The 72,089-nt window shown below is 38.5% G+C and overlaps 1 protein-coding gene across 3 annotated transcripts; it reads right to left on the bottom strand.

Moving 5' to 3' along the window:
* Positions 1–31,635: 31,635 nt before the first annotated feature.
* On the bottom strand, positions 31,636–62,393 carry AEBP2 (AE binding protein 2). 3 transcript variants are annotated; one of them, XM_018080726.2, is made up of 9 exons: positions 62,189–62,393; positions 58,963–59,070; positions 50,609–50,795; positions 45,495–45,619; positions 42,352–42,419; positions 38,716–38,829; positions 37,086–37,112; positions 34,759–34,849; positions 31,636–31,738 (listed from the first exon to the last, which is right to left on the bottom strand). In XM_018080726.2, exons 1-8 carry the CDS (start codon positions 62,378–62,380, stop codon positions 34,780–34,782), a joined length of 891 nt encoding a protein of 296 aa, XP_017936215.1. In that variant the 5' UTR covers positions 62,381–62,393; the 3' UTR covers positions 31,636–31,738; positions 34,759–34,779. The 3 variants fall into 3 exon arrangements, with proteins under 3 accessions (XP_017936215.1, XP_017936216.1, XP_017936217.1); XM_018080727.1 differs by lacking the exon at positions 31,636–31,738 and adding an exon at positions 38,392–38,458 and having other exon boundaries at positions 34,835–34,849; XM_018080728.2 differs by lacking the exons at positions 31,636–31,738; positions 34,759–34,849; positions 38,716–38,829 and adding an exon at positions 38,392–38,458 and having other exon boundaries at positions 35,029–37,112.
* Positions 62,394–72,089: the final 9,696 nt, after the last annotated feature.

Genomic DNA, 72,089 nt, shown 5'->3' with positions numbered 1-72,089 from the left:
CTTGCCTCATCATTTTTAAATCTGATTGTCAATGGTTTTAATCTTTCCCCAGACATTATTTTTACTTTTGTACTTCTCAGTGAATGCCAATCAATACTGTACTTGTATGCTTTTGTGGTATTCTCAAGAAGGAATAAGAAATCTGGAGAAGGAGCTTTGCCAGGGCAGGTAGTGATGGGACAACAGGGAACAGCTTCAAACTGAAAGACAGTACGTTTAGATATTAGGAAGAAATTCTTGACTGTGAGGGTGGGAAGGCACTGGCACAGGTTGCCCAGAGAAGCTGTGGATGCCCCATCCCTGGAAGGGTTCAAGGCCAGGTTGGATGCAGCTTTGAGCAACCTCTAGTGGAAGGTGTCTGTGCCCACGGCACGGGGGGTGGAAAGAGGTGAACTTCAAGGTCCTTTTCAACCCAAACCACTCTGTGATTTCATGATTCAGTCTATAATTCTATGAACCTCTGAAATAGTACAAGACTCCTATTAGTCCTTCAGTCCAGCAAAAACTAAATTGCTATAAAACTAGATCAAGAGACTGCATACTGGATTTTCTCATTGTTCTGCAAGTCATTATCCGGTAAGGTATGTGAAGCCATCAATCAGTTTGTAACTACCAGCAGAGCAAAATACCAGGACTATCTGTCTCATGATGGAGAAATCTCAGCCTTACTTTGTTAGAATTCTCGGAATTAAATATGTACAACAATTATGATGTACAAAAGAAAAAGAAGCCATCTCCCACACAGCATATGGGGTCACAGCTCCTCTATTTTAAGTGGTTCTGTTCCAGGGAATCTTCTTTATCCAAAAGACCCTTGATGACTAAGTCTTTAAGACTGAAAAATTCAAACTAATTAAAAGAAACAAGCATAGGTACTGAAATATCTTGGGCCAGAATGCAGAAGGGATCTGACAAAGCGAGGGGTTGTCTTCTCACCTCTTGTTTATTAGTTACTTGCACTATTATGCAATTATCCACCTGTATGACTAATTAATCCATCGGGAAGGGAGGAGAAAACTTTGTAGACCAGCCATGGGCTTCAGATTGTTAAGACATACTTATGCATGAGCAAGCTTTCCAAGTGGTTCAGAGATCCTGAATTAGAAGGTTGTTTAGATGAGTTTTCTCTCTAGAGTATTGAGTCACTAAAGAAGGTTAACTGACTGGATTAGAACAGTAAAGCAGACACCTCACAGCTTTCAGATACATAAGACATAACAAGGATGAAATGTAGGGAATGTGGCTGAAGTCATCATTCAAAATTTGAAACAGCAAACAACATAAACACTTGCAATAAAGTGTGTCTCCAGTCCCTTTGCTTCTTTGAAAACATTAGAAATGAAAGACAGACCTCTGAACTTGAAAAGAACCTCCATCAACAGGTCCAAACACTGATGATGGCTAACTTCCTCCTGTGAAAAGAATAATAAAAGGGGGGGGAGAGGAAAAAAAGAAGGAGAGGAAACAGCCAAATGTTTGCAAGGACACTAAGCTGTGTAGATTTATCTGACCTTTACGAAAGCAAAGAATAGATCTGATAGAATTTCATTATGAAATCTTCCTCAGATCTCAAGAACAGTAGAATGGAAAAATAGTTCAGAATTACCCTAGTGTTGTCAGCAAAGCTAATACTTGTGGGAAGCCTCATCCAAAGCACAGGGTTGCCTTTTGTTGTTTTGCCATGTTAAATCTGTGAATCTTAGTGGCTGGTGATGTGTTTAGCATCACACTAAAATATGCTCCTTGTCACAAGTTTTCTGTTGCTCCTGTTTGGTTTTCTAAGGAATCATGACACAGAAGCCTGCAGAACTTGCCCGAGAGCATGTTATGATGTAGAAAGCATCACATGCACCATTGATGAAGACAATCTCAGACAGATGTCCTCAACTGTTATGTGGATCACTCAGAGGATTTCAGAATGCTAAAATCAGAATGGCATCCATAAAAAGTCATTGCATATGTTGGAGTGCCAGCTATGTTTAGTGTAACCTAGAGACACATGAGGCAGGGAGATGACTTGATTGGAGCTGTAGCTTGTTTAGCAATCTTCCCTGAGTTACACAGGTAGATTTTTCTAACAAAAACATTATCAGCTAATCCATCACCAAAATTCAAAAAAAATGCAGGATGAACACTTTCATACAAAATCCTCCAAGGTGTCTTTAGCCCACAGCATGCATTAAGGGTGGATCTTCTACTCGATTCCCTCAAGCACTGCAGTCAGGCACAGGAGCAAAAAAACATGTTAAAAAAAGCTTTTGCAGGAGCTTGATGTCTTCTCTCTGCTTTTTTTGGACATTGTCAGGGTCTATACAGGTGTATGCCAGATGGGCATGGTTACACTGCTTGTGTTGACAAGAGCAATATTTCCAAGAGTTTTCATGTTTTTCTTGGACAACCTTCTAGAGAATGCCTAAGATTTCTGCCATGTACTTCATTAAATTCTGGAAAATTTTAAGCTTGTCTGTAGAAGCCAGGAGAAGATGAGAATATTGCAGCTGAGACTGCATGTTGTTCTGCTGGAGTTTGAGGTTTTTCTCCATTTTGTCAGAGAGCTGGGGTTGGAGAAACAGAGTTGTATGAGAAGATTTAATGCACCCTTTGAAAGCGAAGAGCTGTTCTTTGGAAACACTGGGCAATGCTGGCTTTGTGGGATAACAGTACACAGGGTAGCTGAGGGGTGAGAGGAGATGTCAGCTCAGCCAGTATCACAAACTGCATGAGGGAGGGAATACACAATAACTGGGACGAGTTCCTGTGGAGTTCTTGCTGCAACCCCCAGGCTCTTTTGGAAGTTGAGCTGCAGGGAGGGAAGATTCTGACGAAAGGAAAGCCAAAAGGTGCATCCACAAGCAGGAGAAGAGTAATTATTTTTGTGACATGTTGGGACCACCAACCTGAAGTCAATTCTCCACTACTCAAAAGCCCTTTTGTCCAGGTCTGCACTACCTTTCTGGTTTATTTCTAGGCATCTCCAGGCACATAAATGAAGTGTAAGGTATTAATTCAGCATCCTTCTTGTATTTTGTCCAATTCTTATCCTTCTTGGTCTAGGTTTAGTAACATCCTATCAAGCCTTCGCAGTTGGTTCAGTTTCCCAGACATCTAGTTCTTGTTTGAGAGGCCTTTATCTATCATATTCTATATTACAGTCACAGTTTCCCTTTCACCAACCTATCTGCAGTTTCTACACACATTTATTCTTAAAAGAGGCCATAATTGGGGGGAGAGGAGAGGAGAGGACAGACCCATTCATTTATTCTTTTTTAAGTTTCTTCAGAGATTTTAACTTGGATATGCCACCACAAATCCAGTAATGAACTAATAGATATTGTTTCAGCTGTAAGGCAACTAGTTTAATTCAAACAACTCTAGTTACATAAAAACAGATGTAGAGGCAGACAATTAGATTTAAAATAAAACCCCAGAGCACTGGTACCAGCATTAAGGTTGATTTACTACAGAGGAAAGCACCATAGGAAGGAAGGCACCATATGTGCTGTCTTGGTCATTAAGACAGGGAGCCTAGACAAGAGCTTATTCCTTTTAGCAAGAAACAAACCTCCACTTGCAATGAATCTTCTCTTTCCATACCTGGCAGAAACAACCTATGTCTATAACACACAATTCTTTATCCCCCAAACTGGCATTGTCACAGATGTAAGATGAGCCTCATTTGCTTGTACTTATCAGTCACAACTGAAAAGAATTGAGGCCTCACTGGCAGAAGTGAGGCTCAATAACCTGCAAAAGGCAATTATTCTAAAAAGTTCCCTTCAGAACCTGCCAAATTTTCTAGCAAAATTTCATCCTTGTCTCTCAGGCAGGGCACTGAGAGTGCTCACAGATGAGCAGCATTGTGTGCTATACATGAAATAGGTAGTTTATTTAAACCACAGAAAGTTTCTACTTACACATCTAATCTTCAGTTCCTAAGATATCAGAGATGCATGGAACAGAATCTTATTCTCATAAAAGTTTTGGGTATATTTTTTAAAGGACATGCCAAGAGTCACTGTAAATTTAGATGCATTAGATATCACTATCCACGAAGAAGTGTTCACCAAGCCAGTCCATACTGAGCCTTTCTTTTAGTGTCCTGGAGAGTATTTCTCTCACTTTCTGAATAGTAACTCTGGATGGATTCTAGGTTCCTTAGTGCCTTTTGCATAATTTGGCAATTACTAAATTACCTAAGCCTTCAAGTAGACACTCTTTCTCAACACAGCATTCGAAGTTTTCCAACCACTTCTCATAAAAGCTTCTTCCAAGCTAAGGGGCTGTTGACAGTCGCTGAATCCCTGCATTTCTTAGAAATTTATTGTGGCAATTCAGTTTTCAGATCTCCTTCTGCACTTGTAGAAGACCTACAACTTTCAAATGCATTTATTAAAATTGAACACTGAAGACTCAGTGATTCACTTTAAACTGCAGATTTCCCAAAAAACAAATCTTAAGCTGCCAAATGCAATGCTGCCTTAGCCAGCTTCTAACGTTTTCATGAGGATATGACTGCCAAGATATGTAAATTGAGTCATTTTATTCTGTCTCTGTCTTCTAGAGTTCAGTTTCTGATTTCTCATTAAATTTATTTGCAGGGCTCTTCTCTGGAAAAAAAAAAAAAAAAAAGATGACCAACTCCCTCTTTTTTTAGATAGTTTTCTCGTGTTTACTTGTTCCTGACTGAACTGTCACATCAAAGAGATAGACAAACTACATGCAGTTATTCTAGTATCTTGTTATCAAGGCACGTAATTACTCAGCGTGTATATCTCTGAGCTTCCTCATAATGAAGTCAATAACAATGCTATTTACTGGAGGTGAGAGAATGCATTCAAGTTTGATGCTAACATCTACAGTGGATCAATTGTTCAAGCTGATAATTAAGAATAACATCAGGTCTTTGTGCTATTTTTCTTGGCACATCAGAGTTTACAACATTCCTCTGTGGATTATGGTAGAAGTTTCTAAAGAAAACCTGTGAGTTTATGCCTGGCTTTCCTCTCCCTTCCATTTGATGGTATCTTTGATGCTTGTACAGAAGAAATTTATGCAATTCATGGTCTGAGACTAATTTTGCCTTCAAACCTGAGTCTTCTCAGGAAAGTTGCATAAGATCACAAAAGTATTTGCCGCAGTTCTCCCTCATCACTTGCTTCATTTAAGTCACTAATTTTATCACTTTTTCTGCCTTCATATGCTTCTGTCCTCTACAGTTACCTGTTCTTCAGCTACAGCTTTTTCTTCATTTTTAAGCTCTGCTTCTCTTGTCCTGATGTTGGACTCTACCACTTCCTTTGCCAGTGTCCTGGAGAAATAGCACTCAGGCAGCAGGACTTGAATGCATTGCTTCTCACTGCTTGTCACTCCTTTTCTGCATCTAAACCTTTTCTTGCCTACCCTTGGCAAACATTCCAACCCGTGCAGTCTTTGCAGGGAGGATTTTTCTGGAGGTATGACAACATCTTCCTGTCGCTGCCTTCAGCAGTAGTTTCAGCTCCAGTGCTGGTTTGTCCACGTGCTTCCCTCCTTTCACAGTTAATTACTGTAACAGCACAAACTCACAACAACCTTACTGGAACAGCACAACACACAAGAGACCCAGCAAGTGACTTTGCCTCGCAGCAGCAGCTTGTAAGAACCGACTCAAGGGTAGTTTGACAGTTCTGCTCTTTATGCTCTCAGGTAGGGCAGGCTCCTATAAAGCTTAGACAGCTGAGACACGCAAGGTACCTGCACTCCAAGTCATTTCCTTGGAATCTGTTGGACTAACCCAAAGAAAACTCAAATCCCATCATTCCTTTTGTAGGTTCCACCTTCTCTCCAAGAGGAGAGCATTTTTCCCCCCCTCTTCCCTCTCTGATCCACACTAAGATCCATGTCCCATCAAGGTTTTTTCTTTTCTGTTGAGAAAAGAGATTTTTTCCTAAATTATTTTCATTAAAGTTAGTTGGATAGAACTACCCAGACTTCCACAAGTCATTTGAAAAGCAAAACAGTGTATTGATGTAATATATACATTGAACTGGAACAGTACCTACTTGTAAAATTTTAAGATACCTGCAAATAATCTGTTTGCATTGTTTTATTATCAAAATAAGCAAGCTATCAGTATTTTTATCTTTACAGCATATTAATTTTATCCCTTGGAAGTCTCACGAAAAATTAACACATCTGGTATTTTTCTTTTTGTCTCAGACAGAATATTTGACTCAAGACAACAGAGAACTTTTCAAGATTCTGCATCTTCAACTAGCTTGTACAACATTCAGGTATGACCTCCTGCCTTCTCCAAGAGCTCTTTTAAGAAGCACGTGACATTTTCAGAGCACAGAAGTGACAGGGGAAGCTGAGCCCTGTTTTCAGAAATGTCTGGAGCATTCAGGGGCTGCTGGAAGACAGCAGTGCTTATTCACCTAAATAGCTTAGGCACATTTACAATGTTCATGTGCTAAATACTCATGTCAGACAAGGGTTTTTTCTGTGTCAAATTGTAATTGCTCATTGCTTTATGAATGTCATTGTAATCATTACTTTCACTCTGCATTTTAACCTCCATGGTGAATTGATACACAAAGTTTCTGTTGAAATCTGATTGATGTTTGACAATATCTGTCCATTCTGACTCCCTGGTTGTGCCCTTCACATACTTGGAAGAAAGATAAACCAGATGAGAACCACTCAACACAATATTTAAAAAGTTTCCTTCACTGGATCTACGGGCAATTAAAGTACTGCTGTTGATTTGAATAATTTTCTACTGAGAAAGTGGGGAAGGCTGGGTCAGGGAGTGGCAAGACATTGGCAGAGGTGAGACAAAGCTTATTTTCAAGAAATGACTGCTTTTCAGAGCACCAGCCCAGACCACCAGCAGAGCCCACATGACAGGCCAGCTGCCAGGCACAAGGATGCTGAACCAAGCCTCTGGGCTCAGGAGGGACGAGGTCAGGCAGAGGCAGAGCACTCAGGTCCACTTCTTGTTTTCCAAAGGACTGCTGGGATCTCTAAAGCTTCCCAGGCTACAGTTAAAAAATACATTTTGCTAATCATATTGTCTTGCTCTCCAGCCACATCATTCCTAAGGATTCATCTGGTCAACTCCCACAGTCAAGGTATTTTTCCGTGGTAAAAAGATAAGAAGGGTATCACAGTTACTTCACAACCTGTAGTTTTCAGACTCTGGAGTACACAGCCCAAGAAAAGGACCAGACACATGGTCAGCACCCAGGAGCAGTGCAGCATGTTGTGGGGGGGAGAGAAGAGGGAGGTATTGCATAAGTTCATCTTCATCAGATTCATACAGGGATTAAACAGCTTCTGTAAACAGGGCCAAGTTAAAATACTTCCCAAAGTCTAACTGAGAGAGACCTCTTTGCTCTTATGAGGCCCAGGAGACAGAAACCAAAGATTACATGATGTGTCAAACTCAGAACTTGCCAGAGTCTTCGTGACTTAGCCTGGACTGTCAAGGTTGACACATGTTCTGTTCCTTGTTCTAAATTTGTGATTACACCTTTGATCCTGTGCTGCCTGGGTTTTTGTGGTTTTCTTGCTCTTGCTTATACCTGATCATTCTATTACAGCTCATTGGTGAGTGAGGGTTTTCCAGGTACTACTACACTAATTCTCAGTGCAGTTTGTCATCCCCATTGCTGAGTGCCATAAGGTCCCTCAAAGACATTCTACTTTACACTTCTTTACATAGACACACCTGGGCAGCTTTGCATTATCACTGCTCCTGCCTCATACTTTGATTTAGAATCTTAGGGTAAATATTTACACTGATTTAGAAAAAGCAGAAATAAGTTTTGTTGGGTTTTTTTTTACCCAGAAGTGCACAGCCTCATCTATCACTGTGACACTGGCTTCTGCCTATTACCCATTCTGCATTCCCATTTTACCATCTGCCCATTGCTAAAGCTGGGCTTGCCATGTCTAATCTGTGCATCATCACCCCTCTCTCAGCTGAAAAATATAAAAGATTTGCTTGAATTCACTCAATTAGGAGCTGCACCATTGAGGGAGCTGTACCAAAAATAACTTGATTTATGAGCTGGCAGTTTAAGTAGCCCCTTAGCAGCACTTAACAACTCCTGCTGATGTAAAAGATGTCTCTGTTGATTTAGGGCCATCCAGGTTTGAAGTGAGTCAGGTAGCTCCAGCTCACATGTATCAGAGCTGGCAGGTCACGTTTGGAGGAATAAATCTGAGACATAGTTTTATGGGAAAAATCCAGTTCAGAGATCTAGCAAAAATTTACTGTGAAATCACTGTCTGGAAAAAAACAAACAACCCCACATCCACAGTTCTATTAGCATTTTTGCCTTAAATGCCAAGTAAGTATTGGAAAGTAAATATCCTTGCTCTGTACACATTTTACTTACTTCTTCCTGTTAATATATGCAATTATGAGACAGATGGAATATATTGTCTCTACATCATTGTTTTAAACACAGCTTAGTCAGCTGGTAGTTGTTTTAAGGACAACCCAATGCAGTGGATGCAAGAAAGTCAGAAACACTTTCAGATAATGCACATTCAACATGATTCTTATTTATGATGGAAAACAAAAGGGACACATGAAAGTTGCCAGGTAGTGACTCAAAGAGCACAGGAGCAAACCCCACTTTCACTCTGGTGATCCCTTGACCAGTCTGTCAGGGTAACACTTATCAAAGCACACCAGGAAAAGTCAAGCACTGTATCCTCATGTTCCTGTACCTTTGTCTTCTGCACATCCTCCCCAATGCACATCACTATTTTCCATTTTGAACTCAGTCTCTGATTGTTGCAGGTACAGATCAAAGCCTGAAATCAAAGCCTCACCCCCCGTGGTCTGGGAGCAGAGGCAGAAGCAGGGTCCCTGGAGAAGTGGAGTTACTAACATAAGAAGGGAATGGGCAACTATGGAAAGATTTCTTTTCATACCTGCAGAGGCTCAAGGCTGGGGGAGAAACTTTCTGCCAGTGCCATCCCTCTGAGCAGAGGTGGGAAGAAGCCAGCAATAGAAAGTACATTGTAACTGTTTACTCAGGAAAAAGCCGAGATTCCAACAGCTCCAGCACAAACCTGGAGGGACATAAGCCATTCTAAATGAATTCTGAAGAGTCTAAAAAAAAAAAAAATCTGTAATGAAACATTTACAGGCAAGATATACCCTATACAATGTCTGAAAATAGAAAGGCTTACATAAATTTTGGGATGGGGACTATTATCCTTGTAAAAGCAGGAACAATACCACCCCTATGCCCGATGGGCAATAAAACACATTATGGAGCAAGGCACCAAGAGGCTAGAGTCATTTGGCTGATCAGGGGATAAAAGAGATGAATGAAAAGGTCACTAGATATGAATAGAAACATCTGAGCACTCTGAGGACTTTATAATTTGTTAACCAAACAGAGATTCTGGAAGAATGGATCCTAGAGAAAACAGGAGTAGAGAAGAGTAGGAGAAAGGAAATGGGATACAGTGACTGAGTAATCTCCTTGCAAATAAAAGGCTCTGGAGGCAGGGGAAGGGGGGAGTTGTATAGCTTTAAACTCACATAGTGGTAAGCATCAGCCTTGTGCTTCTTGCAGCTACTCCAAAAACAAACACATCTGAGCGGGGATGGGCCCACGTGACTGGGACAGGCACGTGTGGTGTGCTGAAGGAGATGTCACATAGATCACAAATAATTCATCTGATGTGGCATTTGCTCGGGTAACCATGCAATTTTCTGTGAACAGCAAACCAAGGAACCGTGCAAAATCTCTAGTTCATTGCTCTCTTCTTCCCTGAGGTTGAATCAACTTTCCTATTTTTTTTAATGCAGTATTTAGCTGTTTGATCCATTCATATTTCTCCCTCTCTTTATTCAGCTAGTCTCCCATTTATGAATTTTTACTGTATATGAATGCTCACTGCAATTCATTCATACATTCTGCATTTATAGGGATGCAGAAAAGACAGGCACATTTATGGACAACACAGATCCAACACCGTGTCAGAGACAAACACAGTCTTAAGTGTCTTCAAGAAATGCAGAGGCAGTCTTATAGAAAAACTTCCTGGGGGCTGCCATCCCATAAATCACCAAGGAATGCATCATAGACAGAGTCCACTGTTCCAGTCTAACCAGTTATCCAGTCTCAGTCCCTGGTTTTGAGCATGAAACTCATGTTCCCTGGTTGATCCCTTGTGTCTCACATATTGCCTGTGCTGTGTTGCATGTGCTCTGCCCATCACTCTCTTTGGGACTCCCCGTGCTAGACACAGGTTTTCAGCTGTGCTTCAGGGCACAGATGGGTTGGAAATTATGATGGGTGGTAGTTTTTTGGGGTTTGTTCCTGTGAACATTCTGTAATTCAGTGAGTGACTCAAATTAAGACCAAAGATATTTACAGATTCATAACAGTGTGGTAATACCTTTCCATTTCTTTTCACATCACAGCATACTCTTATGGTTTCAAGTGCAAAAAACATAGAGTGTCAGATTAACACCACAGCTGGATTTATGAAGTTTTCCTGACTTGAATGTCACTTTGTTTCTTATTCAAATATATACATACAGAGACCTATGTAGCTTTTAAAGGTTATTATCTATGACCACACACATACAGAGATGCTTGAATTTAATGTTTTTTAAAAGCTCACTTACCAGGTGGTCTTATTTTCTCTCTCTCAAGAAACAAGGCACACGTGCATAAAAAAATTCTCTCACATTATTTATAGTGAGGTTGGTTGTGGTGGTTTCTTTTTTTTTTTTTAATTTAAGTAATTAGGTAAAGGTGTGCACATGTCAAAGATTTTCAAGGCGAGTATCCTATAGGAAAACATTGCATCTGGAAAGCAGCAGGAAACAGACCGGACCAGACATCTGTTTGTTTTGCTCCTTTGTTGTTTTTTTTCCAGTGCAGCAGTTATGCATTTGGTTAAATTATTCACAAAACTACAGTTCTGCATCTTTACAGTAATTCACTGAATTCTAACTCCTTATCAGGGAAGGGTTGAATGTAATGGTATTCATGAAACCAGTGATCTACTGTTTTGAACCTTACCTGTGCATTGGGCACCACAGAGCCTCATCATGCTCAAGATTTAGGAGTTCCTGCAAGAAAAGCAGCTCCACACATTGAGTCACACAAAACAGGAGTTCATTTTTTTGCCAGCACGTTGGGTGATGGATTTAATCTTTCACTAGGGAGCTAAACCCAAAGGAAGCCCATCCCACCCTACAGCTGCAGTGTGCTGCACCTTCCCTGCCATTCCCAAATCTCAACACATCAGGTACCAGGAGCTGAGGATGCACTGCCACGAGGCCACAAAAATAGTAAGGTGCCATTGCTTTAGTGAAAGAACAGGATATAAATGCACAAGAACCACAAAGTTGATAAGGGGACTGGAGCACCTCCCCTGTGAAGACAGTCAGAGAGAGCTGGGGCTGTTCAGCCTGGAGAAGAGAAGGTTGTGTGGACACCCCACAGCAACCTTCCAGGATCTGAAGGGGCCTACAAGGAAGCCAGAGAAGGACTCTTCATCAGGAACTGTAGTGACAGAACAAGGGGCAGTGGGGTCAAACTGAAAGAGGGGAAATTTAGGTTAGACATATGAAATAAATTCTTCCCTGAGAAGGTGGTAAGGCCCCGGCACAGGTGGGCAGAGAAGTGCGATAGTTTTCACTCTAGGCCTTCCTGGAGACCAGCTTGTAACCAGGCAGGAACTAGGAAGGTGACCACGGAAGTATTCCATGCTATTCCTTTAGGTAACTTGAGGTATAAATAAAGCCAGTAGGAGGGATCTCTCTCTCCTCCTTTCCGGCGAGGTTCGAGAATGGTGGGTCCCTGTCTCGGTCTGGTTTATCCGGAGCTGAGGCCTACCGTGACTGCTGTGCCTGCCACGCGTGAGGGGAGAGCCTGGGCCGTGTCCAGCCGTCCTGCTTCTCTCGAGGGAAGTGGTGAGATTTTGCCAGTTCTTCAGTTTGCTGGTCACCGAGTTTTTAGATTGTGTAGACTGGTTTTGTTTTTGTCCCTTTTTGTCCTATTTTGTCCTTTTTCCCTTCTCCCTTCCCCTCTTCCCTTTAGGAAGCTATTTAGTGTTTCTGGGGTTATAGGTATATAATATTCTCGCTGTATGTATCTGTTTCATATGTAAAATATATATTTTTGCTATAGCTTTGGCTGCTTGGTTTTTTTCTTCCCTCTCTGGGAAGCAGAACCCTGTTATCAAGTTTTGGGAACTTGGTGAGAAGCCAGCTCAAAACTTGCACAAGAAGCTGTGGATGCCCCATCCCTGGCAGTGTTCAAGGCCAGGTTGGATGAGGTTTGGAACAACCTGGTCTAGTGAAAGGTGTCCTGGCCTTTGGCAAGGCGTTGGAACTGAATGATCTTTAAGGTCTCTTCCAACCCAAACCATTCTATGACTCTAAGTGATCAGGAGCATTATTGTGAAGCAGTTTAAAACAATGGCCAGTGATGTCCACCGAACAATTCTGAACAAAGCTGCATGTAAAACCTTATACAAGACCTACATAACCACACAATCTGAATTCTGGTCAGTGTTTCATACACAGCAAAACTTGCTGAAATTTCACTTGCAGTGATTTAACTCCACAGACTTCTACTCATTCTAGGTCCTGTATTACCCAAGTAGCACTGGAAAACATTTTCCCTGCCGTGCTGCAATGTCAAGCCCTGATGGTGATTATACCAGGACATGCATTATGTGTGAAATCCCTATTGAAATCAAGCGGATCAGAACTAGGCAAAGTCAGATCTCTCACAAAGTACCTCTATTCTTATCCACAAGGGCAAAGCCATTATTTGCAGAGGGAAGACAAAATTTCGTTTGAAAACGTGAATGGTTTGTGTGCCAACAAGGAATCAGAATTTTCCAGCCACAATGATGCAATAAAAAGCAAACTTATACCTTTTAGCAGAAGGACAGATCCTCAAGCATAAATAGGCCTCTGCAGTTACAAAAACTTCCTGCCTCTAGAACTTGATTTTGTTTGCTCTCATTTCCTAGCTACTGACTGGATGCCTTGACAACACAACAAACCTTTATTTCATTCTGAAAGTTTAGCATGTCATATAACAATAACCAGATCACTCTCCCTAACACACACGGAAAAGCTCAGAAAAATAAAATTGCTTGGAAGACAAGTCCTATTTGTGCTTCTGTTGTTTGGCACCAATTATTCATCATGTGAATTACTCTCAAAAGCCTCTAAGCTCATAAACCAGAATATTCATCAGTATCTGTGAAATTATTCCACAGGTATCAATTAGTTGTCTTGAGATACAAGTCTAACTAGTGATTTCCTCCCTCAGTGAAGCCCAGAAACTTTTTGTCATGAAATGTAACCTACACTTATAATGGAATGAAAGACAGGAAAACAAGGCAGACAACATGAAATCAGGCCATCAAGTTCAGTAGGGACAGAAGAGGAGGAGTATGGTATGCAAGAAGTTGAGCCACTGTAATCAGGTGATGATCCTGAAATTAGGGAGCTTCAGCTGTATACCTTTCCTGTGAAACAGGAATTTTGGCTGGATTAGCCACTTTCACAGGTTTTGCCCAAACCATCCCCACCGTGACATGTTTTTTTTTCTTTTTTAAATTCTAAGTTTTCCCTGTCTGTGCTTGGAAGGGGCACCCTGATGGTCCTGTACTTACTGGTGGTCTGCCCACAGCTTCTCTTTCACTGGACTCAACAGTGGGCTTCAAAAATGCCACCCAGATCTGCCTGAAGATGAGGTTCCTCCTGCTTTTAAAAACCTGCAGAATTAAATTTGATTGAAAACCTCAAGATTCTTATTAGGTGAAGAGTAACAGCTACTACAACTGTTTTAAATATGGAACCCAGCAGAAAGACCTTTTCCATACACAGTCAAATAAGCAGAAGGTTAGATGCTATACAAGCTACAGCTTTGAAAAAAAAAATATGACCTCCTTTCTGGGACCTTTAAAAAAAATAGAGCCAAATTCAATTTAACTACAATTATTTCTGTTACTGCAAGGTAGTCCTCTCCCATACAAATTGAAGGTCACAATTTACTTCTTATTTAAGCATTTGAGAAAACACTAACCTTGCAAACTGTTCTTTTCCACTGCATATAGACATGTGCACAACAAAAGGGATGAAACTCCTAAGGCTCCACTTCAATAGGTTCATGCTAGCAGATCCCAGCTTCTGTTGGGAATTCCCTCTAGAAGCAGTTGAGATATATGAGTAGGGAAATGCATGAACATAAAAGCTCCAGCTGGGCAAAGTTTATTAAAGGACTGGGATCCTAAGCTGACCACGGATTGTTGCTCTACCCATTAATATTCTGCTTGCAATGTGTAGTATCAAACGATTCACAGATGTTTTAGTAATTGGCTTATAAGCCTATATAACAAACTATGTTTCCATAAACATCTAGAAGATACTAGACAACCACCTTTAACTGTTTTATAAATGAAAGCTTAGCAACAACTCTGACCTTTAATTTTTACCTACTAATAATAAACTACTAAAACTATGATAAATGCAGAAGCCTTTACAGTAGGTAAATGCTACAGAACCCATGATTTCCTATAAAACCCAAAGACTTCGAGGTTTGAGTTTCTATTTCCCAAATGCTAAGAATGAATTCTTTTCCATGTTGTCTGAAACAAGCAGATTTTTCCTGCCTTCAAACAAGATGGTTTGGGGGCTCAGAGGGGAAGAGATGGATTAAATGTTGACTGAAACACTCAAAGGCCTTCAGGAAGAAATACAAATGCCAGGTGCTGACCTAAGGTTCCAGAGGCCTGTAAGCAGTATACAATAAAACTGAAGTATTTCAAATAGTCTCCTACTCTGACAGATGTTGCAATGATGTTTCATTTTTCTGTTTTCAACACTCACATACTTGTCCTTTGGACATTCCTCATATTAAGCTCATGCTTCTATCTGTTGTTTGCAACAAGTCTCTAAGGCAACCATGGGGTTGGGCAAATAGTTTCACTTTGTACAAGATAATAGGTAATTCAAAACATCCATTTTTTCAAAGCAAACTTAAGGCATCTCCACATCAAACACTGCAGTTGATTAAGAGTCCAAGAAAAACCAATCAATGTGTCCAGCTAGACAATAACAGCTCAATCCCAAAGTGCTGTAGCTCCCACTAACTTACAGGGGTCAGGGCTGAAATGGAGGGGCGTGTAAAACACAGCCTGCTGCCAAACATCCACCCACTGGAACCACAGGGGGAGGAAAGGGCTGATTAACTGTGGGGTTTATTGCCAGAGAATACACATATCACGTAGTTTCGCCCAAAGTGAAATTCCCTTCAGTCCAAAGAGTATTTCTGGCACCTACATATGCAGCAGGTGCATCTCACTGAGACTCCAAGAGGGTCTGATCCAGAGCTGGAGCCAGTGGAGAGACCACTCAAATACAGCACATGATAATAACTATCATCCCCACTGGTCTCAAGTCAAGCTCTATTTTCCCCTCATCAGAAAGCAAGGGCTTGATCCTGCTAAGACATGGGCACTTCTGAAGTGCCCAAGAGACATGGACAAGATGTGACAGGACATGCCAAGCCCTGAGCCTTACAGGATGGGGCTATTTCACCAACATGCAAAACAGATCTGTCTGCTGCCCTTTTGATGCAAGGAAACAGAGTTAATGACACTGATAAAACTAATCTTTGTGCACCCTTGTTTGTCATGAGAAGACGCAGCTCTTCTCCAATATTTCCAGCTGCTCTACAATTGCCAAAAGATCAGAGCAGAATTAGACTACAGGTCTAAGGACAGTAAAAAATCAACCTTTTTAGGGTTTTTGCATTTGGGGCCCTGCAGACAGACCTGAAATAAGCAACACTGACCTGGGCCAGGCTCAGGTGGCTGAAAGCAAGAGTGTGCTATCAGGGCTGAGCTGTGGTCAACACCCATCTCCTCACACAGCCCCTCGAGGAGAGCAAAGGGGAGCTCATCACACCACACTGCCCAGGGCATCTACCAGGAGATTCCAGGGCTGTGGCAGAACCAGCCACGGGGTTTAGATCCATAGTCCTAACAAAGCTTCCTTACTTACTACCTCCACTGTTCCCCAAACTTCAGTGAACACGTTGCTTCATGCCATGGCTTGTGCACTGTGTAGCCATAACATCTCCAGCCAGCACTGCTGCTCTGAACTCCTGCATAGAAGGCTGTGTGAAGAAAAGGGATTGTTTTATTTTCAAAAAAGTTTAAACTGATTGACATGTTTTGCTTGGACAACGGGGATGTTTGCTCTGCCTCACACACTGTAGGCCTAGGTACTCACCCCAAGTGCTGCAGGCAGTTTTACCCTTGTAATACACACTCCCATTGGCACCTGGAGTACAATCACACAACATGTTGCTACCCTGGAACAGAACAGCCTGAAACAGTGCCCCTTCAAAGCTTTGCACATGCTCTTGGACAGCTCAGGACTTGATCCTGTAAGCACCTCACTCGCCAAACAAGACCCCCATTGAAACTGGCTTACATCCTAGACTAAGAAGGATTGGGGCCTTGACATTTTCTTCCATTTCATGGTTTCCCTGCTTTCTGTGTACTCAGGTGTTACCAATTTCTAACTCAGCTGGTGACTATGCTTAATGCTAAGACAGTGATCCCAGAAATATCTGAGAAATAGGATAACAGCAGCTTTGCAAGCCAGTTGCAACAACCTCAGTAAGTCCTATGGACCCCATAAAAGATACTATTGTCTCTGAACTCCAATACTCTGAAATCAAAATATGCATGATGCCCAAAGTGTTTGCAGAGTAAAGAAAGGTCACTTAGCTTAACACTGAGGAACCAGTCAGCATAGATCTCACCACTGATGTTTGTCACTCTCACAGGGGAAGCCCAAAATGTTGAAAATTCTTGTCCATCGTGTGGCAAACTCTGTCTGCTCCTCCCATGAAAGAGGTATCAAGGGTGAAAAATGACTCTTCTAGAAGTCCTTTAATTGAACTTCACAATGCCGGGAAGTCCAAGAACAGAGTCAGGTTTTGGGTTCCACAGCAAAAACTTCTCCAGCTGTCACCATTTACAACAAGGTAACTTGTTCCTCCTTCAGTGAGACATCAACACAGACCCCAAAGGTCCCCCTCAGCATGAGGGGAACCTTGCACAGTTAAATGCAGATGGAGATGCAATAATCTAGATGTATTATCTGACGCAGCAGCTCAGGTTGCTTAATTCCACAGAGCAGCTCAACACACCAGTCTATACATCACCAGTCTATACATCTGATATCAGTCCTTCCCAGAAGTGCACCAGGAACACCATCTAAGCCTGATGGAGTGAGTTTCACAAGTCACCAAGAACATGAAGGTTCCAAACTATTTGGACAGTGTCCAGTGACAGTAGCCATAGTTTCAGTGGCTGCATACCAGAACTTGCTGAGGAACTGTACCTCAGCTGCATTAAACAAAAGATCAAAGTATTTTCACAGAAGTACTCAAGAGCTTCAACAATGAACAAGCTTTCCAGTTGGTACCCCATAATGTTCTGAAAGACATGGTCACAAAAGCCAGCTCCATTTTAGACACCAGCAGTGTTGAGGTGCCATATCCCGTGGCATCATTTAGTGCCACAAGAACCACCAGGTTGTCCTTATGCTAATTGATTAACAAGACTGTTTGGAAAAGAATAATCAGGCTAAGTCCAAGCTCTACTACTTACAGATCCTGAAGTCTGAAAAGCAGGTGGATTAGTCAGCTTAGAAAAGACCAGATTGTTACAGTCACAGCTGATAGCACCATAGTACCACTTTAGATAATGGCTGTAATGGGAATAAACCATTGTTAATGATTTTTTTTTGGTTCCCATTTTAAGAAAAGAAAAATCGTGCAATTGCCTCGCCCCACAGAACACTCTCACACCACAGAACATGTATTAGCTCATTGCAGATTCCTGAGGACATTTCCAAACCGTGGTTTCAGCAAGGTGGTTCCTATTGCTCAGGTCTGTGCAAATTCTTACTGACTTTTGGAGAGTCAAGGTCCAAGTATGCATTATTTCCTCCCCACATAAAGGTTTCTTTTGGGAGGGTATCTGGTGAAGGAACAGAGAAGAAGCTGTAAGAGGTGAGAGAAGTGTCTTCTCAGCTTAGACACCACTTAAGACATGAACAGGTGAGAACACAAATTCAGCTTATTTAGTTTTGTAGTGCAATATGCCGCTAACTACCTGCATCTGTGCAGATGGACATCTATGTGGTAATAATTTTGCTCTCTGATAAGTGTCAGCTGTGTCCTTGTAAAAGTATATGCATTTCCTGCAAGCTCAGAGCTAAAAAACAGTCCTGAGGATACGTGACACAAAGTTGTCCCTGTACATGTATCTTCAGTCAGACATACATGTATAAATTTAAGCATATATGTGCTTGCATGTATATAATCTCCTCCTGTGGAATCTTTCTCTGAAATGAAGCAAAATAGCCAGTTTTAAGGATAACATCTTTAAAAAGCAGAGAGAATGGAATCAGACTCCTCCAAAGCATGGAAAAAGAAGGTAGTTGGGTATAAATAGTAAAATTTCTTCTTATGTGAAGGAGAACAGGTAATGTTTCCAAATCAGATCTGGCATGGGCTTCTCAAACATTCCACATTAAACACACCACCTTTGGAAAGAGACTACTATACAGGGAGTAGAGAGAAGAGAAAGAAAGGATGAGTGGCCACTCCTCACCAGGGAAGTGAGAAGTAAAGTACATTATTCTGTGTCCTCCTGAGGACCAACACCTGACAGCAGAGGCAATGCTTTCAGTACTGCCCTCAAGTTATCCAACGAGGGAAGCATCTCATTCATCAGACTAGTAAGAGCTCTGTCCCTAGAAGAGTCCTCCTCCATCTTCAACTCTCTTTCTTCCTTTATAACCCTTCCCTTACAGCTCTAGATGTTATCAGGGGAGTATTTTAGGTGACAAAACTCATGTGTCTCATGAAATTCCAGACACCGTAGCACAACCCACCTGGTTTTCAGTCATTGCTACAGAAGGAGCAGGGTTTCCCATAGGACATACACCATCTCTGTGCAAACACCCTATGGCTTAGAATGCACACCAAATGTCAATATTTAGGCAGGTGGTTGCTCTCCAGATGACTGCTATGGCCACACTTGGAGTCATCATTCATTGCAGCTCTTTTTGCAAATACTTGCCTTTTCTCTAGACACTGCACCAGCACAAACAGGAATATGAGACCCTTTTCTTCCAGCAGAGAACTAGTGTCCAAACTGCTGGGTAGCCTGGGAGGTGGTACATAGTGACTGTAAGGGTTTGGTTGAGGTTCTCTTCTGATCTTGCAAGAGCCTTGGTGGGATTGCTACCAGATACGTTCTATTGAGCCTTACAGCATAAATTTTTGGGTGCAGTTTAGTAACTAACCAGAGTGACTGCTTCTTACAGATGCTTCCTTTTCTGAGACAAGAGGGATGCCCTGTGACTAAGGTTATGACAACCTTTGCACAATGAATAGAGTTTAAGTTGGGTGGACTTACACACACCCTACTAGTCACTAGGATATACAGTGCCTCATTCTCTGTGCCCCTCTCTTTTTCTGGAACAACTGAAATTTAGAAGAAAAAACAAAAGTTTAAGAATGAAAGAAACAGCAGCAGATGAGAGACTCTCCAGCTTATTTTCAAGAGTGCTGGGGTCAAACTCAATAAAGGTCATGAATCCTGAACAGAAGCACGAGGAGACAAGGGATGTCACCATTCAGGAGACTACAATGCCTCTGCAATTGGGGTTTCTGCACACCTACACTGACTTCTACTTCAATAACTACTTTTCTTGAAAAGTCTCTTTTGTGCATCTGAATAATGGAATTATTGGTATGCCTTGTTAGAATGAAACAGAGGTGCCATTGTCACGGAGCCGCCTTAAAAAAAAAGTTCCTAGACTGAAAGAAAAACAACTGGAGTCACAGTTGGATCAAAAGCAACTGGAGCTCTTGGGCTTACATCCATTAGCTGGAGGTGAATTGAAATAAACTCCCCATTCCACAGAGCTTTGGCAATCTCCTGGGAACTATACTCACCTCCAACGCTATAAATAAATAAATAAATAAAAGCAGCAAGCCCAGACCTCCCACACCATCCTACCTGACATAACAGTGCACACTTGGGTGGTCCAATTTGTAAACCAGCCTCTCTTTTATGACAGTGGAAAGCACTAAAACATACTCGTGAAAACTGAGTGTAGTTCCCAAAAAGATAGGAAAAAGAAACAGAACATCAGCAAGCGAAGTACTCAAGAAGGAGGGGGCTGAATGAAAGAAGACATTTAAATTTAAACTTGCTTTGGGCAAGTGGGGCAATCCCTTTGCATTTTGATTCTGTTTGAAATATCCAAACCTACGATAATATTGGCCAGGACAGTCTCCTGCTCCCCACTAGAGAACCTCAATTGCTCCAGGTTTGCAAGTGTCAAACACCTGGTATACTCTGTAAAAGAAAAACAGAATTCCAAGAGACCCCTTCTTTCTCCTGCTGACACATGTTCCAGAAAAATGACTGTTGCTGAGGGGAAATGCCAAAAGCTGCAGTGATCCCATTCTTTTACCTCACGCTCAGGCTGCAGGTTGTGCTTTCACATTTCCCCACCATCGTTACTTGAACAAGGGTTTGTAATTCTCCCTGGAAAAACCTACACCTGCAATAGGACAGCACAAAGTCAGAGCATCCCTAAATCACGTAAGAACAAACATTCACACCCTAAGAGCTTTGCCTAGGATTGCACATCATTCTTTTTGGAAGCTATACCACATCCTGCTCCCAAAGCCTAGAACATAACCAGAGTCTTAAACCCTCAGTTCTCCGCTGATGCCTCACCTATAACTGGCAATATATTTAAAAATAAACAGATCAGACACTGGTTTAGGAACAAAATTGGTAACATTCTTCTTTTAGTTCTCACTGGAGCATATTCACCTCTGCAGGGCTGGAGGCTCACCTCCCACTACCAGAGTGCACAGCTAAAAACTGTAACTTCATAAAACAAACCCAAATCTCAGTGCTTTGCAGAAGAGGGATTAAGTTACTCAGATAAAACAGGAACAACAGATTTAATGTTCAGAGCCTGACTTGCAAATTTAGTTGGATTTGTAAGAGCAGCCCTCAGAGTTACATACAACTTATCTCTTACATTAACTCATGTGAGACCAAATGCCATGAGAACTGACAACTATACCTTTTCACCTGTGCCACTGGTCTGGAAGCAACCTTGTCTATTCATCATTACTATTTCTTTCAGATGCTTAATCTTATTATCTACCAGAGATAATTCCGGTGGACCTCACTTCCACATCCCCTTTGGCAGGTGCACTTCCATGCCTTCCACACCCCCCACTGTCCTCAGAAGATCCTTGTTTTTGAGAGATGCTGGCCTGTCCAAAGGCCTCATTTCAGATCAAGTCTCGGGTGCCTATGAAAAAGCCTTTCTTCCACACAAATTCCCAAAAATATCTGGTTACAAGCATATCAGCTGCAATTAATAAAATTTCATCGTTCAACAGCTTACATAAAACATCACTGATGAAGCTGAAGGAAATTTGGTCGTTGGGACCCCTGTTCACATAAAACTTACTACAGAAAGATCAGGACTTTCATTTCATGCTCTTTCATTTGGAGTTCATCTGCTCTCAATTAAGAAAAAAATAATCATATACATCAAACTTTTGGTACTCCATCAGAAGAATAAGCACTTTCTATCCAAGACATCTCATTAAATTAAAAGCATTAATCTTGCTCCTTCTCATAGAACAAGGGCTTTACACTTTGGCATTGAAAATAGAGAAATGAGGGAAAACACGGACTCTAAACAGTAAGCATTACACCTAGGATGGAATTGAGCAGCCTGACACAGAAATGCATCTTGTAGCTCTGCTAAAGCAACTAAGCAGACAGACGAAGAAAGAAAAACTTCAGTAAATGAGGTTTTCATGCAAGAGACTTCACAACAAATTAGGCAGCTGTAGACCATCAATTCTGAAAACACCATTTTACACTGTTGCCTTTAATTTTATCATATTTAGGAACAGACCTGTCCCAACAGCACCAGCAGCATATAACATGTCTACACTAAACTACAGTGTTTAAAAAAAACAAAACAAAAAATTTAAAAACACCCAAACAAACAAAAAAAAGAACCAAAACCAACTCAACAACCAAAAAAGGCAAACCAAACCAAACCCAAACCAAACCACAACAAAAAAGCCTCAAACCCATAATAAGGTATATGAAAGAAAAGTCGAACATGCCAGATTTGTTTTTCCTTTGTAGCACAGCTGACTCTCCTACAGTGTGCAGTTTTTAACTGTACTTTTTTAAATTTCTCATTGATTTTTCCTAATTTATCCATAATATGACATACTTAGGATCCCATCAACCAAAAAGCTGAAACAACACCAATAAGCACAGTATATACATTGTGTATAGATAATAAATACATATTTAGTATTATATGTGAATAAATACAGAATATATAGAATATCCTGTTCTCCAGTCTATCAACTATCTTATATTACACAATGAAGCTTAAGAGACCCGTACTCAACTTTATTTGTTAGCAGTTTTAAGGATTTGTGGTTGTTCTGGAAATCCCAATAGCATCCTACAGCACATCGATATTCAGTTTAGGCAATGAATAATGTCATTTCATTGGGGGATGATAAAACCCATCTACCTGAAAACACACTCCTCAGTTTAGCTCTTGACTTCAAAGACATTGAAGTGACAGGTAACTACACCCAGTCTCATATTTTGTCCTTTTCATGTAGCATCCTGTACTAGGCCTTCATATTTTACCTATGACACAATGAGCAGTTAGAGCCTGATGTTTGCTGTAGGGTCAGGTGCACAAAAGATGAGTTAGCTGTATGAATTGTCTGTAGGCACGATTACTGTGCCTAAATGTGCAAAACCCACTTACCCCTGACTCCAGAAATTTCTTTGAGCCACACTAAAATAGGGAGAGAATCAGTTGAAAGGGGATAATAATTTTTGTTGAATACCCAATCTTTTAAATATGTGCAATGGACGAGTAGCCAAGGAGAAGGTAGTAAATGGAACGGCAAGTTGAGTTGTTTGAGGATATTCTGTAAGGAATTTCCATTAAGGACATGAAGTCTGACACTCTGTACCAACTCTGTGATCAGGTAGATATGCCATGAACACAAACACACCACCTGGCACGCACACAAGGTAAGCAGAACATGTTACTAAAGTAGTTCTGCCAAGCACCAAACTGCTGGGTACAATGAAGACTGAAGCTCTGTTTTGCAAACCAGTGAATCTTGAAATGGGAGGGGGAAAAAATAACCCAACATTTTCGCAACAGAACTTGGGCTCCAACACCAACAGAGGCACCAAACCCCTGGTAACAGCTGAGCTCTCAGAAGTGGTTCTTAGCATCACTGACCCCTCAGAACACAAATCAGAAGGCAGTAGCCAGCATGGGCAAGCAGTAAGGCTGGGTTTGGTACTCCAACCAACTCACATAAGGACAGAAAATGAAACTTGGGACCTTCTGATCTGCAGTTCGGGCACTAAGCATTGGACCACCTTGTAGGAACCTAGACACAAGAAAAGTCAAGTGTGCTGCTTGCATTTAGGCTTTCAGTGCAAACAATAAGACAAGTGCCATTTGGAGGGAAAAAGGGAGGGACAATTATCACAGAACAGCATGTTAAAGTGTAGTTCTGTGCTAGCTCTTTTGCAATCTGGATTCAAACCTTATTTGACCTTTCTGTTTGGTCCTGTAATACAAGCAGATGCAATTTCCAATGTCTCATATTTTATTGCTATGTTATAAGCAGGAGCAGTCTGCTGGTCATTACTTAATGTACCCTTACTCATGCATTAGATCCTGCTCTCTCTCATTCACATACACACTTCAGGCTAGGACTAGTTAATCTATCACCATCACAGGGTTGGAAAACAAAGCCTGCACTCAAAAAAAAAAAACCTTACAGAATTTTTTCCTTTCACGTAATCATCTCGAAGGCAGCTGCCTGATAAAACAGTATTAACACAGTGAATACTTTGTTAATTTAGAAATACTAGTACAGCTAACTCAAGCATCAGTCCTAGACATGCTGTACTCTCTGCTGCTAAAACAGGACTTTCCGATAACTTGTGTTTACTGAAAGACTCGCTTAATGCATCAGTCCCTGGATTTCTCATGGAACCTTGCTAATAATAGTGGACAGGTCCAGAAGACAGGAGTCATTTGGGGTCGTTTATCTAAGAGTGTTAAACAGACCAGGAATGCAGCAAAATGACCAATCATGCCAGAACCCAAAAGTTCATACAAAGGTAACTAAGAGTCCCCTGACCAGCAGGACAAACGAGATGCAGAATGAGGTATTATCAGCAGGACAGGCTGCCTTTAATGTGGTTTGTGGGCACTTTTTCTCCCTCAGTGATGATGAAGGGGAATTTCTTCAGTGCTGAAGAAATCAGAAAGATTTCTTCAGGCTCTAGCTCTTTTCTGTTTCCTCCCTTAAATGTAAAAATGTCCTTTCTTTTTTAAAGAATTTACTGCATTAAGACTCACAGACATGAAATATTGTATGATGAACTGTAAGTTGACTTTACAGTGGGAAAACAAGACTTTGTCTGTACAGAAGTTTTACCATTATGACACACTAATACAAGTTGAACTCATCTACCAATGTAAGCACAAAGGCACCTCTATCTCAGTCACTTTCCAGCCTGGTGTGATGTCCTTTCTCACACACATCTGGCTGAAGAAAAGCCCTGGTGCCACTGTAGAAAAGTGACTACATGGAATTCACGTCTTTCATCAGTGTAAAATTCTGGCAAAATTCACTCTTTCAAATCCAGAGGCATCACTAGCAAAAGAGGTCCATCTTCAGAGACTACTGTCCCAACAAAATTCATCACAGAGCACTCAGATTACACATTAATTCTCTTAGGTAGGACTAGGTTAACTTGAACAGTTAAGATAGTTTATATTATGTAACACAGAAGATACACCTTATATGTCTGTTTGAAAAACATGTAAGTTTCTCTAGTCACTCCTTGATAAAACTCATTTCAAACAATAAACCAAAACTACCCTCTTCCTTGTGGAAGACTTAAGATAAAATGGATTTTCCTTCATCAAAACATTTTAGACAACTAGAGGGGGAAAAGCTGTGTATGCCAATCAATAAACACAAAAATTATCTGATGTAGACCATTTGAACACTATCAAAGTGTTGGGTCTCAATTTATTTTTGAGATAGATTTCTGAGGCGAATTGTGCATCAGCACACAAAATCCCACATCACACTCTATTTCAACACCTCTAACTTTGTGTGGCTACTTTTCAGTAGCACTTTTTAAAAGCAGTAGGGACCCTTTCTGATTATTAGAGTGTAAAACGTGCTGGAATAGAACAGCTGCTTCAAAACAGGTTTTAATATCCGCTGTTAATCAGCAGAATTAAAGTTTCAAGCAGTTAGGGATATAAAGGAAGTTGTAAGCAGAATATTCCTTCACTCCTCCCCTGTCCTCATTCTTTTTTCATAGTGCTGATCTCAGGACCAAATTGTCCCATCAACTTTGGCAAAGGTCATGCTTAGGTGAGGTGTCCCTATGATTGCCACACCAGGAAAAGGTAAGGAACCACTGCCAGTGAGTTTACTAAACTGTGCAGAAACAGAACACACAGGTCTGCTGCCTCCAAATCCTTTGTGGTCACTGGTGTCTTGGGAGGTTGTGGCACAGCTGCCCCAAATAGGAAAGGAGTCTGAGATGGATAACCACAGTAGCAGTGAAAGACATGGAAAAATGTGCAGTAGATGTTGGAATTATGACCTCCTATGAAGAAGAAACTGTTAGACTCCAATGGAGGGTGTATATTAAATGTTTTTACTTTATTCCATCACCAACCCAGATTTGTCCTGAAAAGCCTCCAGACAGGGACGATGCTTTTATCTTCATGCACCTTTTATGCTTTTTCCCTGTGAACCATTTGCTCCTTTCCTGTGGGTGCCCCTTTTCTGTGAAAAAAACCCCCAGCACAGCTTCTTTTGTGGTATGACAGCAAAAAAGCCCCCAAACTGAAGCCAACTGATCTCCCAAGGAGGAAGGAGGAAGAAAGTGCACACAAGAACAGAAGGACATGTTGACTTTTGGATTTATACTTTTAAAATACACAATCAATCAAAACACACATCATCTCTACCACTGACAGCTAAAACTTTGTTCCTTGTTATAAAAGAAACTGATGAAGTGCAGATGGCAGCTTGTGTATTGAGTTGGCTGCTTCCTAAACTGTAATTATGGTGGATGCAAAATGGATCACCTCATCCATCTGGAATAAAAATGGGATTATCACTTGGCAATTTTTTTTGCTATAAAGGACTGCAAAATATCTTGCCCATCGCTACTCTTTGGCATGACTGGAGTTTAACAATGAAATATAAAAGAATGCAGAGTCCAGATTATCTTTTATTTACAGAAGTGATAAATTAACCACTGGAAAGATAAAACCTGCCCAATAAATCATTTCTCCTCACTGACCTCATGCTTAGGCACTGCTTGGAATGAAATCAGCTTTGGAAAAAGTTATCCCTAATTGAAAACAAATGGTGACCATGCACAAAAAAGATACACCAATAACTGACTTGTAATTTCAAGACAGCTTGCTAAGCTCCATGAAAGCCTGAACCTTTCCTAAATATGCAGCCAGAATTTAGTGACATATTCACCACCACTTGCCAGACTGTCATGTGTACATCACACATCAACCAGGGGGTTTATTAAAAGAAAAAAGTAATAGGAATAATGTGCTCCTTTTAGCTGTGCAAATTGTAACAAAACAGATCTCACCATGAAGTCCACAGTACATCATACAAAACACATGAAGGACCAGGGAAACACACATTATAATGACTCAAATCACCCCCTACATGAGAACACATTTGGCTCTGTGAAACACATGCAAGCAATGACTTAGTTACTCAGCATTTACTTGTGTACTCACATGGGAAGTAGTTCAGGGATAAACAAGAAGCAGCTACCTGAGTTATAAAAGTAGTGTTTTAAAACCTAAAGATTATTTGGTGATGCCACTGCTGCTCTGGGCAGGGAGGGGAAGCACGTGGAAAGTAAATGCACCTATATGCTTTGGCAAAGATGCTGACTGGACAGTTTGTGGAAACAGCAAAAACTTGCACCATGGATTACAACTGAAAGACAATCTGATTTCTTCTGCAGCTTCTGATGAGCACCTTGCTAACACAAAACAACCTGGATCATCAGAAAGTAACTTTCTTTGCACAAACAAACATGGCCAAAAATAAAAATTAAAAAAAAAAAATTGAATCACTGGGGAAAAAAATCCTCCAAAGCATTTCAATCCAATTTTCAACTGTGACTCATTTATTCCCATTATTATTTCTAGGTTCATAATCATCCGTTTCCTTTCACATCATGGCAGGACAAGTAAATAAATTCTATACTTCTGCTTTGGCAGTGTTTTGCACCCATTTTGGACGACTACCGAGCTGAACAGCAACACTGAATTTGGCTCAACAAATCCTTACACAGCTGAGGCGTCTGCCAAAAAAACTCCGCAAACTCATGTTTACTCACCATCAAATCAAGAACTGGATCTGCAGGCAGAGAAAGGATGCTGTGTAAGAAACCTCCATCTTACCACCTTCTCCCTGCAAGTCCTTGCCTTAGGGATTGAGTCTAGATCAAGGGATCACCTTTGCATCAGACCTACCTGCCATTAACCTATTTTTGGCCATCATCGTTGAGTTTATAAACTGGAAAGTATATCCCAAGTGTGCATGAGGTACCCATCTACACCCAAAACTGCAAAGAGCCCATGACTATAAATGTGGGTACACCAGAAACCTGACAGTGACATTACCAGAATCCCTAGAGAGCCACAGAAAGGGTGAGAAGGTGGTCACTTCCCAGGCAACTACTGACTGAAGGAATGAGAGCACCAGCCAAAGATCTGATATGAGACAAGGTTCAGGGTCTACAGTTCCTGGGCTGGGTGTGGGGCACAGCTCATCCACTGCTGTTTTCTTCCTCATCCAGCCATGCAAGACAGCTTTGAGATGTCAGCTTAAATCTCAGGCTTTAAGCATGAGCAGGAGAGATTCTGTATTTATGTCACAGAAACACAGAACAGCTAAGGTTGGAAAAGAGCTAGAAGATCACCAAGTCTATTAACCCAGCAGTGCCTTGTTCACCACGAAACCATGTCCCCAGGTGTCACATCCACACGTTTTTGGAACACTCCTAAGGATGGAGACTCACCCACTGCCCTGGGCATCTCAACAGCTCTGTTTTTACTGCACTATCTTGCACTACACGTGTACTGATGCAAACTAATTCCCTTTCTTACTGGGAACAGAATCATGTCTCATCATCTTTGATTTACTGAAGGATAAGGGTTATGCAGGTGGTTACTACAAAACAGGAGATGCACAGCACAGTTTTGGGGCACCAAAAGCCAGTAGACACCTCACACCATTGAAGAAATAGAGTAGAAAGCAAAGCAACTAACATTATCTTTTGGAAAAAGGGTTTTCTTCAGAGAAGTTCTACAAATACCAGCAGAGGAGGTTTGGTACACCTTGCTGCCATCAGTTCAGTGCTGCTGCTGGACAATTCTGAGGGCAAATGCAGCTCTGAATTTAGGAAGTTTGCTTTAATCTTGCCTTGTATGTGGCTACTCATTTTATAAACAAAAGTTTCACTGTCCTCTGAAAGGACTCCTGAGATAGAAAAGAAAGCATGGTCCTGATTCTAGCAGCATATTTAGTTAATCTCCTAAAGTGAACAGTAAACTGAAAGGGTTTGCAATTGATAGGAACTTAAAAGTTCTTTGGTTTGGGTTAGTTTGTTTTTAAACAACCCTGAAACTGCCTGATTTTTTACTTGGGGGAGGGAAAAAAACACCGACACCAATAATTTGATTACCTAAACAATTAAATTTTATATGCAACTTACTTGGACCAAAAAATACAAAATTCCATAAACAAACTTCCTGTCATGCCCCTCTAGGAAAATGATCAGGTGGTCAAAAGTGTAATCTTGGGCATCACTGGCAAAGAAAAGGTAACTGCAGAAGTGACCAGGCACCGTAATTACCCAGCCACATTTTACAAAATTTCATAATGTTCAACCTTTTCTGTAGTGGGATAACAAAACACTTTGAAGTATTTTTCCTCTCAGTAGTCAGCTTTATTAAAAGATGAGGCAGTTTCTATACCCCTCTGCAATATCTGAGAGATACAGACCAACCAGAGCTGTTAAAATGTTAATACTTTAATCCACCTTGTATCAACAAAGGCAACAAACTGCACATAAGGAGGCTGGTTCAGAAAAGCAACTTGACACCTTAAGTAATATCACTACTGAGCAATACATTAGATTTCTGCAGTCATAACGTGGTAGATTGCTGCCACCTTTTGGTTACAGATTGTTATGGAATTAAATTTGATCCTAAAACACACACAATGGAAATGTACCGTGACGTGTGGGATTGGAGCATCTTGGAGGACAATGGGGTGGGACAGGAACATCATCTGTACTTTCTGTAAACTGCACAGTGTGTGGCTGCATGTCTTGATATTTACTTACCATCTTCCAGCTTAAAATACCTTCATATCCTCTACTGCTGAAATCAGCTCCCAGCAGAATGCATGTAATGGTTACTAAACAAGGCAATACCTTCCAAGATTAAAATTTACAAATATATTAGCCAAGAAAGAAAAAAAAAAAAAAGGGAAGAGGAGTTCAAGGTGATAGATACACCAGTAGCTACTATGAGCAGTTTGTACAGCTTGCAGCAGATTACCCAGATGAGGCATTAGCCAAGATAAAACTTTCGTTTGCACCTTTCCACCACAATAATTCACTTCTGAACAACAAGAAATGCAGTTTAAGACAGAGGCCACCTTTTACCTCAAAACTAGCTCTTGGAAATTTCTTCCAGCATAAATTCAACATTTATCCTAATCTGTTCATTTCAAAAGCTATTAATAACTAGTCAGTGAGAAGTAAAACATGCAAAGAACTGTCACCATAGATGTGACCAATGCAGCCTATGTGACACCTTGAGAGACTGTGTGTGTAATGTGTGAGCAAGCAAATCCATACAGTTCTACCCATGAGGAAGCCACTTCCAGACCCTCAGCTCTGACTGTAACAGAAATCTTCAGCCTTCAAATCACAGGCAAACTCTCAACAACCGCAGAGGGAACAGCTACAACAAAACTAACAGATAAGCACAAGATTATTAAAATATTAAAATAAATCCCTACGATCCTCCTTCCTTAAAGCCATACAACCCAACCAGATGTTACTGGAACGAGGCAGCACAGGTATCAGGTCAGTGAGGACACGGAATTCAGGGATGACTGCACAGCACGATGAAATGGCAGCACCACCATGTGATGGCTCTAAGTAGGGAGGCAGAGTAAGATTTTTAATAAATAATTACACATGAACTTACTCTCTGTCAGCAGAATGTCTCCTGACATCCTTTTATGTTTCCCCACCTCCCCACTTATTTAAAAAGAAAGAATCCAGCTGCAGGCAACTGCTAATTAAATACTTGGGCTTTCAGCTAGTTGCTGTATGCACACATCTGCTCTGCCATAAACAGTTTTAAGTGTAATTGACTTATTTTCCATGCTCTAGGAGAGAATATTTATGACATGAAGAAAGAAAAAGTAAGCAGGGTCCAAGCCCCTGCTTCATATTCACCATGAAGTAAAAGCTGCAAAGCATTTAGAAGTTTAAAATGCCTTTTAGAACTTAAGGGTAGTTTTAATCTCACATTCCAAGGCTTCACTCCCAAAACAACATATTTACTGATTTTTTGGCCTTGAAATTATGTAAATCCAAACATATATTTCAGTGCCTAAACAAGTTTAAGTGGCTCATGTTGAGCATTTTGGCTTAAATGAATCATGAACAATATCATGTTCGGTTCCCCCTGATTTCACAATCTGGGTTTCAGACAACAGATTTGAACAGAGGTAGACAAGTCAAAGATCCATAATGGAGTCCTCCTGAAGTCAGACTCCATATGCCTGTACAAATCCTACTGAGAGATGTGACCTTAGACATGACATGAATGAAACCAGCCAAAAAACATGACTGAGCCATGACACTGAGAAAAAGGAGATCTCTGAGTCTGCACAGGGACATTAAACTTCTAATACGTCCGGTTTTGGCTGGAATAGAGTTAGTTTTCTTCCTAGTATCTGGTCCAGAGCTGGTTTGGATTTAGGATGACAATCATGCTGATAACACACTGATGTTTTAGTTGCAGCTAAGCAGTGCTTAAACTAAGTCAAGGACTTAGCTCCTCATGCTGCCAAGCCAGTGAGTGGGCTGGGGGTGCACGAGATGTTGGGAGGGGACACAGCCAGGACAGCTGACCCCAAGTGACCAAAAGGATGTCCCACATCCCAGAAAGTCATGCTGACCACCAAAACTGGGGGAACCTGGGAAGGGGGTGGCAGCCCCATTGCTCAAGGACGGGTTGAGCATCGGTCAGTGGGTGGTGAGCAGCTTCATTCTTATTTTTTATATTCTTTTACCTTTGTTACAATTTCCCCTCCTTTCTCTGTCCTATTTAACTGCCTTTTTCTCAAAGTCTTCCCTTTGTTGGTCAGAAGGCTACTACTGTCTCAAATCAGAAGCAGTTCTTCACAGTAAATACAGGAGGGGATATCACATCCTCCCTCCACTGAGACTGCAAACACAGGCAAAATACCAAGAAAAAAAGATATTAAAATTAGACAATAGTTTTGAACAGCATCCAGTAGACAGTACTCAAATCTCCTGTATGCAAGCCAACCCCACAGGATGCTATCAGCAATTATCTCTCATTTGGGATGAATTAAACAGATTTATCATATTACTTAAGAGTATCTGTCACTTAACTACCGTGGAGGATTTTAAAGAGTTCAAAGGGCCATTTTTAGAAGTAGTAAAAACAAACACTGTAGCATCAATCACAGCATATTAATCTTCAAGAACAACTGGAAGAGTTGAATATATCCATAGCTGGCTGTCAACCAGAAGCCCACTTTTGGTATAAAATCAACATAATTTTATTCTCTTCACACGTAGAACTACATTTCCTTACTTCACTATAAGGACATTGTGACTTCATTGTGACATCAAAGACATCTTGATTTTAACTCTTCTCTAGGAAAGAATTAGAGATTGAAGTGCACAGACACTCTCATCCCTGAAAAGGACAGTAAGCTGCTAGATACCAGACCTGGTAAATAGTCTTAAATAATTTAATAAATTACAAATAGAACTACTTTGAGGTTGCAATACAAGTTTTCAGGAATTAGGGCATGCAAGAAATGTGGGTACACCTGTAAGTTTACTTTGGTCCACACTGACACTTGTATCACTGCATGGTACGACAGAGTGAAAATGGACTAGCATGGAAAGTACTGCAGAGTTCACAGGCAAGTTGGCTGAATTTGAAGGATTACAAACCCTTAAGAGGCAACTCTAATTACTGCACACAGTGCTGCATCCTGTAGTATAAAAATTAAGACACGTGGACACAGCCTGGGAGAATTTTTCACTGTAAAGAGAGCTGCTGTAACACAGTAGGAAAATAAATACTCAGAATACACTGCCAGTTAAAAGTCAAAAATACAGTTTGCAATACTGGTCTAAGCTCATCACCAGCTTCTTATCTGGAAAAAGTAAATTCACAGCTCTTGTCTCCCAGAACCAGTGTTCTGCTTTAAATACAAAACATTAGCATGGTTTTTCTCCCCTCTGGGAGATAACCTGAGATTTGGCAGAAGATATAAATCTGCTTGGTTTTTCTAGTTTGTCAGCTATATTCAGGGAAATGTGACAGATCAGATGGCTGAAGAATCTTAAATCTTCCAGAACTGAGGTTTTATTTTTGGTCAGATTTAGGATCATCCTTACTTAGGAAAAAAAAAGAAATTACAAGAGAGACTACAATAGTGAAGTCCCTTAACATCATAATAATTCTTCTCATAAATACACTTCTAGAGATTAATCTCTAGTATTTATACCTGATTATAACCACTAGGAGATTACAGCTGTAATATTATCAGAATTCATTTAGTTTCAATTTACATTATATAATTACAAGAACACATAATTTAAAAAAAAAAATCCTTGTTAAAAATGCAGGAACAAATGGATATTCTTGACATTTTACAGTATTTTTTTTTAATGTATTGTTCAAAACAGTAGTGGTGGTGGGGTTCCCCCCCCACTACCACATAATGCAGAAATTTTTACTGAAAGTTGAAGCAAGGGAATTTACCAGAGTATTCTCAGCTTGGAGTAGGCAAACAGTAGGATAACAGATCTTAAGGGTACCTTTACCTGACTGAGAAAATTCATGTGATGTTAAGACCATCTCTGCTGTTGAAATGTTTTGTTAAGAATATCTTGTTTTAGGGATCAAACTGTCATTTTTCATTCATAGCCATGTGCATATGGGAGCCATTCACAGTGTCTATCTAACAGCTTACAGAAAATGACTGAAAGAAGCCACAGATTTGGCTGCTTCTTTAAACTTTCCTGTTATATGATTTTCTTCTTCTGTTTTAGTCATCATACATTAGTGTGACAACAGAAGTACTTATGATAGGTTCATTCACAAGTTTAAAATGTCAAGGCAGGAAAGCATTAAGTGAGAATAAATCATCAATATCAGACTGAAGTACTACCATAAGACCAGTTTTCTGGTCATATCAATTCATATGCTGCACTGAAAAGCTGAGAGGAACAGAAGTCCACCACTTGAATTTCTATTATTAAAAACAAAGTAGATTTGAACACAAGTAACACGTGTTCCCAAATGAAGCTAGTCCAGAATTAACATGTAATTTAAATTGGAAACCACTGATATAATTACTTAATGGACTACAGAAGTCAAGAAAAATATAGTGTGACCATTTGTCCAAATTCTGAAAAAAATCCACAGCAACTTGAGAAAATTATATGCAATGTAAGTATTAGAAAAGAACGGATCTGTTTCTGCTCTACTAAAGTGTTTTAGTAAACAGAGTAAGATCCACTATCAAACAATCAGCTGTGTGCTGTGCCCAAATGTTAGGAAGTTTTCCCAGACAAGAATTTCCAACCACTTTAGCAAAAGGCAGAGATGGTCTTTGATCCCAAAACAGCACTCCTCACTCAAAAATCCTAATATTCAGCTTTAGAAAACTGTAAAATTCAAGCCAACACATTCCAAAAGCACTGATTATTTTAGAAGCCTGTATCTGTGTGCACTGCAACTCCTGAAAAGCAAGACTTTCAGAGAGCTGACATTTCTCTACAAAGCAACTAAACACTCCAGCTGGGAGAGAGTGCAATCTGCAGATATTTGGAAAATCTATCGGAAAAAAAAAATGTTCTTGAGAAAGACAGGAAGAAACCCCTGTATGTTACATCCCAAAACAAAGCAGATGGAATTACTTAAAAGGGGAGAGGCCAATTATATCATTAACACTTGCCAAGAGTAACAATGATAAGATCATTTTCAGAACAAAGTGATCAATGCCCCCCAGCACTCTGTGCTAGTTCCATGTACTGGGTATTCCAGCAACAGTGAAATCCTCCAGGGACACACACAAAAACTGCAGCAGAGCTTTCCAGAGACATGACTGTCATTTGAAACAAAACACCACCAAGTAATTCCATAATTTGTAGAACACAGACAACTGACAGGTGAAAAACACTCTTAAGTCCACTCACCTTTTCACTGTTGTGGAAAGTTTAATTCCAGTGTATCCATTTCTTCACAGATGTTTTGAATTTAAATTGATTTTTCCTTCCAAACCAGAAACTGTACCATGAGAACACCAGATAACAGTTTTCTCAAACCCAAGAAAAGTCAAAGTTTACATGAACAACACATGACTTGAATGCACGAATTCCCCATTTCTTAAAGGTACATGTGTTACAACTTTACAGAGGAAGTTTTTATATTTAAACTTCATTGAAATCTTACAATTTTGAAGCTAATGAGGTTTGTTTGTTTTGTTTTATTAGAAAAAATACTCAGGCAAGGTCTACAATCATCTGTCAATTATAAATGACTTACAAGAAACTCATGAAGCAATAAAATTAAAAAAATACAAATACAAACTATATCTGAAACACTTCTATTTGGCAATTTTATAACAAATTCAAAAAAAAGAAACAAAGATTACGGATTACTTTATAGGTACAGAAAAAGCAGTAGGTGAAGTGCTCAAGCAAAAAAATAAAAAACCAAAACACTGCATTTTTTTCAAAAATAAAGTCACATCACTACAGATTTTATGAATAATACCCTTGTTAAACAACCATTCCAGAACATCTTATATTAGTGGTGCTTTTAATCTGCACTTCATATCGTTTGATAAGATTATTTTTTTGTGTATATAAGTAACATTTTTAACCCACTGGAGCTAAGCAAGACTCGTGTCAGTACCAATGCAGAATGCATTTGTATTACATTAGGATATGCTCACTTCTGCAACCAAAGGGTTACTTTAAGTTTTAATCTATTTAATAAAAATTTAGTGTAAAAACTGCTGGTTAATAGTTTCACTGTAGTAAATTCCTCCCCAACAAGGAGGACTAACTCTGCAGTTTGACTGCATATATCCATACAAATTTTACATATTAGTTCCTTCCAACAGCGAGGAAAAAACTAATTTTGTGTTCACTATTAGAAAGGAGCGCCATGAATTAATTATGGGTACTATTCATCCCTCTAAGATTTCTGGGAAGGATGTTCAATGTATTTTTGTTCTTACAACAGATATTAACAGTAGTATATAGTCCCTTAGGTATGTAAAAGAAGGTTTATTTTACTGTTAAGGAAGGTGCTTTTTTTAAACAATTCTTCTGGCAGCACTAGTGAATTACAATATCCTTCAATATTATTTCTACCGTAATATATACATTTTAACTTTCATGCCTCTAGAAAAACATCTACAGTACATTTCATAATATAAAAATATATTACAAATCTGCTGAAATATTTACAAGCAATGTCCTATTATCTATATGCAACATTTTTGTCTCCATACAAAGACTAACAGGTTAGACGCATCTCTATTTGTCAGTTAAAAAAAATCCACGGCTTCTTGCTTATTAAGCAAGAAAATGATTTTACTTTCCTTTTCAAAGCCAACTTTGGTGCATAAAGGATTGAATTTCTAGATTAATTTTTTTTTTTTAAAAAATACCATTTTCTTTACATCTAGAAAACATTAGGCCAAATAAAGTATACTTTACAAGTGAATGGGGATCCTAAAGGGTCAAAAAAGCAAAATAAATCACCAGTAACACTATTTGCTTACGTAGAGGTTTCTCAAAACCCGTCCATTGATACGGATCACATAAAAGCAGATCTTATTAACATACTACACTACTCCTGAAAAGGGGGTCAGACATACTGCAACACTCTTAACATCTTTAAACCGTACTATATGTATTCAGAGTTGACTGGAAAAGACAAGCATTCCATCAACATTTGTTTAAACATCATAATCCAACATATTTTAGGGATCTGCAAAAGGACACAAGGTTACAAATGACAAATGATTACTATCCACCATACTCAGAGGGCAAGAGGATAATCCCTTGGTAGCTGTTCTATTGTCTGGCACGTGTTATATTCAGTTAACATGGACAAGAAGCCCAGTAGCTTGTTAACAGTTCTCCTGGGAATTGTGAGTAAATGGTGATGGTTACTTTTTCTTTTCATCAATATAGACTACTGTATCCACTAAAGAAAAAAGCAGCTTAAAGAAGCAAGCATGCAAAGCCTTTTAGTTGTTCCACTAAGTTGCCAGAAGAGTGTTTGCTCAGTCTCCCACTGTACCATTCCATGAAAATGTGGATATACAGTAATATATTAATATATATTCCACGGAAGCATCAACTTCATTCACAGAATGTTTACACTAAGCATAAATATTTATCTAAAAAAAAAAAAAAAGGATGGGATTTGACTAATGTGCAACTTTATCTCTAAATCCATTGTCAGTGACTAAGACTGCAGGTGTCCCCACTTGCTTGGTTTTTACCTCTTCAATCTCTTCTGGGGCATTGTTCTGTAAAAGAAGATGGTATAGATTTACATTAAAACCCTGATATGTGAATTTCAGCCAGCTAGAATATACTATGAAATCATGACTATATAAAATCTACTTTCATTTAATTTGATTAATACTGAAAGCCATTTCTGATGATCCCATAGCAGTGTACAATTTCAGGTATTTATTTCAAACTTTCTATTAAAGTCATCATTTTAGCATGATATGACTCTCTGTCACTTTTTCCCTTGCAAAGTTTTGGTCTTCCAATTTTATGTCTTTCATCTCCCTCAGTTGGTCCCAAAATCTCATTTCACTAACACATTGATCCATACTGTTAAAAATCGAGCACAACACTTTGTGTGGAGATCTTAATTTTATGTGGGAGAGGTGGAAAGGTTTAGTCATTTTTCTTCAAGGACTTAATCCCAGAGATTACATTTTTAGTTTAAAAGATTATTTTTTTTCTTCTCAAGGCAAACTAATCTATTAAGTTCTGCAAAGGTAAACAATATAAAATTAACATCTCAATTAGATTATAAGACAGTCACTGTGTTAAGCAGTTTTAAAACAGACAGTCCAATTTCCTCATAACATTTTTATGATCTACATCAATAATTCATGTACTAAGGTAAGTATTTTAAATACTTACATTTACAAAAATAGCAGATATAGTATGATTTATTTTCATATTGTAAACCAAGATTTCATTAATTTGATTAGTGAAATACACTGAATATTAAAGGTGAACTGAAAGGCTTATTGCAAGACCTCAGATTAGTGTTCTATTTGCTGCTTTAGACACTCAGTCACTGGATGTTAAGGAAGAAACATCAGAACACTGAACTTCTGTTATGGCAGAAAAAGCTTTTTATTTTTCATGACCCATTTTCATGAACTTTTAACATAAGCCCTTAAATATATATCTTTGGACATTCAAAATTTAAGAATGAAATAAGCATTTCAGATTACCTTTAAAAACTGTACACACACACAGAACTGTGGGTACTGACAATTATGTGAGTGCACTAATAAAGAGGGGGAGGGAAAAATCAGGAAATTATTAGAAACCAGATGGATTAGAAGCCAATCTGAAGGCCCAAAACCACAAATGTGAAAGTAGCTTAAAGGCAAGTAACATGTACTGTCCCCTTCTGTCCCCATATAAAGAATCTTGTATTAAAAAATAACAGTACTTGAATACAAGTACAGATTTCAAGGTAATACTGCATGTATTACAGTTGGATATAAAATATGGAAAGATAAATTTGGACTTTAAAAAAATTGGTATACAAACCAGTATGTGATCTTAACAGAAGGGATCTTTCAGGATTCCACTGTATGTACCTCCTTTACTAGAATTTCTGTACACCAAGCACAAAAAAGTAAAATACACTTGGTAAATACACACATTCCCCGTTTCTCAGTAACTAGAGTTCAGTTCAAGAAGTAATTCTGAAATAACTTAAGACCTCAGAACTTAACTCCTGGACGTTTACAGTATCAAGGCTCCCTGGTCTGGTGTATAGTACATTAGGAATCCTGATTTTCCAACGTCAAAAAGTTAAGTGAGGCTTAAGATTACATTCAAGTAAAGAAAGTTTCAAAATTAAGATGTTACCTGTATATGTTTGGGTCCAGAAGCAAGGCAGTATCTTTTGGGAGTTTTGATAAATGAACTACTTTAGTTTTTAACTGATGTCGTTCACTTTCATTTACCCACACATCAGGCAGACTATGAATAAATAAATAAAATAAAAATATTCAAAAAAGATCAACTGTTTTTCTTACCATAAAATTATGTGGTAAACTAGTACATATGAAGTTTTTTTTTTAAGTAATCTCCACATTTCCCTGCTTAAAAACCATCTTCACTGGAATGAGGAAACACAGTCAATCTTTACATGTTACACTTCAAAGTTTTTTAAGTTCTCAGTGTGAAACAGAATTTAGATTATTCCAGAAGAACACTAAACATACACACAATGATAATTCCACTACCTATTCCATTTTAACAACTTAATGTGAAAATGGGTAGCAGGAAAAACAACTGCATCTTTGAAAATACTTTATTTTACTGGGCATAAAATTCTTTGATACTGTTAAAAAAAGTAAGTAAAGGACAGAATATAAAGCAGACACTAAGCTTTGCCTTACACTAATTTACTTGCTCCAAGTTCAAAGGTTTCAACCTCAAAATCCTCCAACTTTGTTGAAGTTAGTCATTTTACTATCTTCTGAGGAAATCCAGGTAATCACCACAAAATCTTTTGGCTGTGTAACAGCTCTCATTGTGAGATGAAATAAAACTTGGTCTCTACACATTAAAATGAACTGTTGCTTCAGTGCCACTTGCACTGAAACTTGTGAAGAGGGCTGGAGATAACACACACAATTATCTCCGTTTTGCACTTTAATTACTTGAGCCCAAACATGCCTAACTCAGAGTGGCTTATTGCATTGCTGCTTCTTTTATCAGATGTACATTGGACTCTTAGGGCCCTGCTGAGGTTTTCAGGTACATGTTATTAAGAGAAGCACTGGGCTTGCAGAGCTCATCACTGTCTTACTGAAAACCTGCTTTCTTGTCAGGGCTCTGCAGAACAAACAAGGCATCCCTTTTGTCTCCACTACTGGGGGAGGGGGGGGGGGAAACCAGACAAAAAGAAAAGAAAAGAAAAAAAGGTAACTCCCAAAAAAGCACAAAAAACCCACAAACAAAAAAATCCCCACCCAAACCCCAACAACCCCCTGTGATTCTTTTTAGCCCACAAAGTCATTTGGGGTTTCCGGGGTTTTGTTTTCTTTGGTGTTTTGGTTTTTTGTGTTTGTTTGTTTGGGTTTATTATTTTTTACGTGTCCTGGAAGCCAAAGATTAATTTTAGGTTGGGGGAAAAGTTTACATTTGTAATTAAGATCTAACTCTTTGGAATAAATTTCAAATTGAGAAACCCAACACTTGAAACCAGCTAAATGTAACAGCCCTTTCTCGGACCAAAGATAAATGCAGTTCTACAGATTTTGCAATTTATTTTCCTGAATCTTCATTTTGCAGCCATGAAAGTGAGCTGTAACTCAAATTCAATTTTCTGGTCAAGCTGTTCAAAACATGAAACGAAACCAAGAATTTCTATCCCAGCAGGAAATGGAGTTTCTCCAACAAAACTTTTCAGATAAAGGTAGAAGAAAAAAACAGAAAGAAAAAAAGTGGGGAAGGAACAACCCAGGAGGCAATCCATATATCCACTAAGGATTATGGATCATAAAAGGTGGAAAACCATCATAAGACTTTTTCAAATAATGCCAAAATCAGTTTTTGGACAAACAACATTTGGGAGACTTTTTTAGTAGAAACTAGATGCTGAAGATGCAAAATTACACAAATAGCAAATAAAAAAAACTTCTCACATGCAAAGACTATTTGAAATATACATAAAGACAGCAACTCAGTAAGCTAAGAAGTACTGGCACCAAGACTAAATTCCTGTTCTAAAAAAAATAGAAAAAATTAAAAGTTTTTCCCTCCTATATAGGAAACAGGTTAAAGACTAGCTTTTATTTTTCCTGAAAAAATACTTAATGTACACGTAACCTTAAGCACTTTAACAGTTGCTCAGAAGAAGTTAAATCATTACTACCAGATCCATCTGAAATTCAGGCTGATGGAAAGTCATCCCCTCTACAGTGTGAGTGCACGGATTGTATAAAAACAGACTGATGGCATGTGCCCAGACACCTTGGTATTTGCTGTTCTTAACTGTAATAATCAAGATAAAATTCAATCTACTGTACGCTCAGTAATCCAACACTACATCATTTAGGGATGAAATATACCCTCTCCCTAACCCAACCAAGATGCAAGAAACAGCAATATGAAACATTATTCCTTTGACCTGACCAGCCAAATCTCCATTCTATCAGGGATGGTTTAACATTTCTGAACAACTTGTCTTCTCCAATGCAGAGATTCTTAATACTGAATTCATCTGCGTGAGCAAAAAATCCATTTGACTGTATAAAAATGTAAAACCTGCTATTTTTATTTATTTTTCATGTTCCCAGTGTTACTACACTTTTTAATGATTTTTATCTTAAAATGCAATTAACTGTCCTTATCTGTAACATTTCAAAAATAATAACTTCAGAATGCTGTTACACATAGTGCTGCCAGCTGCCCTAAAGGTAAACAAAAATCTGGTTTTTTACTAGAATATTTTAGTTATTGTCTCCCAAGCTGAACTGAAACTTGCAGTCTACAAGTGCTGCAGGGAGCAGCAAAGATGCAGACACTTCAAAATTCCACCAAGATGTCAACCATTGCTGCTGATAATTTATCAGCAACTCCAGTCCTCTACAAATACAAGTTATAACAGACTCATGCTGCCATTTTCTCACCACTGCACGTGACTGATTTGGGACACTACAAAGGTGAGTGATTTAAACCACCAAAGCAAAGGTAAATTTCTGTTATGCCACAGCTTTATCACTATCCCACTCAATCACCTGGAAGCATCACCAAATCAAAAAGGTCTCTTTGTTCTGTAAGTGTTAAAAGAAAGATGAGAACTCAGCAATTTCAAGGTAGATAAATTATTTCTAGAGGATATGTACTACTTCATACATCCCAAGACTACCCAGGAGCAGTACCTTTGTCCTGCTACTCATTTGGAACAAAGCAAAACTTTGAAAAGAAAGAGGAAAAAAAAAAAGCAGTCAAACATGCTGGAAAAGCATTCCAAGCTTCAGTGGGAGAATCCAAAGAAGCAGCAATATGACATGGACACCTTAAGGGGCCAGCTGTGGGTATTATACTGCTGAATTGTGGTACCCAGGTAAAGAGTCATGGAATTCTATTGTTATAATGACAATTGCACATTTTTCAGTACCTGAAAGTATTTTTAGGATCATGAAAAATCAGTGGGTAAAACAAAGTTGCCTCAGTGCTAAGTTTTCTTATGTATATGGCTGCATAGTGCATAGTGACAAAATGCATTAAAAATATAGACTCAAATTTACCTGAAATCATATTAGAGCCCAAAGACTTGAAAATTTAGTTAATCAGTTAAAAAAAAATCAATTAAACATTGCTTATTAATTTTAAATTTTCTAAATTACTTTTTGAAAAGCATTTTAAAAATATTAACTTGAATTTAAATACTCAACAGCACAAAATAATATAGTGACAGGCAGTTCATTTATCCTGCTGTAAATCCTTCCCCATTTAAATCCTGTAGCATATCACTAGCAATATACTCACATGTCCTCAGGTGTCCAATGAAGCAAGAGTTTTATTTTTCCAGAGTCTTCTTTTCTTTTAGCTATTACCTATAGTAATTACAAAAATCATAATTAAAACCAAATTCCCTATTTTTTGCTCAAAAACTGTTGTTCTTCATGTTCAGCTGCACATTCATAAAAGGGAGATTGTTTTACTTGCTCCAAGTTGTATTAATTCTATATAAAGTGTACATATCACTAGGTCACAGACAAGAAGCAAGAACTCCTTTCTCAGGATTTCTCATAGCAGTTCACAGTAGCCCAGTACATAAGGTACTCTCCAGAGAATTAAGTTTTTAAGTGTAGGAGCCCGAGGTTAGACTCCCACCTTCAGCCAGCATAAAACAGAAACACAGCTATGGTGCAAACAAATGCAAAATTGCAAAAATGTTTGCAAGAACGAAATTAAAAACATTATTTGCTATTTTGACGCTTGTAATCAGAGATTTATGGTCAAGTCTGCAAAAGTTCCAGCAGAAATGGGAGTAAAATCGTTTGCCTGTAATAAATATGCTCTGAAGACTTGAAATTGTTCTGCAAAGAACTTAAGTCTATTTAAATTTTTCACTTCAAACCCCAATTCAGCCAGGCAGTGTATGCTCACTGCAGCTTTATTCGAAAACGTTCTCCCTACATTCTCTACACTGCATGCACTGTCCCAGAAACAAAATGGAAATTTAAAGGAAATGTGCATCAGAGTTGTCTCAAATTAGAAATGGAGTTCTGCTGACCTCTTCTGGAAAAAGAAAACAATTTCACCCTATAAATTGCTGTGCGTCTCACTCTATTCATTCACTGTGTTACAAAGTCTTAACATTTCAAAACACATGTTTCAATACATCAGTTCACTGGACTGAAATAGGTAAAAAAGCTAAAACCAGAGAACAGTTTAGTATTCAAATATTTTACAGAATTAATTCAAGACGTGTCAAAGGTGGGGGAGGCACAACAGGGTAACATATAAGTTGCATTTTTTAGTCAGTGTAATATCTGGTCTTTAGGTTAAATAGAAATGCTTGACTTTTTCTATCTAAAAATTCAAAGAATTAAAGCACAAAAATTTGACTCCAATTAAAAAAAAACAAGCAGGAAAAAAAAATCATAATCAAGTCAAAGGAGAACTCTGGATGGTAAACACATTTCTTGAAAAAGGTTTTATTAATGACCGCATTCTAAAGCTTTGTATATCTACAAAGAAAAGGATGGGTTAAAATAAGTATATATCAATAAAAGGATGTGTCTTTTCATAGGACATGAAGGGTATCTACGGCAGTTGCTTAGAAATTCTTTATATTATATCTGTCCTGTAAATACTGCATTGTTTTGGCATTATTTTTACGTATATTGGCATTATTTTTATGACATAAAAAACCCCCCATCATTCACGTCCCTTTTCAGACAACAAGGCAATTTTATCTTCATATTTTTCACCTTTCAAATTAATGTCCATGACTCTATGATTCTAAGATAGTTCTACATTTCTTCTTCATCTTAAGGTGGGCCACACAAACTTATTATGCTATTTAGCCAGGCACCACTCAAATTTCACACCCTAATGCCTTTAAGTGATGCAAAATGTGTTTGCATCCGAGCTATCATCAGCTCACTGTAACAGTGCACATCCCCAGGACTGCTTCGAGCCTGCCTTTTCTTTTTAAAGCCAGTTTTAGGCTGTGTCTCATCAACTGCAGCAGCAAAAGAGGGTTGGGAGCTTGGAGCAGTTCCCCCACTGGTACAACCTCTCCCCAGCTGAGGTCTGAGCCATTTCAGATCCAATCAACCTCCCACCATCTCGAGTGACGCACGCACGGATAAGCTAAAAGGATTTTCAGCACTTCCTTCAAGTTCATCTGAGGCAATTTTAGAGCATGTTCCTCCCTCTAATTCCACCTCCTTATGAATTATTCCAAAAGGCAGAGCTGAGCTTTCACAACTGAGCAGTCTGTCTGGATAACCTTTCAGATTAAAGCCTGCTGTGAATTGGAAGAGAATCTGCCTTTCTCACAGCATTTTAAGATCCACGTTTGCCCAGAACACTAGAATGAGATTTAAATACAGTAACAGCTAAACCACCTGCAAATCTCCACTTGCAGCTGCTGCTCAGCTGCACATAAAGTTCAGGAATAATCATTTGGAAAAAATTTCTAATACAGGCCACAGATATTTATAACAATCCTCAGTCCCGTAGAACAGTATGAAATAAGTTTCGTGCATACAAAATCATCTTTTATTTATGGAAAGAGACAGAGTTCCAGACTTTGAATCATGTTAAGATCAAACTGGAGCTGAGGACATGTCAGTCAGCATTCCTTCCTTGGACTGCAGTTCATCTTGCATTAGTCTGCCAATTCAAAAACTATCCCTTCTCATTTCGTCCCATCTCTTCTTTTCTTCAGCTGAGTCTCCACCTTTTACGTGCCCACATCTCTCAGTTTGGTTAACAACACCTGAGGTTACACAGCTTTTTGAAATTCTGACCCCTATACTCCAACTCTCTACTTTTTCTCTGGAAAAATGATGTCTTTCCTATCCAAATACAATCGAAATTCACAAAATAGGATATGGAAACAGGACTAAAGGCCAGTTCCCCACCTGGTACTTGCCTCCTTCTAGCAATTCACTGACATCTTGGTGTAAGTTTATTAAAAGAAAAAAAATGGGTACAAGAAGACATTTATTCAAGATTGTATCCTTTAAACTGGGGAAAAACAAGGAAATAAAACACGAATTTCAGATCAGCATCTTTAAATATTCAATTACAGTCAAAATATTCCTTGTGATAAATTAGCACTGTCACTCACAATTAAGGAAATGCCATCTGAACTGCTTTCTTATTTAGAAGGCAGAACCACATTTTCCTGCAACACATACTTGCTGTTAGATATTTCCCCAAGATTATCAGACAGCAAGCCTTTCAGTTTGTGAGCTACCACAACTACCAACACTGCTTTTTAAAAGTTAATTTACTAACAGCAATGGACAAATTAACAATATAAAATACCCACTATTACTCGTTTCTGATTAAATGCCTACAGCAATAAGAGGAAACCAGAAATCTTTCTGAAGGGCTAGATTTTTCAGACACACAGGTAAACAAATAGAATGCATAATATGTATACTTACAGTACTATGAAATACAACACTGTGGCCTTTTCCTAAACTTTCTATATGTGCTGAGAGATTAAAGCAGATGGCTCGATGTCTTATAGCATCCAGTGTTTGTGCATCGAAGAAGTCATGAGGTCTTGCTGGAAAAAAAGGAAAAGAGATCCTCAGTGTTCAACACATTCAAAGCACACAAACCAGAATCAAGCATGTGAACAAGTCTGAAGTGTCATTAGCAAATCATTTATCATTATGGCAGCAGCACTACCTTGTCAGAGAGTTGCAAACATCAGCTGAGAGGAAGAAATTAAAATTACTCCAAGAGAAGCACAATTCAGGTTTGGTCAAAACACACTCCCTGTGGATCAAACAGCTGTTTTGAAAACTGTAACTGTACTTGGCTCGTTTCATTTTGGTTTCAATAATGCTGAATAATCAGGTGAGAAACTCCCCACTACTACACATTTCCTTCCATGTACAAGGTGTCATTCCGTGTTCTTTGACAATCAGTAAACATTTTCTAGCCAAGAAGAACCAACTGCATCCCACACCACACTTCAATTTATGAGTAAAGCACAATTAACATCCATACAATATTTTTACAACTAGTCTATAACCAGCAGAAACTAATAAGGACCTTTTCCTTTTAGAAAAGGACTTCTATAGTTAAGTTTTTCTCAAACACTAAAAAGAATTTTGATCTAGAGTGTAAAGAAAGTCTATCAACTCTACACTAAAAGTATTTTAACTAAAAAATAATTGCTACTGGGCACATATTTGCAAAGTGTTAAGAATAATTTGCAAAAAAAAATTAAAATATACCATACAATACAGTAGTAAAATTACAGTAGTAGCATTCCCATTTTTAAGCCTTGAGACTAGTAGTTGCTAAATAACACACTGAAATTAAAACTACAAAGAGGAGTTGATATTACATTATCAAAAATGTATTACCCTGAAATCTGCACAGTGATTCAAAGTTCTGCTGCCTTAATTTAAAACAACTTCTATATTCATCTCTCCATTATTTCAAAATGAACTACAAATTCCACTTAAAGCTAGCATTTGCTACTTAAAGCTAGCATTTGCATTAGTCCCACTCGTGGGACTAATTGTTGTTAAGCATTCATCTGTACATTATGTTCTGTCCCTACTCCATCTCAGTTGGATACTGCCAATTAGGCAATCATCTCACTGAAATGTTTTCTCGCTCTAAGTGGTAATGTGGAACTGCAGCTCATGCTGCAGGTGGTCAGTGATGCAAGCATATAAATATTTTATAAATAAATATGAGGGAGGAAGGAAGGGAAGATGGAAAGAAGCTAAAAAAATAAAAAACAACCAAATTTTTTCTTTTCGCTTCATACAACAAATTTCTTCAGGATTTACCACATTCAACAGATGCAGAAGAAAGGGCACAATTTTTCCAAGGCACTTGAATAGTTTTATTTACCCCTGATATTGCTCCTTACTGAACATTAGTGCTGTATCTTCTATATACATCTCTTTAATCTGAAAATAATTTTGAGGGAACAACAGATTTAAGTATCTCCTTTCCTGCCAATCCTGCTTCACTTACTTAAGTCAAATAAATTAACATCATCATACCAGGAACCTCCTAAATGAAAATGCAAGCATTATGTAACTAAGGTAGTTTTACTGTAAATTCTATGAACAGCAACCTTCCTTATCTCTCTTACATTCCTCCAGAGAACTGTATTACTCTTTTTATTAACCACAGTGTCACCTTTGCTAATGGAAAAGCAAGTGACAGTCCTGTATTCTTCAAGGTAGCTTCAGAATAGCAACACTGTGACCTATTTTAGATACACACTTTCAATATATTTGGTTCTATACCTCCAAATATCACCAGACTACACAGATCAGGGAACAGGTACAAGGCTATCCAGATGAGAAAGCAATCTACTGACTGTAATCCTGAATTATTCTAAAAAAAATCAAAATTTCTAAGACAAATCACATCTCTACAGCACCACTAATGTAACCAGCTATAAGGGTGTCTCCAGTAAAACACGCTTTTATCACAGAAGTGCTAATTTCCAAACTTATAAGAACATGTATTGTTTACAGACAGGACAAAAGAAATGCAAAACAGTTTAAGAATGGCAAGATGCTAAAAAAAAAAAAAAAGGAAATCAAGTAACAGTAAGAATTCTCTTTATGGAACATATTTTCATCACATATAGCCACAGTAAAGTCTCCTTTTTTATTTATACATTGTCTCACAGAAGAGTGTTAACCTTCATATATAAACCAGAGGAAGCAAATGTATAAATCTGCTGTATTTAAACTATTAAGAATTTAAACATGAGGATGCTTCAATAGCAGCATATACTGGCAACTGATGGCCAATAAATATTTAGTAAGCTCCTTACACCTTGTAAAAATCCAGGGTCTAATCAAATCACGAGGAGGTAGAAAGAACACGCTGACAGCATTTCTTCAGGACACAAATTGTTCTGTGGTGCAAAACTGCAATTTTCTCTCAATGATTATCTCCAAGTGATTGTAAAAGACTGTGCACTATCAAATGGCATCTTGTTTTACACTCCTGGCATTAACTTCTTGTAACCCAACCTGCAGAGAACCTGCACTTACATTAAACACCTCTCCTTTTAGGCACTTAAAATTATCTAAATATAAATCCATGTTCTTAGCTTTATATACTCTAGACTGAAAATACTCAATGCTGTTATTGTGTTACTTTGACTTCTTAGATAAGGGTGTCTGCTTTCCCTCATTCTTCTTGTAGAGACAGAACACACAAACCTGCACACTTCATTCTTGAACTAAAACTAAGAAACAAAAGGATGAGCAAAACTTCATCAGCCCTTTGTCTCATTCACCTCATCAACAATAATCCACATGAAGTTTTAAAGAAAAGCTGCCAATACTTTGCATTTTCAGAAAATGCCATCAACTTTGGATACATTTCTGGGTCACATACCCTCTGGAGAAATACATTACAGCAGTCAGTTCCCAACTGAGTTAGAGATGATTTCTGCCTTAAGGCAAAAGTCTACAGCCAGCATTGCATTTGTCTCCAGAGGCAGGAAGACAAGAAATTGCTCAAGCAGCTGTCATTTTTCTTCCTGTGCAACACTTGATCGAGAAAGCAGATCATTCAAATACTACAGTCCAGTCTTTAACAATCCCTACTAATATTTACTACTTCCATTTTTTGCCATAGATTCATTCAAGAATTCTGCAGTAAGTTCTTATTACAACTACAGCATCTTAGCAGGTAATTTGAAGCTTTAATTACAAAGCTCCGATTTGAAACCTGTAAGTCGATAATGTTCATCAAGTACTAATAAAATGCCAACCTGAAAAACTACTTCTACATATACTGGGGGGGGGAAAACAGAATTAAGATGCTTTAAATCAGCCACCTAACAAAATCAATACGGAGAAACAAGCCTAGATGCAACTCGAGAACCTCTGAAAGTGAAAATTTTGAAGTGACCAGTCTTAGATGTATATTTGATTTGAGTAACACAGTCAACAAGTCACAATATTCCTTTAGGAACCTGCAACTGTCCCAAGTAGATGCCTCTCCCATTACATGTAAGATGTAAAAAGTGAGCCCATAATCCTTCACTGACCAGCCTTCCCTTCTTGAACCTTCTCATTTACACAGATTGTTAGAGTGAAAGGGAAAGCCTTTGAAAAACAGATTCTGAAAAGAACAGAAACAGTTTGCTAATTTCTTTGGATGTTAAATCAAAATTAGAGGAATTCTTGAAGTCTGTGCTTCTGAGATGTGTTTCACAATCCAATTTGCTCATATATATTTTAAGAATACCCAAGCATTCCCCCTTCAAAAAAAAAAGAAATTCAAAAGAGAAGTTAACAGTGACTCAGGAAATAAACTTTTCAGAACTCTAGGTGACACTAACTTTCCAGGACAGGCTTCTCTGTATTCAAGGCAGAAACATGACCACTGCTTCATAAGTTTCAGTTCCTTAAGACACAGGTGAGGTATTAAGATAAGAATAAATCCCAATCATGTGATAAAGAGTATCACTTAAGACCACTAGTATGTGCATCCATTGTTGCAGTACCACTTGAATAACTGGTAACTGTGTTTCTTCCCAGGAAGAGAAAGATGAATACAGTTAAGTGTTCTGCCACAGAAAAGTTCTGGCAAAGTAACACTGGACAGTATGAGATTTAACAGGTGCATAAAAAAGGTATCTTGTGCTACTCTCCAATACTGTAAGATGGACTTTGCACCACCAGTAAAAAGTTTTTTCTTCAGCTGTTGACATACCAGACGAAAAAAAATCTAAATGTTTTTTACATCTCTGAGATGCAGGTGTCATAGTAACAGTTCAAAATCAGTTTGGTACTGAAGAGTTGCATCCAAAGCAATTATAAAACAAAGTGAAATATTTTAACAATTGCCTAGTCTTTCCTAACCATTCTTATACATTAGAACCTCTATATAAATGTGACATTGTTATTAGTCTAATACTAGGACAACTCAGGAATCAAACATCTAGATCTAAATGGACTAGAAAAGGTACTGGCTAAGTGATTATTACTTGCTATAGGTAACAGTTCTCACTTTAAATGACAAATTACACCTCTCAGCACATTGGTTCATATAAAATTAATGAATATCAACTGTATGGAGACAGATTAAAAAAACATAGCAAGTCAATTCTGCCCAAAATTAGATCTTGGTTATGCTCATAAAACTGTCATTAACATAATGAAATGTTGTGCTCAAAGAAGAGCTTATATAACATGCATTTATCTCTAATTTATATGAATCTGCAATCTCTGTCTGCAATACTGAACTTCAGATCTCATCAACACTAAACAGAACATTTTCCAACAGTAATAGTCAGTAAACAGAGAGTGACTCTGAAATGAGAAGTCTTTTTCAACTGTGAACTCCAACTGTTTCTCACAGGAAACTGATCTTTTCTCCTGAACGTGAAGATATTTACCCTGAAAAGGAACACAAACAGAATCTGGAACTGTTTTCTTCTCACCACGAGGAATGCCAATCCTACCAGATCCACATACGCAGAGAAAACACCACACTGGAGAGGAACTTCCAATCCCAGACGACACTTCAAGAACTTCTACAAAATACTCACGTAGTGATCGTCGTCTCTTGTTCTTTAATTTCCTTCTTTTATTCATTCCAGCTTTAGATGGAGATTCCTCTTTGGCCTTTGGCTGGCTGGCAACTTTTGAAGAGTTCTGCTGGCTGAAGTGTGTGGGCACATGACGGGCAAGTCCTCCCTGAGATGCAAAGCTGGCATTGCACCCACCAACTACACACTAGGGAGAAAAAAGCAAAAAACTGCATCAGGTGCTTGTGCACAGGAGTTTGACAGATCTCTGTTTGACTTTTCTGGCTCAACTTCCAACACATTAAAGGGAAGATACATTCTTACTGACCTTGCAATTCTTAAAAACAAAAACCAAACATATTCTGAAGCAAATTTGTTTGAAGTTTTTAACTCCCAGTAATTATTCCATGGCATAATATTTTTCCATGCTATGTCATATTCTGAAATATTGTATAGCATAAAACCAATCTCAAACAATGCACTGGTAAACTCTTTGTACAGAAAATAAATGCTTCTGAAGACCTTTGCTTTTCATAAGCCAGCATTCCCTTATCTTTCAAAATACTGCATTTGAACATCCTCCTTTCTTGTGACAAGGCAGAAGTAAAAAAAACCATCCCTACCCACATTAAATTGGAAACAGCTCAATGCTCTTTGTAAATGCTACACGAAGTCAATGAACAGCTGGCTTACACTTCTGTCTAAAACTTAAACTTCAGAGATTTTAAGCAGTACTAACAATTATTTATAAATTTATTTGGGGATTCTACTATTACTTCAGAAGTATTTAAGAAAGTTCTTATTTAAAGAGAATGTCCTCTTTCTCAAACAGAAAAATAAGGAAAGATCCACCAATAATTAAGCAAAAACACAGAAACTAGAAGATAGCTGCAACTAAGCTAGTACTGGCTACAGTTATTAATGGTATTTTTGTAAGGATTTAGTTTATATTTACAATTATTTCATTTCCAAAATAAGTATTCAAATTATACCATTGGAGAGGGAGGGACAAACCTTTTTTTCTTGTGCTCTGAGCTTACAAGGGTAATAGCAAAGTGATTTTAAGATACACATTCCATCACTGGCTGCCATTAATTGTGTATCCATATGACTGATTTTCCTTCTGATCCAAACAACAGCAGTGGGGCAAATGACTTGATCAGCCACTAGCAAAAAACCTATCACCACTCTAAACCATTGGAAAGTTCTCCTCCTTCCACATCTGTTCTGCTCCTCCCCTCCCTTCCCTTCTTTCGCAGCTCTTTCACCTGTGTGTCCCTTCTCTAGCACTTCCCTGCACAGCAAACTGATGAGGCAGCTCCAACAGGAATTTGGGAATAAGTTATGCTGCAAATATGAACATACATAGTGCTAAGTCATCTCCGAAGACTAAGGACAAATCTGCAAGATTACAGTAACCTGCCCCAGTCCTGCACATTTGACTGAGAGACAAGAAAATGGCTGTAAAACTCCACATGTCCCATTTTTTGTCCCTAAAACCCACTGTGTTGGTTTCCAACAAAATTCTGGCTGCAGAATTGAAAAGTCTTTTCTGCCTCAACCTAGAAAATGGTTCTCCATGATAATCATAAAACACAGTATCCATGAAAAGAAAGAACTGTGCTGTCCCCAGAAACTTAATACTTGCCACAGGACTAAAAATATGAACATAGATTGCTAGACAGTAAAGGACTTTTTTATTTTAAAGGGAAAAATACTTAGAGGGAAAGTTTTCTATACCTTTTTACCTTGCTCTATAATTTCCCATGATCAAACAACACTAATATTGTCTACTTATATTGTAGTGACTTACAATGTAAGAAATCCCAGCACATCTGTGAAGTTCAGAACACTCTGGATGCTGATCTCATTTACACTGCAGTAACCTCAACACAATTTTCATCACTTCAAAATTAATGCTGAAGATTTAAATTTATACTTTTAGAATCATAGGATGGTTTGGGTTGGAAGGCACCCAACCCCTCTACTGTGGGTAAGGACATCATCTACTAGATTTGGTTGCTAAACTCCATCCAACCTGACCTTGAACCTGAATCACTCACTTGTATTAAAGGTGACTGAACTCACAATCAACAAATACCTGTAAAATGCATGTGTGCATTAGTTCAAGAAATCTTTCGTTCTCCAGTTTTTATGTCCCTGAAATAGCTGTTCTGCCCATAAAAGCAGCTTCATGAAACTAAACTCAGTCACTAAATCTAAATTTAGGATTAACTTTCACTGATGTGCTCCTGCCTTCAGATTCCAGCTCTTTCTGATCATACAAAAATTTTCAGAAAAAAAGAAAACTTGGGTCAAAAAACCCCCATACCCTGAAGTTCAGTCACACTGAGATATTAAAATATCAGCTTTACCAATGCCTGCTAGAGGTCAAAAATAACCTAAAGTCCTGGTAGAGTGCATGCATTACTATACTCCATGTTTATTGAAGTACAGTATCAAAAGGTAGTACCTTCTGGAAAAAAGCACAAACTTTGTGTCAGGCCCATTTCTAAAACTTTTTAAAACACAACTGAACTTCTTGTCAGATGGGAAACATTGTTTTATGACAAACTGCAGTTTGAGTCATGATGTCATAACTTGCCTTTTTTCTAGTCATGTACAAAGAAAATAATCACAGATACTCTACATGGGTTATCTACAGAAGCTACCATTTACTTTTCTTGCTCTACCCAAATTTTACTTCCAAAATACCCAAACCAGCATCCTTAAATCCTCAATATCTGCAACTTGCAACTGGAAAGTATCTTTTTCCAGACAGCCTATTAATAGTCTACCACTACAAGACAAATATTTGCAGAAATGATTACATACAGATACTGCATACTTTGAGACTACCTGACCATGTCATCAAATAATCAACAGCTGACAGATCAAAGATGACACAGAATGCCTTTGCAGTAGACAGGAAATAGTAGAAGAGGAGGAAAAAAAAAAAATCTTACCTGCTTTTTTCTTTTTTTTCTCTAAAATAATATATCCAGCAATCCGTTACTAATGGGTAAAGTCTCTTCTCTCCAAAGATAAAGGAGCAGTTCAGGCTGTCACTTCAGGATCTCTGGACGGTAAGTCACACCAAATCAGCTTCCCACCAGATAATTATACAGCTCTAGAGGGCTTCTAATAAATCAAACTCAACTATTATGCACAACTTTAAACCAAATCTTTTCATTTTTCCCCCAAAACCTAAATTTCAAAATTTCACAGTCGATTTGAAATACGACAGATTGGGTCCGGATTGGTGGATATGTTACTTCAAGAGAAAATAAGTAAACACATAAGAAGTTTAATTTCTCCAGTGTACCCATACCCACCATTATTAATGGGCAGTAATGACCAGTGACTTTAACAAACAGGATGTAAAAAAGTCTAGCAATGCAGGATTTTGTTCTAAATTCAAAATAACCGAATCTCCTACTTGGACCATTCAATGTGTAATTTTTCTAGTAAATCTAACAGCAATAGTTTAGACATCTGGATAAACTTTCTTATTGTCTCAACATCTGAGTGTTCAGGCAAAATGCCTTTACATTTTATATCTGCATCTGCAATGCTCTAATGGATGGAAGATATTCTGCCAAGAGAGTAACAGACATGAATTTCCAATGAGGACTGAAGATGCTTGGCTGCGTTTTCTACATTTCAACAACTGTTGCTCTATTAAGTCATATCAAACACAGTCACCCCTTAATGAATTCCAGAAGTTACAGGTGGCAGAATGAGCACCAAACTTCATTTTTATTATTACTTTCTTCCCCCCTTTTAAGCAAAGGATGAAAGCCTCCAATGAACCTGTGCTCTGCCATTCAATGTCACTGAAAACAATTACCCCACGTGAGCAAACCTTGCATGACTGCTCTTAAACATGAAGAGCATATCCACTGGAATCCATATGTGAAAGCAGCTGGCAGCTTACCCACATGCAGCCTTACAGAATCACAAACACATTTAGGTTGGGAAAGACCCTTAAGGTCATCGAGTCCAACCATAATGCTAACCAATATGGAAATATTTTGCATAAAATCTCCACTGTTTTGTGCTCATCTCCCATTTGTCCTTTCACTGTGCCTAACACTTTGTATTTGGTCACCTAGGCTATGTTTTAAGGGTTTATTTGATGTGTCTTAAAGTAACTTTCAATGCTGAGTAATACTTCCATAAAGTATTTTTCCCCCTGAGTCCCAAAAACCATGCTGGAAAATGCAGGTTGTCACAACTCCTTAACTATTCAAATACTTATTATTTGTAACAGCCAAGTTTAGGATAAGTAAGAGAAAATTTCTTCATTCACTGTTTCTCTATTTGCCAGTCACTGGTATCAGTTTTCCAGCTCAGACTATTCCTGTAAATCCACTTGTCTACATGGTCTGAAAGCCTGAAAGTCAAATTGCTGAACCCTCAACAGGACCACATGCTGATGATACTCCACAACATTCCACCAGCTTCTAAAAAGCTGCAAAAAAATTATGTAATAAGAGGTCTAAAAAAGAACAATGTTGAATTTTTTCTCTCTCAACTCTGCTTGTAAAACCATAAACAAAAATGAACATACTGGAGGTCTCTGGAGGGAATACTCACATTAAATTAATGTCTACAATGACAAAAAAAATTTAAAAAAAAAAGAAAAAAAAAGAAAAAAGTTGGCTAAAATCACACTGTAATAAGCAAAGAGAAAATTTCTTGCAGTACAAGACCAATGAAATTCAGGTATTTAGAGGAGCAGCACAACTTCAAAAATACCTAACAGTGGCCCAAAGAAGGCTGGTAAATTCTCAATCAGAAACACATTCTGTGAGACCAGTTTGCTTGTTTGTTGCTCTTGTCAAGAGAAACAAATCTAGGAAGTGGTTCTTAAGAAAATTAGGATTAAAAAGCACATGCTTTGCAGAAATCACATTTGACTACATCCTGAGAGCTAACTGCAATGTTAAGTCTCATTTAATGGACACTTTTTCTTTGGTGGAAGGACTGATGTGTGCCCTAGGAAAAGAACTTTATCAGTAAGAGAACTTAGTGATGATGGTCTTAAAAAAATAGGCAAAAAGCCCATCCACTTGTTCTACATGAAACCCAAGACCATCAGCATTAAAAACTTAGAAAAAAAATCGGAGGGAACAAACAGAAAAGTAATATGGCAACTAAAGGGGACATGAGGTCCTCAATTCTGCCTAAAGATCCAGGGTACCTTTATTTTCTTTTTCCTTTAGTTCAGCAGGTGACTCAGAGATGAGCTGGACATACACTACTAGGATATTGCCCCACATAAAAATGGAGCTAGAATAACAAAGGTCTCAAATTTTACCTTTTCTGTGACACAGGTACTGCAAAACTGATGCTGAGGGGGATACACTAAACCACAGAAACAGAAAAAACTAGGATAAATTTATGAAAATATGAAACCTTTTGCCTTTGCAATTTAGAAGTGGGTTTATTTCTGTGACAAATGAACTCCACAGTCACCAGGTTTATAGGAATGCGTGGTAAGGGCATGAAAAGCCACAAGGGCATTTTAAGATGAAAGTGCTGCAGCTTGTTTACAGCTGAATGGAGTCAAAGGACAACACCACGTGGATCACAAAATTAGATAATTAAACTCAAAGTGTGCAACTACACAAAATGAGTCCACTTGCAAGCAAAGGAGTGACAGGACAGGGATATATCCTTCAACAGATTAGTTCTACTGCCAAGGAGAGTGTTATGTCTCAGACAGTCCCCAATTGTTTTTCATCTTAAGAAAAGACTTTTGTCTCTTATTTTCATTAGAAATATAAGAATATATCAACCTGTCATATATTTATTATTCTCTTCTGGTCATTACATGATTATAGCGTACTTTTACCTTTACAAAATTAAATTTTCCATGCTTTTAGTTGTAACTTTCCTAGCTAATATTCTTTGCTTTTCTTTAAAACATCCTGAACATCAGGTCTTCAGACAACACCATCGAACTGTACTATCACCATCACTGCCTTTTACAGCTTTCCTCAAAAATCCCAACATTCATTTATTTATTTTTTTAAACAAAACACTGAACAACTAGGTATTTTCTCCAAGTTTTCTAAAATGACACAGTACTTCCTTTTTATGCCAGGACTCAAGTATATTCTAATGAGGCAACTGAAGTTTCATTTGCAATTTAGGTTTTGGGAGATATTTTGTCTGCAATAATCATCAAGAACAAGAGGTCCTTAAACCAACTATTACTTGAAAAAATTTGGCTTCCCCTAAAAAGGTGAGTAATTAATATTTGTGAGAATAGCTAAATGCAAACAGAAACATTTGCTCCATTTTTGATTGACTGCCACAAGACAATTAATAAAGGCTGTTCTTGGACTGATCAAGATTAATATCCGACACTTTGAGTGTTTTTTTGTATCAGAGAATAGATTTCAAAAGAGAGTAAAAGAAAGAAGCAAGTGAGGAAAGGGGGCTTGTTAATTAATAGGTTGCCATCACAGACACTTACGTACTTGGCTACCTCATGTGAGCCCTGAAGCCTGTACTCAGCATAAGTGACAGGGGAACAAAAGATGTTACAAAATTCTACTGAGACCACAATTATCCTCCATTCAAAGCTCCCAGGAACAGATTGAGAAATACAGGGATAAAAAGAGGGACTCAAGACAACAGTAGGAAAAAAACTGCTGAAGTGACACACACTGAGTCACGATGATTAACTGCTGCAATCCTGTTCTGGTCTCTCCCTTACTATGACCAGAAAGCACAGAAAATCAGCTGGTGAAACAACAGATATTATTAGAAGTAATTACTGTAAATTTTAGGGCTCTAGCTGCAACCAGCCTACCCAAAAACTAGGATACCAACTTTGCCAGGTAACCTTGACAGCAAAAGTATTCCTGGTGTTTCTGAGCTATGCCCACTTCTTCAACCCATCTTTAAAACTGAGTTTCTTTGATCTAGACCAAATAACAATACAAATTAACCTATCAAAAGACTTTCACTCAAGACCAAAACTTGCCATTACACTTTAAGGTATCTAAAATATTTAATCCCAAAAATGAGAAAACCTGAGGTTTCCCCTGGTAACTGGCAGTTGCTTTTTCTTTTTTTTTATTCCAAGATTAGCACTTAAGATTAGTCCCTGTAACAGCCATATCTGCAAACTTTCAGGGGTCTAAGAGCCTTGTGCTCTGCTTCCAAGAGCATGCTAATCTCACTCCTTTGAACAAAGGGTATAACCACTTCAAAACCAATTTTCCTATTGTTATTCACTCTCCGGGTCAGAAATTTTCAGACTCAGCTACGTAGTTCAGCATGGAAAAAAAGTCTGACCTTTGTTACAAAAAAAAACCTTTTTCATGTGCAATGAAATGCACTATTTTCACTTTCTAGGTTTTGAGTTTAGTTTTGTTTTCTGTCATAACTACCGTTAAAAGCTACATAGAACAAGTAACTTCTGGAAGACACCACTGTAACAGAAAAGTATTTTTAGTAATAAAGCTGCCTTAAAATAGAATTTTAAAAAACGCAGAAGATATCACCTGAGAGAAAAGAGAGGAAAGGAAGTGGAGAAACAACGACTAAAAGTTCATGGACTGGGGGTGGGGGAGAAGAAGGCAAAAAAAATGCTATCTAAACTTAAAAAAAACAAACCTAGTTCATTTTCATATCCTACATGGAAGGAGAACTTCAGTCTGAAGTAGTGTGGGTGGGACTTACCATCAAGTGATCCAGGATTGACAGCTATGAACTGCCCCAACTGTATCCATAAGAGGATGAAGCAACTCATTAATAACGGATTGGTGGATATGGGAATGAGAAACACTACTATACCTAGAATTGCAGGTACAGGTTAGGGGGAGAAAGAAAGAGAAAGTTAGAAAATACTATGCAGGAAATACAGTCAGCTCAACGGCCCTGCATTCCTGACTTCCTTATTATTTTCAGAGAAGTCTGCCATAAATAATCACTGACAGCGTTTCAACCGAATTTAACAAAACCAGCTCTTACTCAAACACAGAATGGGCACCATCAGCCATGATCCAAAGTTTAATGTGGAAGTGTAAAGTATGATACAAAACATCTCAGAGTGTAAGCAGATCAACTGAAAAATGCACAAACCCCCTGAACTTAAGTACTATTTAGTTTTACACTCCCCTGCCATTTATAGATTAAAAGAAACAGGGATAGAGAAGCAATAACAGCATCTTCACCTGTTTCCAGGAAAGAACGAGGCCTTTGGGCACCACTATTGCAAAGATGAAGGCTCAGCTCATTGGATGCTTTTTAAGAAATCCTCCTGTGATGGTATTTTTCAATGACATATTGCATGAGGAAAACTAAATGGAATTTCTCTTAAAACAAGAGATGTTGTATCTCACAGTGAACCTTACCTTGAAAGGTTTGTCCCCACTGTGTGTCAGCATATGCCTCTGCAACCAGCTTTGACTTGTTGAAGGTGTATTATATACTTTGCAACCTTTCCACAAGCAAACAAACACCTAATAGAGTAAAAACGTGGTAAGTTTAGGAAAGTCAAAGAAAATAGTAAATAAAAAGACAGATTAGCAAAAAAGACTGTTTTCACCATATTTCACAATACATCAAAGGATTTTAAGAAATAACCATTTCATTTCAATATACTTCTCATATCTCACCAGAGAAAAATAATTACAACCACAAGTATTCCATAAAAACAGGTCACTGGAATAAAATATCAAAACACAGATGCTCCTGCAGATAAACACAACTGAAGCCACAGGATCTGCTGCAAAGAGTTTGTGTTTGCACTCAGTCTCTGTACCCACCAGATACCGAGTCAAAACATTTTTAAATGAAAAGTCTGCAGTTTTTGGGTAGTAGATACAGAAAAATTATTTACTCTTATAAACAACTAATAATTTCATTCTTTAAGCATGAAAACGTAAAAACTCTTAATTGCAATACAGTTCTTTATATACCAGAGTTGAGTTTTGTATTATGGAATAACGGATACCTCTAGTTAGGACCTTATATTCAATTCCTGATGAACAAAGTTACCATTTTTCATAGGATTCAAAATGTATGGGTGTTTTGTGATTCCAATGTACAGACCAGTCACATGCACAATAGTGCATTAACAGGAGCAGAACTTACTCATGCTGCTTTTCTCTCTCCTCTCATTGTGTTTATCTATAACTGAGGGAATAAAAACGCTCAGTGAACTTGCCTTTCATTAGAATTTCCTCAACAGGTCTGTGTGTGAAGGGAGGTAAAGCCCTAATTTGTCACAGCAAAATACAGTCCCCAGAAACAGCACTGTCCACAATACACGTTTTCAGAACTGCAGGAAACTAATTGGATTTGAGTTTCTTGTTCTCGTTCGGAGAATAAAAACCTTCAATCTTCAAAAGATTGTATTTTCAAAACAAAAGAGCAGCCACAGGAGTGCTACGTACTTGCTGTATAATAGATAGATGGCCCAGCTTTACTAATACAAAGCTGGAAACCCCTGAATGTCTGTATGATTGAGCCAGACCTACTGACACAAGGCCCAGCCCCCTAAAGCTTTGATGGCTGCCACTCCTCAGTTCTGAGATTCCCCCAAAGCAACAGAATTGGAATTTCCAAGATCCCTGCCTCTGCAACAGCTCCAGAACTGTCCCAATATTTCCATCAGCAACTGCAGGGCACTTGGCAAAGGTATGAAGTTAGAGACTGTGGAAATGCAATCCCTCCAAAATACAAGGACTTGGTTTTACAACCACCCACCAGAAGTTCAGACAAGGCTTATTGGAAACTCCTGTCAAAAGGTTGAATCCAGCCTTTTTTTTTTTTCAGGAAAAAAAAAATCTTTTGGAAGTAAAACTATTCTGTCAAAAAGTTTTCATGGATGAACCTAATTTGAACTGGAGCCATTATCTCAGTATTAGCTCAAAAATATACATTTTACCCTTCAAGGATGTTTATCACACTCCTTTCTGTTCTCAAATTCCTGATCTCCCCCTTTCCTTTAAATTTAGAGTCACTGTAGCTAAGTAATACCTGAAATCCAATCAAAGCCACGAGAATACCATTTCTAACACACTTTAACACCTCACCGGCAGGTGGCAGACAAATCCCTGAAAAGAAACCACCAGGATCCATCCCTCTTCCACAGCACCCAGTTGGAACTTTTCAAAAAATAAACCATCTCCAGTAGGAGGATTAAAAAGTGTGAACTGAATGCAACAGTTATTAGACACTTCCTGCTTCCAACAGCCTCCTCTTTCAAAAAGACAAATACTGGTTAACCTCTTCTGTACAAAATTACCCACAAATCTTGTTACATGGAATGTGACCAGAAACACAATACACCCAAAAAAATCCCTCAAAAAAATCAAACCAAAACCTGCAAAAGCTTCTAGTCCCTTTTCAAGAAATGTAAAGGGGTCATGGATGGGAAAACAAAGGTTCCCAGAGATGTAGTTACATGAAAGCCCACAGGATACCAATATATCTCATCCATTTAATGGTTTCATCCAAAATTCACGTAAGACTTCTATAAACCTACAAACAGAACTCAGACATCATCTCATGAGTGCCTAAAAAGCCAATTCTGCTTAGACCTTGGACTGAAAAAAGCCATCAAATATGAAGCTGAAAAGTTCAAATGTATCACAAATCATTAGCTAAATACAACCAGAGTCCTGGTTGTCAGTGACACTTTTACATGCAAATTATTTAAAGTAATGCAAATTAGCATTTTATTTAAAGTTTCTTATTCACTCAAGATAAAATGGTGTAACAGCCTAACATTTTCCTTCTGGAGAAGTGACAGTACAAAAAGTCAAAAGACAATGACTATTCTAGTTTAAGAACTAATATTGTCTCCCTCAAAAATTGAAGAGCTGCCACACATGGCACTTAAAGCAGGTAGATTACTTGTGTTTGATGTAAAGGTAGTTTACATGATATATTCCAGGCATCAAAGGTAATTTGGGAGGTTGGGGAGGGGCAGGTAGTTAAGCACACAGTTGAAATTAAATTACTCTACTGGAAGATGTTTTGAAGCATTAAAATTGAGACCAATTATCATTTGACCAGGGATTAGAGTGATACTTAGATGTTTATATATGCACCTCAATTTAAAAACAAAAAACTAGACGTAATTATACTGAAGGTAAACTTGCCATCAATATTACACACAGGGCTGTTTTGGTAAGGCTTTGCACTCTTGAGTCAGTCTTATGTCTTCCCTATTATACATTCTGGATGTGTTTTACCTCTAGTGAGACTCCATTTGTAACAGTAATTAAGATGTGACTTCACCTGAGTTCACAGGCAGCAACACGTACACTAATAGTTTTAAGAAAGTATAAGCACTTAAAGACACACCAGCAGCCTCAGGATGCCGAGAAGTTAACACACTATCAAAAACCTGATAGTCTCAAATAATTTATTCAAAAGAACTTACTATATCCTTAAAGTTAGGCATTCAGCTAAAAACACGAATAACAAATCAATGCCAAATACAAGACTGAACAAGGCCCAGCCTGAGTTGCCACTAGTCAGAAAGTGGTATATTGAAACACAAAATTTGCTACCGTCATTCAAGAGCAAATCATTGGGAAATGAGAAAGAGGGAAAAGAAACACCAACCCCTCCTCGCTGCCCATCCACGTGTATGGAGCGAATGTGATCGGCCAGGTCCGGGCTGGAGCTGAAGCAGGCGTGGCAGTGATCCCAACAACAGTTGTAGGCAATGCTTTTGGCAGAGGAGGCAGGAACTCCTTGGCCGTTCATCATCACCGGGGTGGAACGCCCGCTGGAAATTGTGCTGTCTACGTCCATGATAGTGCTGCTTATGCTGCAGGACAAAACAAAAGCAAAACCGAACCCAAGTTGGTATTTGTTGCACGTTAACAGAACAAATAAAAACTGTAGCTCTTTTGTTTTGGATATATTTAGACGGGTTGAAAAAAAAAAGCTTAAACAAACTTACTATTTATGTACAGTTAGGAAACAGCTACTATCATTTGACAGTGTAACTTCTGTACACTGGGAACACTTCTCCCCTTCACTGACTTGTCAGAAAATTAGCTCTTAGGTGATTAACAAAGTAATTTTTAAGCTACATTTGTTATATTTATTTCCCAGGAGAGAAGAAAAGGAAAAAGACCAGCATCCCCCACCAGCACTAGACGCTTAAAAAGAATACAAAACTCAAGTTTTACAGGTTTAAGGTACTCCCACATTGTCCCGGCACAGTGTCTTTCACATGCATTGCCTAAACTAATGCTTTTTGTTTCGAGGTTTTTTAAACTTTCCAGAGAAGTCAGAGGCAGCAGAGGGAATCCGTGGCCAGCAGGGGTCATGTTCATCAGCCCTCCAGCTCTCTACCTCGGCAGATACAGAGAAAACATCAAGGGATCAGAACAAGGTTGCAGAGGGTGTGCTCTTTCCACATATATAAGAAAAAAAAGCATGGAGACAAAATGTTCTTCCTCATTAAATAGCTACTGATACACCTTTTTTTTTATCTTGGTAACCTGTTCACTGCCTTTTAGGACCTTTATGTTTTGTCTTCCGCAAAGCCACGGCATTACAGAGCAGCTCATCTTTGGCAGGACCTCAAAAGACCAGGTGGTCAAATCTCCTTAAACAGCAGCAAGTAAGATCAGATCGCTTGTGGTCTTGTCCAGCAGAGTTGTTAATGGCTGTTTTCAAAGGCTGGAATTTCTGCTACCTTTCTGAACAATTTTCTCAATGTCTGACTAACCTTGCTGTGCGGGGAGGGAGAAAATTTCCCAGCATCTCATCAGAATTTCCAGTGTTGTAACTTCTGTCTGTGGCCTCTCATCCTTGGCAGCTGCAGGGTTGAGATGACTCTGCCTCCTCCACTGTTAAACCTCCCTACCAGACCACTGAACACAGCAACAACCCTGCCCTCCTTTATCCTAAAACTAAAGAAACCCACTCTCTCAGCCTCGCCATGTATTGCATTTGCTTCAGCATCCAAACCACCTTGGAGACTCTCCAGTATGTGAGTAACTGGGATGAGTCCCAGTAATCCACAGTCTTAATGGTGCCAAGTAGAGTTAAGAACCACTTCTCCTGATCATATACACACACTTTTGCTAATACAATCCATTATGCAGCAGTAATTTTTGCATACATATCTTTAAATATTCTTCTGAGTAAAGTGCAAGGAAAAAAAAAAATCTAATTACGTTACTTTTAAAAAAAAAGAAAATAGTCATTTCCTATTCAGATCTACATAATATTTATGATTTTCTATCATCACATCCCTTTTCTTCCCTAACTCTTGTAGATAATTTCTATGTTAAATCATTCTGCTTTTAAGGCTTAGGTGCCTTTCCATATTTTTGACCATCACTGTTTACATAACCAGTATTGTTTTATTACACATTCTGAGATGGATGAAAGAAAAACTACACCTTTATTAAAAATCAGAAGATATAATTGGCACGTTTGTTCTTTTGCTCTAGGAGTCTCTACTAGTGACTTCTCAAATTATCTGTATCTTTTTTAATCACTACTGTGCTAGCAGCTTTTTTCTGTGATATATTTTGAAATTATCACAGATATTTGCCTTTTTTAGATTTCCCCTTCTCACCCACCATGTGGATTCCACTGCATGTTTCAATTAAAATAAAAAAAAAATCTTGCTTTAGTGAAAGCACCAGATTCTCTTTAGCAATGTTCCCAGTTAAGCTTTAGTTTTAACTACCCTGAGTAATTTGGTTTCATAAGCAAACTCTTATCAGAGGCACCAGCAAGGTACCATTTATGAAAATGCCAAATACCACATCCCAAACACAGACCCCTTAAAAATCTTTTTCCAAGCCATTAGTCTCCACCTATTATTAAAACTGACCAATTATTCTTAGGCCTTTGTTTTCCAAGTTAAAAAGAAAGCTTTAGAGACCTTTTCAACAGGCTTTTTGCTTTAACAAAGGTATATCAAATACATCCTTCCTAAATGCTACATGAACACCACCTGCCTTTTTCTGCCCCCCACCCTCCCAATTTCAAAAAACACCTAACAATTTAGAAGGCACCATGAAGGAAGTGGGTAGAAACTTCTACCCATGAAAGTCATATGGGCTACTTGCTGTACACATGTGCCCATTATTTTTATTTTCTTCCTTTTTCTACACCCTGAACACACACAGCTTTCCATGATTCCTCCCCCCAGGTAGGTGACTCCCAACCCAGTAGTCTTGATTCCTTTTGTGACATACAATCTTCCAATCTGTGATTAGCAAGTAAAGAAATGGCAGCCAACCACAGATACAGTTTTGGGTGTTTTTTATATTACTGCCTTTCCCAAATACCTTACTTTATATTCAATGGAAGTTAAAAAAAATTTAACTGGCCCTGAGCTGAATCTACCAGCCCCAAGAGCATTAACAGACACTACCTACAGCTACTGGCAACAGCATTTTAGGAACCCTGCAGGAAATTGTCAGAAGCTTTAAATGCAAAACATGTTGCAAGCAATCCCAATTTTTCCACCATGCCAGGCTCACAATAACTATGGGACTGACATCTCCTCAGCTGATGCCTAGGCCAAAAATTATCCCCAAAAATAAAATCTGTAAAACTGCACCGCGAAAGCAAAGTTTACCTACAGGATGATAGACAAACTGAATGACTAGTTATTAAATAGTTAATTTTCACACACAGGCACACACCTCTACCCTCAGTTTAAGCTACCCCAACACAGTTCTCTCAAAATCAGCACTTGGAAGTAGGTTTGGGCACACACAAAACAGCACCCAGCCACTTCTGTCACAGACAGTGATGTTACACGGATCAGTGGTCCCCGCAGGAAGCTGCTCAGCCAAGGATGGCAAAGTACTGCAGCAGCACTCCTGCAACAGCTGCCTCACACCAGTTCAGGTGGGTGAGTGACCCTGCCTTTCTCACGGCTCAAGGTACCCAAGAACAGCTTCATAAACACTCTTATCAGTAGGAGTTCAAACTTCCAAGCTGTTTATAGTCAGTACAAGTTTCCACATCCACGGACAGCATCAGTACCTTTCCCACACACCCCCTAGACTTCTGACTGAGAGGATGAACAGTGCTGCTGACCACAAGGACAGACTGCAAGGGGGGTTCAGCACAGCCCTGGTTTTACAGTCTGGTTTTAAGCAGGGAAGCAGTAAGAGAACTTAATGCTGAACAAGTTCCAGGAAAAAATTTGGGGCCGGGGGGGGAGAAGGTGTGTGTGGTTTGTGTGTGGTTTCTCCAGTTCACAGGCATGAAATCTGCTTAATTCCTCTGAGATGAAAAAACCTCAAATTGATAAACCCCTGTGAGAGTTTATTTCACATTGCAAATACAATGCAACATATTTTGATGTAAAAATCACAGCTCTCTAATTTTACAGCCTAAGAAATGCAAATATTAAGATTTTGGGGTTTCTTTTTTATATTCTGTCCTACCTGTAGAAAATTCCTCTTGTTTTGGGATTAAAATATGTAAAAGTCAACTAATAATACTGACCTAGAAAAAGCTATCCTGATAAGTAGGGTTATTAATGACATGAGAAACCAATAACACTTAGAAAGCTGATTTATTTCTAGTAGTTTAAATGTTTGCTGCGTTTGGTTCTAATAGCCTAAGTGTTTGCTGAGGACTAGCAGATTAGAGCTGCATACACAGCATCAAAATTTTGTACCAGAGGAACTGGAATTAAAAAAAGGTTGGTTGTAACACTTAAACCAAGTAGTAGCACATGGAATTTCTTGGAAATTGAGGATGAAGTGCTACACTGGACTATGATTCTATAATCTATTCAAGATCCTGTCTAAAAAGGGGGGGAAATAGAACTCAAATACAGTTGAGCAGAAGCAGTTCAGTATTTTATTTAAGACAAAATGCCCTCCTTTCTTCTAGTTTGAAAACCTCTGTGTAGGGCATCAAAAAGCACAGATGAATATTGCTGTAACAGGATCTACTAGAGAAACAGCTAAATTGCTTATGAAACAAAATAGCCAGGAGTCACACCAAAACAGACCACTGTTTTCAGAGGGTTCTCAAGACAGATCCTGCCAAAATGCAAGAAACTCATTGCCCTGGTACATTCCTTCTCTAGAAACAACCCGTTAAATAAAAATATAAAATACATTTTTTGTTTCCTCCTCTGTGCTTCCAGAGCCAGCATATTTCAGGTGATCAGGCACCTCACAGTGCTGAGAACCTAGAATTAATTTCTGTCTGTCTCACTCGGTGAGTTCTGTCCCCCTGAAGAGGCAAAGGCTGCAAAGACAATCTGTGAAACTCGAGTACCTTGCCCAGCTCAAGCGTGTGCAGTTTTCTCTCGTCTCTCATACAGTGAGAAAATACCAGGAAGCTTTTCAGAGAAAAGTTTGCAGTATATATAGCATCAAAGACACTGCCTTGGGAGGTCTCTTGACCTGCCATTTCGAGATGAAGCAGAAAGATAAGTTTTACAGTCAGAGCTGTGGCTGCTGCTGAGTGTCTGAAGACTGAACTGCAACACTGTGTGTGTCAGAGCTGCTGATTCACCCACTTCTTTGTTTCTCCTCATTTCAGAAAGGGTGTGAGGGTAGGACACATGGGGTGTGCACATACTCCACCATATTAACTAGTCCACTTGAGACTTTCCCTCACTGAAAGCATCGACTCAGCCCAAGACAGAAACAGTGTCTGTATCTTTCTATCTATGAATGGGGCTTTTCAGTCCAATCTTGGGATGATACAACACATGGAAAAATTCCTTTTAAAAGGGAAGGTAGTAATGGAAATTATGTCCTCCTGCTTTCTCATCTGAAATCCACTAAGCCTACAAGTGGGAAAGTAATAATGTGCATCAAAGAGGAGAAAACAAAACACAGTAAGACAAACACAGACATCCTGGCAAACTACCGGCAAATGAAACAAAGACAAAAAAACCCCTGAACGCTGGTAATAAAACAAAGAAATAAAACAAACTGAAACAGATTTTTATCTAAGTAAGTTAAAGCAAGTTTTTCTGCCTGTTTCTAACCCCTTTTCTGGCAGCCAGGAGATCTGTTTAAATCCTGACAGCCGCTATCAAAGCAGAATGACACGAGCAGAACTTAAGCGCTTGTGGCATTCCCCTATTGCCAGTGACAGACAGGTCTGGGTTTGCTCCCAAGCTGTAAGCAGGCTCCAGCTCCATTGTAATGGATCTATAGACCATAGCCTGATGAAGAACATTAGACATTTGAGTTTCAGAGAGTTCAGCTCAGGGGTCATCCCAAACAATAGAGCATCAAAAACAGTCACTGCTGGAGAGAGCCTGCACACACAATAGCAGTTTTTAAGAAGCACCATTCAAAAGACTGACTAATTACTAAAATTTAAAACTGTTACAGCAAGCACAACATAGTCTTCGAGCTTATGTTGTCCCTATTTTCATCCTAATGTGAGCACCTGAATCAACTTGAAGTAAAAATCACAGCTCTAGAGGCAAGAACTGACTGCCTTTCTGAAACACCTTCCTAAACCCACACCTCATTTTACCAAGTCTGCAAACACTGGCAGCGTCTGCCAAACGCAGCAAGGTAGAACTGAAAACACAGAATCTTCTCAGAAGGGTCAGACTTTTTTCCCCTCCTTCTACAGATTTTCCCTCTACCACGAGATCAACAGCTTTGAAACGTTACTGACATTTAAAGTGTGTTCACTAAGCAAAAACATGCAAGCTTTAAATAGAGGAATCACTACCTCAGAGGCACTCTTTCAGGTCTTATTTTTACCTGTACTTATTTTACCTGTGGCTAGAAATAACACATCTTCATTATCAAGCTGATTAAGATTTTTTTAGCACCACCTTCATGTTGAAAGACTAGTACCTACACAAGCTACATGTGCATGTGAAGCAAATGTGTCTAGCCAGCTAAATTTAATTCGAACTCTATTTAAAAAACAATCCTGAAACAAAAAATAACAGCCAGTCATTTTCACTTTATAGAAAACGTAAGTTTTTCAAGCACTTTAAATTCTGGATTATTTTTTTTCTTTTCAGAATCTGAACAAAACTAAGCCACTGTTGGAATTGCATAAATATGGATATTTTCTACAAGGAATAAAAGAAAATCGAAATTATTCCAAATTTAAAATGCACAAATTTTAAACTACATAATTTTTGTGTACAGTCAAATATGAATGAAAATATAACGAGCCTGTGACTTAATGCATTAAATAAAATGGTATTTTGCACATCATTCCTGACACACACTTGGCTCTCCGAGGAGATCATTTTCCTCACTGCTGCAAGTAATCCCTTCTATTGAATTTAATGAATGGAATCACCAAAATTTTTTCTTTCCCTTTTTTTTGTTATCTTTCAGAACAACAGACAGTAAGAGTCTAGAAGGAATATCAACAAAAAACACAAAAGAACAGCAACATGATTTTTATTTTCCATGAATTCCCATTAGCAACTGTCCAGTTGAAGCAATAGTAGAGCCAGGCACCGAACACATGCACAAAAGCCCAATCAATTTGCTATTATACTTTTAATGTCTGCTAAACATACTCCCTGTAGACCTTAACTGAAGTAACCTTCCCTGAGGCAAAATTCAGCCCTAACAGATGGGCCTTATACCGTGCCCTTGAGGGTCAACAAGCACCACTTCAGTCTGATCAACAGGAGCTCATTTCAGGGTTACAGCACCTCCACCCAGAGTGCCGAGCTCCCAGTCCCCAGATGTTCAGCTCAGGAGGTGACCAAAGGACCCGGCTGAATTCAGCCAACACCAAGGGAAATGATTGTGACAGATCCTATAAGGAATAACCTCATCTTACAAAGCATCGAATTAAAAACGAGCAGAGATTTCAGGGAACGCGCCTTGCGGGGTGGTTAAAACCAACCACCAACCCCGCTGCACACCACACCACTCCGAGCCTGAAGAACTGCTTCTTCTGAAATACACAATGATAATCCAGTCATAAAACATCACATCGGCACATTGTCCCCGAATCCAAACACTACAAACCTCGCTGGAAGTAAGTAAACATCTTAGGGATTGAAAACAGACAAATAAACAAACAAACCAAACAAAAATAAATACCCTGCTAGTTTCTTGCCCTTTTGGTGGTCAGTGACCACATGGAGCTTCAGCTACAGTGATTCAATACACGAGGGAAACTTAGGAAAGAAAACTGAACCGTAACACTCACATAAAACAACCTCAGAATAATGGGAACACTATGAATGACAGTCACATCTTACAGCAACTTCAAGGGTTTAAGCCTAGAAATCAACAGAAAAGCTTTTTCCACCTGGAAAACTAAATCACAACTAGGTACTAATCCCAAAAGAAAACAAACAGCACCAAATGCAATCATTCAAATACCAAGTCAGAACAGAAGCGCTGAAAGAAAATAATAATAATAGTAATAATAATAATGATGATGACATGCCTCGTGACATCCCCCAGCACTTCATTATTTCATTTCACTAAGAAAATTCTGGAGTGAAAACAAAAACTTCACAAGTTTCCCATTACTCTACTCCTTTCCAAAACAAGGAGTAGAAAAGTGTGGTGTACAGCTCTGGCCAATGGACAAGTCCCACAAAAACAACAGCTCACTTGTGGCTTTACAGCTTTTTGATGCCACCAAATTAAAAAATTTACAATCACTGCTTCTAATGCAATCAATGGTAAAGCAAAGATAAAGCTTGAAAATGATCAAATTATCAGCCCTAAGCTGCCATCATTGACAGGAAGCTCCTCCACCTGTCCTAGGGATTTGATTTCTCTCTCTTATACTATCTCCATCACTTCTAAACGTGGGAGCTACAGATACAACAGATTAGTAACAGAAACTGCTCTATTGGCTCCTAAATGAAAGCAGAATGAATTCCTATGTTTTTTGGACTAAGGTTTAACTTCTGCTGTCCTTCAATGAGTATTGAGCAAACTTTAATGCCAATCTCTTCATGAAGTTACTCTCAGAACACCTGCACTGGAGTACCAGGATGCAATGAAATGCAGTACTCAAGGTAACTGTACACCAGTGTCCAAGCAGATTTAAATTAATATTTGCTTCATGCTCTCCAAATGATCATGACAATTTAAAAGTGAGATTAAAATAGATCCTAAGAAAAAGAGAGTTAATAAAACATGAGCAACCACCATGAGTCAACAACAGAACAGAAAAGTTTGACATTTGCCCGATCTTATTTTGTTCCTCTGCCCATATTTGGTAAATCTGGTATTTTATCATGCATCTAGACTGGTAACAGATAAACTCTTGCTACTAAATTTCAATGATTCATCAATTTAATTCCCCAAACCAAACATTTATGTTTCACAAGCAAAACAGTTTGTCTTATTTTAATGGATGTAGTTTTGACTGTGGTATGGAAATGCCATAATGCTTTAAAGCTCTTACTGTTTCTTTTCATCTAACTAGCAACCAACCCAGAGAGAATCTTCAAAGCAGACAGAAAGTAACTTCAACAACCTGTATTTCTAAGGCTTCTTTTTTTATGATTTTGCTGAAAAAAACATTTGCCTTTAATTTAAATAGAAAGCATCCAAAATAACGACTGATAACGATCAGTTTCTGAATTCAGGAAAACCTACAACCAGTAAGAGAAAAAACAGTGTATACAGGTAAACCACCATCAAAACGAACCCAGAACAAAACCAGATTGCAGAACACTAAATGGCTGCCAAACAGAAAGATAATTCACATGGCAACAAGAAATTAGAATACCTGGATCAAAAGAATAAGCCAGAACTACGTGAAGTGAAAGTCCACCACTGTGTTTTGAAGGCAGTACCTTCTGTTCACATCTGCTCTTGCACATCACACCCACAAAGACCCCAAAAGCAGACAGACCACACAACTGACTGTGGCTCTTCAGAGGAAAGGGAGGCAAAATAGGACAGGAAAAAACTATGTCAGACAATTTATTTATTGAACACGAGGGAGAATCAACCTCGGAAGTAAGAGACAGAATACTAAAATGTCCAGAGGGATAGAAAAGGAAAACAGCCATGTTTGGTGCTCTAACATTTTCCAGAAGCACCTTTAAGCTTTTGATACTTTTAGGTAAATAAAAGCTACATTAAAGCAACTTTCTACATCAAGAAAAAAGACCATGATTTCCAGGACTGTGTGACTAAAGAAAGCACTCACTCACTTGGAAGCAGTTGTGCTTCTGAATCACTTATGCTTTTTTTTTTTTGAAATCAAACCTATCAAATCTATGCTTTACACATATTAAGTTGTTCATTTTGAGAAGTTTCTGTTAGAATAAGGTTTAAAAAGTATTTATAAATCAATCTTAAAAACAAAACTGCAAAACTCTATTGAATATACATATTGTTATATGACTACTAAGAAATCAACACAGTGGAAAATAAAGCAGTCAAGGGACAGAACTTCATACAGCGTGACAAGTGGTAACATTACAAACTTGTTTTGAAATTCTTTTTGAAGCAGCAAGTTATTTTAGAGTAAAGCTATGTCTAGATAAAGTATAAATACCTAGAAAAGGGAACAACACTGCACTCAGACTGATAAT

The sequence above is a fragment of the Manacus vitellinus genome, unplaced genomic scaffold, assembly GCF_001715985.3.
Source record: "Manacus vitellinus isolate BGI_N305 unplaced genomic scaffold, ASM171598v3 scaffold_5_pilon, whole genome shotgun sequence".
Classification (NCBI taxonomy): Eukaryota; Metazoa; Chordata; class Aves; order Passeriformes; family Pipridae; genus Manacus; species Manacus vitellinus.
The sequence above is the reverse complement of the archived record's forward strand: the minus strand, read 5'-3'. Positions and strand labels throughout refer to the sequence as shown.

Bases quoted from the DNA above. Each gene is read 5' to 3' on its own strand.
- AEBP2 (XM_018080726.2), bottom strand. From the start codon at position 62,380: ATGGACGTAGACAGCACAATTTCCAGCGGGCGTTCCACCCCGGTGATG. The intron at 50,796-58,962 runs GTAAGGTTCACT...TTTTCTCCCTAG, and splicing joins GTGGGGACAAACCTTTCAAG to TGTGTAGTTGGTGGGTGCAA. The intron at 37,113-38,715 runs GTAACATCTTAA...CTTCTTTTACAG, and splicing joins CTGGACCCAAACATATACAG to AACAATGCCCCAGAAGAGAT.